Here is a 71700-nt window from a genome sequence, read left to right as displayed (position 1 = left end):
GTTTCTTCTAGTTTCAGCACCTTTATTTATTAAAGTGCTGGAATAACATGTATTTGAAGTTAATTTCAATATATGCGATAGAATAACCGACAAGAAACTAAGTTTTGAAGTTTGAATAGAATTATGTTATGATTTTAATTTGATATGAAATTTCACAGTTTCAAAAGATATTTGAAACTTATATTGTTGATTTTGAATGATGATATTGATTGAAATGAATATGTTATTGATTTAGATAGATTATTATACTGATATGTTCAAGCTACAACGACTGGAACGAAGAATTGAGGTATGTTGCGACCGGGTAACATACGACATGTATCTGTATTATATGATATATGTTTGATTGATTGGATTAAGAATACATGTCTATATACCTTTTTTGTTGAGTTTATGTGGCATACATGACATGCACGTTGAGCTATGATCGTTGGATACCCTGATATGATTGGATTTGATTCCGGGGTTTGTGAACACGATGCTATGTTTGTCATTATGTGGCCCTTAAAACATAGTCATTAGTGACCCCGATGATTGATTGAGATTTGGGATTTGATGGTGCTTTGTCAACGCTATCATACGAGTATCCCTGATTGAGGTCGGTGTGCCAGCTCGAGCAGTGATTTGATAGCGATTCGATTGATTCTGACATGTGCTCAGTGGATGGGCATTTGACCTGATACCTCTACGACATACATGCATTGCATATCATATATTATTGTTTAGATACTTGTGGTATATATTGTGGTTGTTTCAGACCGAGCTTTGCTCACCCCAGATGAGGCTGTTGTTGTATTTGTATGTGGACAATGACAGGTACTCCAGGATATCAAGAGACCGGAGATAGTGCTTCAGGAGGGAGTCACAGTTTGAGCATAGGTTTTATGTTTTGTTTCCCAGTATATATATGTATCTATATACCGGGGCATGTCCCGAGGATATGAGTTGTTTGTATGTGATTGATTTTGATTATGTATGGACATATTTTGTGTTATGAGATGAAATACTATTTTTAGTATTCAAATAAGATATTTTGGGCTCATTGTAAAGAAGATTTTAAACTCGTTTTCCGCTGTAAGTAATTAACCCTAATCAGCTTGAATTGTAATAACTCGTTTTCAGCTAACTGCATACTTATGTAAGTTCATTAGTAACAAAATAACAAGTTTTGTTAACATCAAAATCAAGTAAGATTGCGAACATGAGTTCCAACATTTACATTTAAAAACAGAATAAAAATGTACATATATTTTTTTTAAAAAATATAATAAACTTAATTAAATTTTAAAACTTACACGTAATTTTGTTTTTAAAAAAAACATAACATAATTAGAAAAATTAAAAAATACATAATTAAAAAAAAACACATTATAAAAAATGGCATGTGATAAAAAAAAAAGTGGATGAATTTCACTATTGATCATCGTATAAACTCTAAATACATTTGATCGTGTATTTTTTAAGCATGTGGTGCAATTGTCCATACTGAATGTCGACACATTACTCCATAAAAGTGTTGAACTATGTGGTATGATTTTTCAAATGGACAACATCTGAGGACCATCCATATATTCATCATCTCAAGCTGAGAAATCATGATCTTCGAGTATATCACCATTTTCATCCTCCACAATAATATTATCGAGAATGATACATGTTTTCATAATATAATCTAAATCAATTAGATCTCACATACGATATAAACCTCAATATATGTCAAAGTTCTTGGAGCACATCAAATGCTCACTCAACATCTTTACTCATTCTCTCTTGATATAAAACAAAAATTTTATGTTTTTGTGAGATGGATTGAGTGATGGTTTTCATAAAAACATCTCAGGATGGATAAATACCATCGTTCATCTCAAACAACATTGGAGTGGCTTCTCCCTTGCAATGTTTAAGAACAACTTGTACCTCTTCAGTACGTTGATGTCGATATTGTATCTTGGTACGCCGAAATAGGCATGCCAAATTAATAAATCTTTAGATGCAACTGCATGTGGTATGATTGAAGTTTTTTTTTGGTGTTCACTTTGATATTGTCTTGTCCTTAGTGTATGCAATAAAAATTTCCAAGCATCTCCGGAAATCCCTTTGAGCATTTCAGCATTTAGCCGAGCAATGTCTGTAGGTGTTGGTTGTCTCAAATATTTCTTAGAAAATATATCGCACATCCACTGCAAAATTCTTTCAAACATTCCAATGTTGTAAATACACATGTCCTCAAATATTTGTAACATCTCATGCAACATCATATACAATCATTCAGACCACAATCGTAACTTTTTGAAGTGATGACAACTCGAGCTTACCAATTGTGTTTCTCAATTGGACAAAAAAAGACATTTTGATTTGTAAAGATTCCACAATTCTATAAAACAAAGGCCACCTCATTAGAAATCGTTTTCGAAAATATTTCTCGATGTAAATAAGACTATAGAAGAAGTAATCTTTAAATAATTTTTGTGATTTTAACTTTGTACACATTTAGTTTATTTAAATTATTTAAAATTTTTTTTATAAAGAAACTGATTTAAAATCCTAAAAATTACACAATCATGCCCGTATACTGTATACACAAAGGAGAAACTTTAAAGGCTCAATAATGATGAACTTTTATCTAATAAGAACTGTAAATATAAAATTTTATTTTTAGAGAAATTCTTCGTACAAAAAATTGGAGAACCTCTTCTTACACATATTTTTATAAATATATACATGAATATGATACAAATATTTCAAAAATATTAATATAATTATATCTAAAACAAATCCAAGGCCCAACGGTATCAGTCAAAATAATTTAGTCGGCCCATAAAGGCCCAACACCATTTGGTTTAAACGTCAAACCTTTCATTGCATTCTCACTGTCAGCATCTAGGGCTTCCCCACCGGCGTAGTCAGAGATTAACGAAAGAAACCACCACCTCAACCATGGCGGCGCCAACGGAATCCGTCCAATGCTTCGGCCGTAAGAAAACAGCGGTAGCCGTTACCCACTGCAAACGCGGCCGTGGCTTGATCAAGATCAACGGTGTCCCCATCGAGCTCGTGCAACCGGAGATCCTCCGCTACAAAGCGTTCGAGCCAATCCTCCTCCTTGGACGCCATCGTTTCGCAGGAGTTGACATGCGTATCCGCGTCAAAGGCGGAGGTCACACCTCTCAGATTTACGCCATCCGCCAGTCCATCGCAAAAGCACTTGTCGCATTCTACCAGAAGTACGTCGACGAGCAGTCGAAGAAGGAGATAAAAGATATCCTCGTGAGGTACGACAGGACTTTGCTTGTGGCTGATCCCAGGCGCTGCGAGCCGAAGAAGTTTGGTGGACGCGGTGCTCGCGCGAGGTTTCAGAAGTCATACCGTTGAAATATTGGCAGTGTCTGTGTTCTTCATGTCATAATTATCATGAGTACTATGCTTTTTTGGGATAAGTTGAGATTAATTTCTGGTTATGTTTTTGATGTAATTGTGGTTGTTTCCTTTTCAGTTAAAGATCTTATTAGAGTTTTTTTGACAGCTTTTATCTGATACTTTTTACATTTCACAGTATAATTAGCATTATAATCGTTTCAAATGTTAAATTTGTAGCATTTAATTTCTCTGTGTTTGTATCATCTGTTGCTATGACTTGCGTTCTGGTATAATTTGGGATTTGATGCAAATATGGTTTTTTTTATCCAATTACCATAGTGTGTTGGAAGATCAATAACAACTGCAAAGTGATACATATCTACGAACTCGTTTGTGCTTTTGGCGGCATTATACTATGGATTGGGAACATGCACGTTGTGTTAGTACGCTCATTTGTATGCTTGAATCAATTTCTCTTCTGGGATTTTGTGGTACTCTATGTTTGCCATTGCTGATATCATTATACTATGGATTGGGAACATGCACGTTGTGTTAGTATGCTCATTTGTATGCTTGAATCAATTTCTCTTCTGGGATTTTGTGGTACTCTATGTTTGCCATTGCTGATATTATTGTGCATTTATGGATCACTAGGCTTAGCTAAGCTCGTAAATTAGCATCCATTGTGCTGTGTGTTGGAATCTATCAGCTGAGTCTGTGGTTCTCTGTGGTTTCCATCTCATATTATGTGCATATATTGATAAATTAGTTAGGCTTCCATATTTGTGCCATCGGTATGTATGTTTGAATAAACTTCTAGCCTGATTTATATGCGGTTCTTGTCGAATCTAGAGATTATTATGTTCTCGTGCATTTACATGATAATTTAGCTGAGGTTTTGAATTAGTATCATGATGTTAGATGATTTCTTCAGGCCAGGTGAAGCTCGATTCTTACTTGATATATAGAGCAATAAGGTGGGAGTGCTTACATTTCTATTTAGCAGCATTCGGGTACATATGTGTTGACAAATTTGTTATCAAAGTTTTATTTCATGCGGTCTTGATCTCAGTGGGCTTGAATCTCATTTGGATGTTTTTTGAGCAGAAATTATGCACGAGAGTGCTGGTTTTAGGTTATTGGCAATCAAGGCTCAATCTGTGGTTGGTTTGAATTAGAACTAGTAACATGTAGAAGAACTCTTGAAATCATGGACATATAAAGGTTCCTATTTTTCAAATGAGTCTGTGATTTCCCAGGGAATTATCAAAACATACTGGATCGTTCTTCTGAAACCCAATTACTTGAGCTGACATCCTCTGTTTGGCATCCAAACGAAAGTAACCGTTCGGATGCTGAATTTTCGCTATTACCCTCAAGATTTGGGTCAATGATGCCCATCGAATCAATGGTAGGAGATTGATAATACCCCCACTGGAACAACTCATCAGACCCTGTTATTCTGGCATCTTAGATGTCTTTGAAACATGAAGTCCGAGGCATAATAATGCGCTAGCACTATGAATTATGAGGTTCAGAACACCTTGTTTTAGAAGAATTATACAAAATTTATTATTATTTTTTGTTATTTGAAAGCATTGATCAATCGCATGCCACATACCCTCCCCTAGTTGTGTTGGCCAACTGCACAGCCAACAAGGCGAATTCTCGTGGCGAAACAAGTAATCCCTGAGCTGAAGATACTGAATACTTATGACTTCGGAATGAAAAAAGAACGGGACATCGACGTTAAACCTCGAGGAAAACGTGTATTATAGCAATATATTTGCAAAATTCTGACTTGAATGGATGCATATTTAAGAAGATCAATATATACAGATCATGCTGTTTTTTCCACACGATTTCGATCTTAATTTTCGGATCATCACACACAAGCATTATTGTATATATATTCAGTAGCTCGAAATCCCACGGCAATGGTACAACATCAGTATAAAAAAACCAAGTACCCCATAAAACATAAGGCAAAATTATAAACATACGAAGTCGATGTCCAAAACTGAAAAATACACAAAAAGAAAAAGAAAATATTTAATTTAATCACAACTTGCCGTCCATAATCCAAAGTAGAAAGTTCAGCAAGAACTCTTACTTCTGAGCATCAGCTTTCTAAGAAAACCTAGTCGCCCCCTTCTTTCTGCTCGGAAAAAATCACCAAGGCCCGCCCTTTAAATAAACAGATTTCAAGTTTTCAATAGAGAAAATAAGGTAAGGCTAAAAGTTATCTTTATTGGATAATTATATGCCAAAAAATAGGTATAGGGAAGGAGCTCACCATTGTTATTTATTGGAGGGATTTAGCTTTTGAATTTTTATGTTTCATATCAGAGAGTCATTGTTAGGATCGAGAAAAAATTTAGAGGGAAGTAAATAAATTTTTTAATAATATTTGCTTTTAAAATCTGTTTTCAACTATTTTTGGGCGTTGAAATTTTTTCTCTAACGATTAGAAATATGAACCACTTGACAAGTGCGAAAATCGGTTCAATATTTCTAAAGATGATTAAGCGGTTGGCAATCTAATTAACAAGATACAGTTAAAACTGTAAGAACTTGCGGAAAATAAAAACACGATTTTTATGGATGTCCGGAAAGAAAACTCCTACGTCACCCCTTCTTTCTTTTTAGGAAGGATTCCACTAATAGACTTTGGCTTTACAAAACTCTTTGCAACAGCCCACTCTAATCAGGATTTATCACACTGCTTGTTTTGAAACGTTTAGTTAGCACTTTACACTTCTGGATTTTAAGAACTCTCGGTTCATCATACACAACTATTAACAAAATAACCGAAAGGTTGTTGACATAAAGTAAACAATCTTGTTTTGGTAGCACGAAAAAGATCCTTGAAAGATCAGTATCTTTCTGTTGAGTGCGTGCTTGATGAGCGATTGAATTATGTAATCTTTAATTGCGCTCAGATTCTTGAAATATGCAAGCTTGGAATTATATCTGTAGAAAAGCTTGATGATTGTATATGTTGGATCGGGAAAATCCTCTAAAAACGTGATGAGCTGCAATAGTTCGTGTTCTAAGAATGTATACGCCGATGAATTAGATCGAGTTCGAAATTAAATCAAGCGAAAAATACTCGAAGTAATCATTCGTTAAGAAAACTGATCGGTTAAAGCTTTTAATCTCGTGTAACTAGTTAACTGAAGATAAGGGGGATCAGTGCTCGCATGTATCAGTTCAGTTATTGTGAGAACTGAACTGATAGATACTCGAACTGATCAAGTCAGTTTAAAGCAAGGAGTTAACAGTTATAATACATAAGATATGTTTATGGATGTTCGGAAACTTCAAATGCTCCTATGTCACCCCTTCTACCACCTCGGGTAGGATCCACTAGAAAACTTTGATTTATACAACTACTTGTACAAACCCACCCAGCTTAGGACTTACCCACTGCCTAACTGAACTCCTAGTCTAGACTGAAGGCATCACATTTCAGCCAACACTTCTTTAACGTCTATGTGAGAAAGACTACATACACAAGTTTAACGTCTTTGTGCAAAATTGTATTTTGGGTGATGGTGGTGTGTGTGTGTGTGAACTGATATCTGAAAACTACCCGAAAGTATTCTCACAAACTGAGGGAAATATGCTTATAAACTAAGCTGATAGAACTTTGGAGTGTTCCCTCAACTGGGCGGTTGCTTCTTTATAAGCTGATACGCGATATTTATGCCCTCTCTGTATTTTATCTTTTCACTCGTCAACTCTCATCATCACTCATCATTGTCTTCACTGAGCTTCGGATTCTATTTATAGGCGTTTGGCTGAACGTACAGTGAGACTCAGTGAATGAACTCGTTGCTATTTGAATTTGTTCCCCCAAATAGATATATGGAACATTTGGCTTTAAGCGCTGCAGCAACGTCTCTTATTGTAGCTTGATCGTACAATAGCTTTTGTAACTTTGTGCACGGCTGGATTAAACATCTCGTATATGCAAATTGGTTCACTCCTAACTGATGTTCTGAACTGTTCAGTTGAACTGGTCTTGAACTAGTGAGGTGAAATCAGTTGACTCGTCAGCTGAATTGATTTCACTGATTCAGTTAAACTGATCAGTTGGGCTCTTCATCAGTTGAACACTTCATCAGCTGGTCGGGCTTCTGAAGGTCTTCTGCTGAACCATCTATCAACTGGACAATCAGTTGAACTGCTCTTGATACTTCAGTTGTCCTGGTTCAGTTCGATCGATCAGTTGGCACTTTCAGTTTGCATCTCGATAGCTTCAGTTTAAGTTTGGTAACTGATCAGTTCGATGCTGGTCAGTTTCAGATTTTGTGCACTTAGTTAACTCATTAGAAATAAATAAACAAGTTTTGTTAACATCAAAATAAAGATTGCGAACATGAAATGTTCCAACAGTATATCTCGTTTTATCGCCAACATCTTGCATACTACCAACTCTGCTTATATAAGTTTTCATTCTAACGGTCGGAAAGAGACGAGCAACGTTAACATGTACCCTTGGAATGATGTGTCACTATTAACTGTAAATACATTAAATGTTCTCTAGCAATGCATTTAATGTTCTCTTTGCTAGCACAACTTTGAATCTCGTTCCTTGAAGAGTTACTTCCAAGTATCCTTTTATGGCAACTGTTTTTACCATCAGAACTTGTAGGACACAAATTAATCTTTCTCTTCTGGGATAGTGACTTAAATGCATATCGATATAGGAATTTGTGAATAACATGGTTGACTTGTGACTATGCATACCCATTTAAATGTTCTAAATCGTGAAGAAAATGTCTTTCATTAAGTAAGCAATAAATGAATTTTAATGACCGTGATATCGTGTTCTTCGAACATCCGGTTTTAACTTCTTTTATAAACGGTTGAACTGATATGCGGTCTGAAATCTTGAAGCTGTAGAACTGGTATGTAGCCTAAACTCTCAAGCGGTTGAACCGCTACCTGTTATACATAAAAACTTTGCAGTTGTTTCCTGAAATAATCAAGTACTATTTTCGATTTCGTCGATAACCAAAACTTTTGAGTAATAACAATTCTCCTTTTTTGATGATGACAAAACCCAGCTGCAAATCTATACAATAGTTTACAAATAATTGCACCAGCTAAATAAAAAGTTGTATTTCATTGAGTGAATGAAATTACAAGCTACAGTTAAAAAAAATAAGAATGCAAAGACATCTAAACAGATACAGTACATTAACTTTTTTTTGGTCCTCAGATTTGTTAGCTTGTTCTTCTTTAGCTAGCTATGCAACCCTTTTCCTAACGGGCTCTTCTGCTCTCAAAACTTCCTTTTGCCACTCTCTTCCCCCCTTTTGACGTCGCCATGGATAAGAAATTGCATGATTTCAGTAAGTTGTGCTCCTTGGACATCCATGCGTTGGTCAACATGTGCTTTAAGACGTGAAAGCTTAGTGCACATGTTGAGATATGAAGATTTGTGCTTGTTTTGCCGGATGGTAACATTTGAATGCATAGCAGAGAATTCCTTGGAGGGAGCAGACTTCATTGATTGAAATGTTTCTTTGAGATCAAAATGCTTACGGTTAAGGGCAAGAATCGAATGATCCATATTTGTTAGTTTGTCCAAAATCTCCCTTTGGCTATTTTCCGTTATTAATTCTTCTTCTTCCGGTTCAATTTGATCCGATGAAGAGATTAATCTTGCCTTGAATTAGACTAATTGAGAAGAGGAACCTTTTTCAGTTGACTTTGAGGATTGAGGGTCATCGAATTCAGCAGCTATGTTTTCAATCACGGTCAATTTCTTCATTTGAGGCAGGAAGTACTTTGTCTATAGCTTCCTATGCTTCCAGAGTGTTTGAAGGAACTTTAGATGTAGGGGAATTTTGAGGCAATAGTCACCTTGTCCTTCTGTGGATTTTTAGGAGATGACACCAATTGTGCTTGGAGAGGGCCTTGAGCAGGGTCATTAGCAGAGGTAGATTGGGGAGAATGAGATTTTTTCTTGCGAGTCGTTTCGTGATCAAAATCAGACAAAAATGGCATATATTCAGAAATCGGTTGAACTTCGGAAGGTCGATGTGTGCTAAGACAGAAGACATAATGAGGCCAGTTGGTGGAGCAGATGCATCGTGTACATCCCAAAAGCAGTACACGTAAACTCATGCATTTATTTAATTGTTAAATCATTTATTTAATTTTAAAATGATTTTAATGATGAATGATTTATAATTGGCATTGTTTTAAATTATTACATATTTATTTGATGCACGTTAAAACGTTTTCTTGAGTTTTATGTTTCAGGCGAATATTCGATGCGGGATCGGGGAAAGAGACCGATAACGATTTAGGCGATTTATGAATAATTGAGTATTTTATTTCAGTCAAATTGATATTTTAAATGATTTAAGAAATTTTAAGCATTTTAAAGTCTAATTTAATTTCCTAGGTGATTTTAAGGATTTTCAAAAATAATAATTTGAATTTGAGAATTTTAATCTTGAAAATTTGGTACTTAATTATATTATTAAATCTTTGAGTATGATTAAATTATTAGATTATTATTATTTTATCACTAATTATTTAACTAAGTTTTTTTTCTAGCCCCTGAGTCACTTGCTTTGAAACATATCTCTACGCAAAATGATGATGTTTATGCATGTTTAAGTATGTATGATTAATCACGTTTATGAAAAAATTTATGAAATGGTGGCACATTTATGTTTATATAAGTATGTTCAGAGTTCAAGTATGTATGTACTACTTTGCAATGAATGTGGTTTTATTATGTATTATTTGTTATTTTTAGTTTATACATGTAGAGTCTTTAGACTCACTAGACTTGATCGATGCAGGTGAGGACAAGTACGAGAAGGCGAGAGGTGGGGACCAGTGAGTTGGCTCGGACTGTGCGGAGGCCTAACCCGAGGATCGCTTGAGTTTTAAATTCATTTACACTGATTTTAATGAAATTACTTCATGTTGTTTAAACTTGTACTTTTCGCAAGCTCGTTTTGGTTGTGATATTGATGACAAGGAAATAGTTTGTGCTCGTTTATATTTCAAATATTTAGTCAAGCATTTTATTTATATTGCATTTCGAAAGATTATTACTTATTTAAGAAAAATTTTATTTTCGCAAATTTAAAGTAGTTTTAAGGCACGGCACGTTACAGTTGGTATCAGAGTGATGTTTTTGTAATGGGTTATGCCTAATACCGGTTGCAAGAAGCTCACGAAGTCACGCCTCAAGTCTGTAAGTTTTAAATTTTTAAAATTCTTTCATGTAGTAAGCATCAAGGTCACGATTTCAACTTGTACATGTTTAAGTTCGATTTACGTTCATCTTATGATATGTATATTATGTTTTTGCATGTTGGTTTACGTGTTGGGTAAATTTTGGAACGATATGCCTCCTAGACTTATGATCGCACGTGGAGCAGGCGAAGAGAATAGAGAGGCTCCGGATGGAGAGGGCCACTCTCGTTCACCGCCATATATCCAGGCACAGATGCTTGTAGGGATGACACAGTTCTTCGCACAGTTGCTAGGGAACAATGCTGGAGTAGATACTGGGAGCGAGGCCCAGGCCAGAGATGGTGTATGAGAGATTCTGGAGGATAGATCCAAAGAACTTCTCGGGGACTACTGATCTGATGATAGCTGATGAATGAATTAAGTCTATCGAGGTGATATTCACTTTTATGGAGCTGCAAGATGCAGACATAGTCAGATGTGCAACTTTTCTTCTGACAAGGGACGTTAGATTGTGGTGGGAGATCGTGTCTGTGTCAGTAAATTTGCAGACCCTGATTTGGACAGGTTTTAAGGAGGTCTTCTATTCCAATTACTTTACCGAGTAAGTACGCTCTCGCCTGACCAGGGAGTTTATGACTTTGCGACAGGGAGACAACAACGTAGCAGAGTTTGTAAGGAAGTTTGAGAGGGGGTGTCACTTCGTGCCCCTAATTGCGAATGATGTCCGAGAGAAACTGAGGTATTTTATTGATGGACTACGGCCGATCTTGCGCCGTTATGTTAGAGTTGATGGTCCTACCACTTATGCTATTGCTGTGTCGAGAGCTTTGGCGGCAGATCAGGACCAGAGGGATATTGAGAATGACAGGCAGTACAAGAGACCATATAAGGCACCCCAGCAACATCACTCACATCAACAACAGTTTAAGAACCCTCTCCAGGGACTGCAGGGAAAGAGGCCGTTTCAAGGACCGCCGAAAGGTAAAGGTCTTATTCCGCAAAAAAAAATCTCCTCAGAAGCCTGGTGAGTATTCAGCGTGCCTGAAATGCAACCGTCATCATATGGAACAATGTTTATGGGGTTCGGACAAATTCTTCAAGTGTCGAGCCAGTGATCACATCTGAAGGACTGCCCGCAGTGGAGGCAGCCGACTCAGGGGAGAGTGTTCGCCATGCATGCCGAGGAGGCGAACCCAGACACGAATCTACTGACTGGTAACCTATTTAATTTAACATCGTATTATTTTTGCCATTCATGCTTCAAATTTTACTCGGGATTAATAGTTTGTTCTCGTATTTTGGAGACTTTGGTTAGAGATTTCTAACCACGCATGATGTTATAATTAGTATTTTGGGGTATAAGTTTATGCGTCGTGCTAATGCCCCTCAGGAAATATCTTCATAAAGAGAGTAGCCACAAAGGCCTTGTTAGACTCCGGGCCACTCACTCTTTTATCTCAGAGATGTTCGTTAATTATTTGGATGTCAAGTCCATTGGACTCGATGTGAGCTACTCCGTAACGGTCCCATCAGGGGAGGAGTTATCAGCTACTAGCGACGTATTTTGTGGGTCGAGTCCTGAGAAAAATGAAGTATTTGTAGAAGCAACGAATAATCTTGGAAAGATATTGGCTAAGATAAAAATTCACTTCGTATATGGGGGAGGTAATATTGGGTTAATATGATCTGTTTCAACATCTGTTCATTTTGAATGTAGTCAGGTTTTGGGTATTATTCCTACAACTTTAGCTGAAGGAAATATTATATGTAATACGATCGAGGATGAATTAAAAGTTTCTTCTATGTATGAAGAATCACCAAAATGATTTTTTTTTTTAAAAAACAAACTTAAACAAAATTTAAAAAATATTATTTTAAAATAAAACCATGTTTATTGTTTGTATCTTAGCAATTTTCGCAAAAATATCATACATTATATGTTTGAAAGATTTAAATTAGAAAATACATTGATCTATCTAATGTTGTTTAAATTTTTATATGAAAAAAGTCAATTTTAATTTCTGATCACCATAAAAATATTATTTATGAAATATTTTAGAGTGATTAACCATTGTGATAAGATCAATTATTAAAGTATATGGCCCAAGATGTACATGATAAAAGTACCTAAAATTTTAAACTCACGCATATTTTGTGAATGAGTGGAGAGGATTGATGTGGGGACCCGGACGCTAATCAAGTTCTTAATCATCATTGGGACTAATTAATCAATTATAGCAATCAGGGTCTAAATTTTTTTTTAAAATGCGGAAGGTAATGGAATCAAACTCCTATACATTTCAGTATAAAAGTATAAATCTGATAAAATATACAATCATACATACTCAGGTTCAACACCTACTATCAAGTGTTCAAACCCTAGTTCTAATCCAAGTCCGGTATCACCACTCTAATCTCGATCTGTCTTCACCTCTGTGACCCTGTACCTGTCCCACCTGTTGTCATGCACACATACAAATAAGACAACAGCCGGATAACTCCGGTGAGATATAAATATCCCAGTATAAACAATGTATTAAACGCAATCATATAAAACATATATAAAAAGCATAAACAACATCAAAACATGTATCTAGTCTGATTACATGAATTAATGACTCGTGATCTAATCTTATCTTATCTCAAATCTAGGGATCCCAATCTAATTTAGACTTTGGTATGCTGTATCGAGTGTCTGAGATAGACGTCGATCTACATCTAAGGCTCTTCGATACACCGTAAGTCTAGAGTCTTATCGGTTCTGAGAAAGACTCGGCGGTTCTGCCCTAGCTAGGCTGATCTACCCTAGACTCGGACTCTGACTTTGTTCTAAGTCAATAGATTAACATATCAATCTGATAATCTGCAAATATCAATGCAATACAATAAAGTATGTGATTTAGGGAAATTCAAGTCAAACCTAACTCGAGTTGTGCAATACCGAATCAACATTTATTTATACCTTTCTTGCTGTCGATCTGATACAATCAAAGTTTTGATTCAAAGTCTGTCACTGTTCAATCTGACAATGACAATACCAATATTCTGTATTAATATTCCAATCAAATCACGACACTTCTGTTTAATCAAATTCTGACGGTACAACAGTACAATCTCGCGATATCTGTGATACCAAACCAGTATCTACTAATTCCAGCAATTTACAATCAACCACCGTACCAATCTGATATAAATTCTAGTCAATTTCATTCTGAAATTCATAACAATTTCATCTTCAGTCCGTTTTTTAATCTGACTTCGATTCTATGCTGTCTAACATGCCAAGAACAACATATATGACGTGTATTCAATTCTAACAACATCATAATTTCCAAACATGTCAAAACGTAACAAAACTTACGTCCTGTAGTAGCCTGCGTTGCTTTGACCACAGTACCGAAGTCTGATTTAAAATCTAACAGACGGATTGAAATATAAAGGCGTAAGGATTTCTAAAAGATTTCTCGATTTCTTCTTTCTTCGTTTCTTTGATTTCTAAAGAAGATATGTATATATATATTCCAATTGCATGTTAAGGCAACGTGTCTTCTTTTCTTGAACTTGGGTCGGCGCTCGAACGGTAAGAAAGTACCGCTCGAACGCGGCACTCTCTGTCCAAACATTTCCGAATGCACCCTTGGCGCACGGGCGGTCAAAAACTACCGCCCGGGCGCCAACTCTTCTGCCTGCAACCAAATCCTATTGAACATTGGCGCTCGGGCGGTCATTTTCTACCGCTCGGGTGCCAACAGTTCTGTCCCAAAAGTTGTGAAATTTATATGTTTGGCCAATCTTGTCTCGTAATAGCCCATCTATAATTATATCAATTTAACTTCAAAAATCTTTGATTAACATGATATAAGATCTAGGGCATTACAATTGAGAAATCAGTTTTTGAGCCTGTATTGATCATAAGAGAGGCTATCTATTGTTTAGATCTTGAGTTTTTATTTTGAAAAAAAATCGATATTTCCTGGAAAAAAGAAAAAAAAAGAGATGTTGAATATTTATGTAATTTTAAAGTTATATGCTACGACCCATTTATCTCTCATAGAAAAAAGAAAAAAAAATAGAAAGAAAGAAATATATTATATAAATTAAATAAATATGTGGTCAAGGAGCATAAACTTAGTCTTATTCTATGATTATTTGAAAGGGAAAAAAAATCTCAAAAGAATATCAGGGAAAAAAAATATAATAAGAATAACTAGATTTTGAATCAATGAATTTCATATCTTTTGATTAATTTGGCTCGTTTGTCTGTTTGCAATCTGTAAACTATTTTCCTGAGCATTTATCTGTATTCTAACTCGATGAGAGAAATCATTCTCATGAATTGAAACATTTAATAACCTGTGAGGATATGGAGTCGGGACTCTTACTAGGAATTTCTCAAGGTTATGTACATTTAATTACTTGAAAATAAGCTTTGAATTGATTAGCTTTCATTATTTCATAAATTATAATTATGTTGATCTTGATATAACTTTGACATTTTTCAATTTTAATTTAAACAATTGGATAGTTCTGATTATATTTCTATTTAAATTAATCAATATGTTTTGTGTTGCTATTAACGCTTAAATTTCTAGGGACTAACAATAAGTTGGTTGGGGTGTGATAAACATAAAAAATTATACATTAATTAAATGTTTTATAATATAAATTTATAGTTTTTGTTTCATTAAGTGTTTAAATATTATATGTTTTATAATAAATTATATAAAATATAAGTAGTTGTGTAATTATAAGTTTTTATTATTTTTACAGTTTTGATAAAATAAGAATAACATTGGCTTTGAAAATGAGATTAAAATGATTATTGGACCTATAGAAATTTGATTTTAATATCTACAATATCGGTGGCAAGCATGAGATAAAAATCTTCTTACAATTGAGATCAAATTAAGCAACAAATAGAGTTACCAAAAGAGTGACAGTTTTACCATATTAGGGCATTTTGACAATATCTCTCAAATTACTTGGTCAAAGGGTAACAAAAAAATAACACAATTCAACAAAATGAATTATCTATATGTTTTGTTTTATGTTGAAAAGCAAAATCGGATGAGAATATTTTTAAAAGTGATGTGTATGATGACATAATTTCTTGGAATACCAATGAAGACTTATATGTACAAAATAATATTTTATTTGTGGTTTTCTCCCAAATTTGGCTATAAACATGGGTGTATTGTAATGTATTGAGATATCCGTAATTTTATAAATAAACGTTTGAGTTCATAATATTTCTCTCTTTGTTTTTCTTTTATTTCTTCATTTAAATATAATTAACATGTTAATTTCATATTTAAATTTTTACACTTTGAATAATAAGTAGGTAACTTTCCCAAAGTTGAGATGAAAAGGTGAAACTCTTGGTATAATAATATATAAGATAATTTAAAAGGTATTAATTTATGTTTTATATTATTTATTCATTATTTATTGTTTATGTTATATTTATTTCTTTAAACATTATTATACCCTGTTTATAAGTGAGAGTTTTGATTTATTGTTGTTATATGTTACACTAAATTTTTGAAACCATTTAAATGTTAATTTGATATTACCTAACTATTTAAAGTGGATGCCTTGATTTATTATATATGAATATATCATAATATTAATTTCTTGGTACTATTTAAATGTTTGTTTGGTTTACCAACCATTTAAAGTGGAAACCTTGATTTTAGTGTTAACAAATATATATATACCACAATAAATACTTGACAACATTTATAAGTTTTGGTATATATTATATACTTATAAGATAATAATATTTAAATAATATAAATATGATTATTTAATATATTGAAATTATTTTATTAAGTGGATTTCAATAATGTTCATTAATGTTATCTTTATTAAAATACCAAGAGTGGATCCTCTAATCTCAACTACTTCAACTAAAATTTGAATAATTAAAAATTACCAATTAAAGATTCAAACAATTAAAAGAAAAAAAAACAAAACAAAAGGACATTGTAGTGGACTTGTAATTAACTTAGCTTCCTTGTGGATACGATGTTCAAACTCACCGAATTATACTACTTGTGGAGAATCTGCTTTTGGAATTTCAACGATCAAAGTCGCACCACTGGACAGTCATGTTTAAAATGCCCTTCTTTGTGGCATATAAAGCACTTATATATGATGTGGCTTTTGGATCTTGATCGGCCTCTTTTGTTCTTATATTTTTTTCTTTTAGTTCTTCTCCGAGTGTTCAGACTCTCACCATGAACTTGCCTTTGTGACTGAATTCTCTTCTGTAGTTCTTTGGCTTAGATGGCAGATTGAACCTCTTCAAGGGTGATGGATTGTCCCTTCCACACAATAAGGCATCTCTAAAATGTTCATATGAGTTTGGGAGGGAATTCAATAATATCAGAGCCTTGTCCTCTTCTTCCAACTTCACCTCGATATTTTCAAGATCATCAAGAATCTTGATGAAGTCATCTATTTGATCAGGATCCCCTTGCCTTCTCCAATCTTGAACAAATGTCATGGCCCAGTCCACATGTAATATTGTCCGATTTGGCCCGAGGCCTCACGGTTTTAAAACGCGTCATATCGTGCGGCACACACACACTGGCTCAAACCTAGCTCTGATATCAAATGTCACGGCTCAGCCTCAGGCCAAAGCGGAGAATATCATAAGTGGGCTGGACCGTGACATTTGGTATCAGAGCTAGGTTTGAGCCAATGTGTGTGTGCCGCACGATGCGATGCGTTTTAAAACCGTGAGGCCTCGGGCCAAAGTGGACAATATCACAAGTGGGCTGAGCCGTGGCAACAAATAAAATCTTTGTTTCAGGTACAACCTATTGGCAAGATACTTGGTCATATACAACTTCTCAATTTTGCACCACATGGCAGCTGCAGTGGTTTCTTTGGAGAATCATGAAGTGGTTTGTCCCCCAAACATAGAATTATGGCACTTTGAGCCTTGGCTGCAATGACCATCTGTTCTTTTGAATATTCTTCTGTTGTTACTCCACCTTTTAGGGCTTCAACTAGCCCTTGTTGAATCAAAATAGCACGCATCTTGATTACCCACAGCCCAAAGTCATTGTTTCCTGTGAATTTCTCTATGTCGTACTTCATAGAGCACATCTTCTTGATTTGTCAATTGATTTGTGGATTGGTTACCCACAGACGGCGCCACTTGTGATGATTTTGTTTCCAAATCAGTAAGATGATGAACACGTTCCTTGCTTGCGAGTTGGTGTACCAGCACTCAAGCATAAAAGAAAATGATAGACAAAGAAATTACGTGGTTCGGCCTTGAATGACCTACGTCCACGGGAAGAAAAAAGACCCACTCTTTATTCAATCACCAGAGAGTATTTACAATTATAGAGATATAAATAGCACTCAAGAATTTTCAATCAAGCTTATTCTCCTTGATCTCTTCTCTTTTCTTGGGCTTGAGCCTCTCGTAATCCTTTTCTGTGTTCTATATATATCTTTTCCTTCAGCCGAGAAACTCTCCAAAGTAACAGCTCCCAACTCTTTCCAACTGACAGAACACATCTGTAAGGTCCATAAAATTCGATTTACGTAATCTGAATCCATGTAATCTAGAGTTTATTTAAAAGATGTGTTTAAAGATTTTTATGCATTTAATGCGTGATTATTGCATGGTTAGAGTTTATTGCATGATTATTTTAAAGTTTCATTAAGTTACATTTCGAGCTCAAACGAGGAACGTAGACCGGGGGTTATCAGGAAAAATATTTTTTTATTGAATGATTAATTTTAATTAATTAGTTTGAAGTGTCATAAGGGTATTTTTCGAAAGTGAGCCTTGGTTGGGTATTTTTACTTGCCGGGTTATAATTTTTATCGATACGCAAATTTTAACGATTCGTAGAACTTTTGAGGTTTCGGGCAATATTTTCTAAAACGTATCAAAATAAAATATTTTTCGGGAGTGTTATTGAACTTGTTGGGTTTGTTTTATAGCCTAATGGACTCAAAACCCTTTTAATTTTTAATTAAGGCTCATTAGTGCATATTTTATTAACCTAAACTACACTTAATCAAACACGAACCCTACATAACACCCTTTGCCGCCCACCTCACATTTCAGCAGCCACTCCCCAACGTTTTTCAGCAGCCTTCCCTCCCCTTTGCAGTAGCAAGCTTCGGCCCCTCAATATTTTCAAGAAAACATCTCTCCCGCCTCTCCAGTTACGTCCCGCACGTAGATATTCTCATTTAAACGCTAAGGCACGCATGTATCTTCTTTTTCGCTTCATTCATGCCAATATTATGCTAAAGTTTATGTAAATGCATAGAAATCTTTTGATCTACCATGTGTTCACGTTTTTGTATAAGTTTGACATGAAAATTGCCTTTTACATGACTCATGCTCATGTCTTCCTTGATTTGTTTGTGTAAGGGGGCTACTAACCTTCGTGCTAGGGGGCTGTTAACGTCATGAACTAAGGTAGCAAGGGGCTGGAGTTGGCTTAGTGTCGAAAGCATTGAGGGCCGATCGATTCTTAGCGATTGTTGGCTCGGTTTTGGCGAGATCAAAGGCTTTGGGTTGTGCCATCGTGCATGGCTTGAATCCAGCCAAGAAACTGACCCTCTTGGGTCCGTGACAGATCCGGGAGAGGGCCATGAACGGCTTTTCGTGGTCTACGAGTCGGCCGAAGGGGTTAGGTCGAGGGAGGGTTCGTTAGCTTGTGTGGCGCGGTTTCAAGGGTAGCGCACGGAGCTGATGTTTCGGGAAGTAGGGTCAGCTAGGGTTCGTAAACGAGAGCCTCTTGGGTTCGAACTTGGTACCAGAATAGATGGTTAGCTGCTGGTCCGCTTGGTCTTGAGCTAGGGTCGAAATTATGGAAGCGTGGTGCACTAGGGTTCGAGTATGCATGTTCAGAATTTCCAGCAACTTGTGTTTACTAATTGAGGGTCATAAGGGGTCTGAAATAAGTGGTTTTTAGGCTGGTCCCGTAGTTTTTAGTCACGGTTTAAGTTTGGAAAAATTTGGTTGAGTTTCAGGTTGATTCGGGATAAAACCGGGACTCGGGTCCAAGTTTTAAAATGAATCGTATAACTTCTGAAACGGGCTCGGTTTTACGTCAAAGAAATGCTTATTGGTTTGCGATGTTTTAAGGAGTTTGGTAAGTTTCAGGTCGAAATTTTGAGGTCCAGGGATAAAGTGGTCATTTTGGGTTTCCAGGGGCAAAATGATCATTTTGCACCTGAGTCGAGATTTTAGTTCTGACAATGGCCTGAGCACAATTTGGCATGTTTTATTTAAATGTTTTTGTATCACGAGGATGATTTTTGTGAATTATGAAAAAATACGTTGCATGCTTGATTTAAGAAAAATTTCGTATATGTATGATTTTAATAAGTGATGAAAATGATAATGCTTTTGAAGGGTGATAGTTGGTTGTAACTGACGATATATGTATACGATGATGATGAGGCCTAGGCACAGTGGATGGATAATACTGTCGCTAATGTCCGATAGCCGCCTGGTACCACAGTTATACGTAGATGGATCCATCGAATAAAGCTGACACGAAAGTCACAACTAATGAACTGAATTTAATTAAAGTAAATGTATAAATATATGGTGATACGCTGAGCTGTTTTGACACGCATGCTTTTAGAATATGTTTTTGTTTACATTTTTAAGATCATGAAACGTATTTTATTACAGCACTTTTCACTGTTGCATGTTATGTATACGTATTTGCTATTAACTATACAGATGTGTTGAATCTTTAGACTCACTAGGCGTCTATGATGCAAGTGATTGTTGAGGAGGCTGGGGGTGCTGAATTTTGAGTAGGTAGGGCTGGATTTGCGCACTTGACCCGAGGACCATATTTTTCGCACATCACGTTTTTATTATTTTAGAGTGAACATGAACATTTTTATGCACTGATTTTGACATGTTAATGATTATTAGGACTTTTACTTGTTTATTTTTACGCACATTTTTTGATGGACGAGTTCGCCATTTTTAACTGTAGTGTTTTATTTGTTATTTAATTACGATTATTTTTAAAAGAGTATTTTACAGCAATGTCGCATGCATACAAATTTTAAGAATTTCGAAGATGAATATGTAAAAAAAAAGTTTTAACAGTATTTTAAGTCGTAGATGTTTCAATGTGCATGCAACTAACTCAATGGTTTTCAGCTCCCATTGACTTAACTTTGAGACATATTTCGATAAACATCAACCTTCTCTCAACACTTATTATAATTTAGATTTTTGTAATATTTTAAACGGTTTTTTTTCAATTGATCAAATTTTCTATTACATGTTTCTAAGAAATAAAGTCACACCATGTCGCTTTGGACATTCGTCAACTAGTAACGAAAATGGTAGATTTTCTTGTATAACAATATATAAATGTAACAGTCGACTATAAATACATTATTTATGCAACATCTTGTGTTCGTCAAAATAGTCAAATCTTGGTAAGAGCGGACACGTCACATCGAAGGGTTTGAATGCCGAAGAGAGAACTAAACGAACGACTTGGTTATAATGATTCCGTGACTTGGATATTTAAGATAAAATAGATATTTTGTGACACATTATATATATATAATATATTTTGTGACACGTTTTATATTATATATATATACAAAAAATTGTGTGAGATGATCTCACGGTCGTATTTTGTGAGACAGATTTCTTATTTGGGTCGTACATGAAGAAATATTACTTTTTATGCTAAGATTATTATTTTTTATTGTGAATATCAGTAGTGTTGACCCGTCGCACATATAAATATTCGTGAGACCGTCTCACAAAAAACCTACTCACACACACATATATATATCGATGCAATTAATTCATTGAAAAATAATATTTTTTATGAGTTAATTAAGTTAGATCAAATTAAATCGAATAAATGTCATCTGCACATGGGAAGGGGACATAGTTATATTTCACAAATTTTTTTCTAAAAAGTAATTGAGGCCGCCATGCCCTTCCATTGCATTCCCACTATTACTTTCCCGGTCAATGCTAAACCACCGCAACCGGCCATCCGCGGAGAGTATATACATGCGCGTTTCCCAAAATGTCCTCCACGGCAGGGGCAAAACCGTCACCTCAGTTATTCTCCACTAATAAATAGCCTCATCTAAAATCAAATTAGAGCAAATCTTAACCCCACCTCCATTCCGGAACGCACAAATTTTAACGTACCCTAAGGGTTCACCTGGTTTATCCCGCCGGCTGGATGGAGATCGGATCGGCAACGGAGGCGGCGTCGGCTGGATCTTCGTCCTCGTCTCACGCGGTGGCGGAGCCGTCGTCTGTTGATTCTTCGCCAGGCGTGAGCAGTTATGGCAGCAGTAACACCATGAAAAATATTGATATTAACGGGGTAAGCAAGTACGATTTGTTGGATGAGGAGGAGGAAGAGGATGTTTGCCGGATCTGCCGGAATCCTGGGGACATCGATAATCCGCTGCAGTACCCCTGCGCGTGCAGCGGAAGCATCAAGTTTGTGCACCAGGAATGCCTTCTTCAGTGGCTTACTCACAGTAACGCTCGCCAATGCGAGGTTCGTAGTATTTGATTGTTGTGGTTATGACTTGCGTGTCTTCAACTTTGTTATTGCGAGTTGTAGTTTGGTTGCTGTGATTTCTGTTGACTTGGTTTAATTTCATTTCAAATGGATTTGATGAGATTTTTGGCGAGTCAAGATGTTCCGGGAACTTTATTTGGTGATTAGGCCGCTGGTAATTAGTTGTTTTGGTTTAGTTAGTGCCGAAATGAAAGTAAGACGAGACGGGAAAATAAATTCCTGGACTTTCCGTGTTTTTCCTCGTGGGAGGTGGAATTCGATTGTCTGATTGTTCTCTTTATCTCACTTGTTGGTATATTTTTGTAAAAAATGTTTGCTTAGGTAGGCACTAGGAACCTGAATTTGTGTCATTGAAGTTTCACGTACCATTAATTAATAAGACTTTTCATGAATCTGTCATCTTTAATATACTGCAGAAATTTATGATTGACGGCTTATCTAGTTAAAAATTTCCGGTTGTTCATTGTTCAGCATTCTGCTATGAAAAATTAATCCTGTCTTGTGTCTTAATTCCAGGACGTTCTAAGCCTTACTCGCTGATTTCATTCAATGTAGGTCTGCAAACATCCATTTTCATTTTCTCCGGTTTACGCGGATAATGCTCCAACTAGACTTCCATTTCTGGAATTCATTGCTGGGATTACCATGAAAGCATACCATGTTCTACACTTCTTTCTACGCCTCAGCTTTGTGCTTTGTGTCTGGCTTCTCATAATTCCATTTATCACGTTTTGGATATGGCGGTTGGCCTTTGTTAGAAGTTTTGGTGAAGCTCAAAGACTATTTTTGAGTCATTTGGGTACGACGGTCATTCTTACAGACTGTTTACATGGATTTCTGCTCTCAGCGAGCATTGTGTTCATTTTCCTTGGAGCAACTTCACTGAGAGATTACTTTAGACATTTACGCGAACTTGGGGGCCATGATGCTGATAGAGAAGATGAAGGAGATAGAAATGGAGTTCGAGGTGCAAGAAGGCAAGCTGCTCAAGCCAATAGAAATGTTGCAGCAGATGGGAATGGCGAGGATGGTGGAGCACAGGGAATTGGTGGGGCCGGTCAGATGATCCGAAGGAATGCAGAAAATGTTGCAGCCAGGTGGGAGATGCAAGCAGCTCGCCTTGAGGCCCATGTTGAGCAGATGTTTGATGGTCTGGATGATGCCGATGGTGCAGAGGATGTACCTTTTGATGAACTGGTTGGCATGCAGGGACCTGTATTTCATCTGGTGGAAAATGCATTCACTGTGAGATGTCCTCCATTAATTTCTCTGTGAAAATCATGATTCGATTGCATTTCTTTCAAATATCATGTTATAGATTAACTGTATTTTTTTTCTTTTCCCCGATCTATTCCATGGATTTCATGGGCTTCTGTTAGCTTCTGTATGCATGCATGTAGGAGAGTTTCAAGTTTCTTACAGGATTGAATATAATGTTGGAATCCATATCTGTCTTTCTTTTGGAATCAATTGTCATTTAAAATTTCTCAGTCGTGTTAAATTGACCAGCTAATTAGTCTCCTTTTTTAGTTGAAGCCGCCTTCACTCGTCTCTATTGCATTAGGAGGACTTATACTGTATGGTCAGTTCATTCTATTTCCTTCTCTTTTTCCTCAGGTCCTTGCAAGCAACATGATATTCCTCGGTGTTGTGATTTTCGTCCCCTTTTCATTAGGACGACTTATACTCTTCTATATGTCATGGTTTTTATCTTCTGCTGCTAGTCCTTTGCTATCTGCATTTGTGCCTCTTACTGAGTCAGCACTTTCATTGGCCAGTCTTACACTGAAGAATGCATTGACGGCTTCTGTAAATTTGACATCTGATAGCAATGAAAGTAGTATGCTTGGTCAGGTTGTCGATGCTCTGAAAATAAATGCAACAGGACAAACTGAGGTCAACATTAGCTCTGCCATTGCAATGGACCTTTTGAAAGTTCAGTCTACTGGGGTGTCACGCCTTTCTGATGTCACCACCCTTGCTGTTGGATACATGTTTATATTTGCATTTATTATCTTCTATGTCGGGATTATTACGTTTATTCGGTATTCCAGAGGAGAGCCTTTGACCATGGGGAGGTTCTATGGTTTTACGTCCATCGCAGAAACTATTCCATCCCTCTTCAGGCAGTTTGTGGCAGCCATGAGACATTTAATGACTACGATTAAGGTTGCCTTCCTCCTGGTTATTGAACTTGGGGTTTTTCCTCTCATGTGCGGTTGGTGGCTTGATCTTTGCACTATTAGAATGTTCGGGAAGACAATATCACAGAGGGTTGAGTTCTTCTCAGTCTCACCATTGGCAAGTGCCTTGGTTCATTGGGTTGTAGGTATTGTTTACATGCTGCAAATAAGCATCTTCGTCAGCCTTCTTCGAGGGGTACTTATTGTTCCAAATTATTAATTTCCTATTGTATGGTATATAAAGTAAGACTTATTTTACATGCCCTCGGATCGTTTTATATGTCCATGTAGGTATTGCGTAATGGTGTGCTGTATTTTCTCCGGGATCCTGCTGATCCGAATTACAACCCTTTTCGTGATCTGATTGATGATCCTGTCCACAAACATGCTCGTAGGGTTCTGTTGTCTGTTTTTGTCTATGGGAGTTTGATAGTGATGCTTGTATTTTTGCCAGTCAAGCTCGCAATGCAAATGGCTCCATCCATTTTCCCTTTTGATATTTCGTAAGATTGCTTTTCCCGCTTGGAAATCTTATTGTTCATTTGGTCTTGCATTGTCCTCTTAACGGACTTGCTCCTTTCAATTCTTAAGACTACTCTTGTAATTTGCAGGGTATCCGACCCATTTACTGAAATTCCTGCAGACATGCTTCTCTTTCAAATATGCATTCCTTTCGCTGTCCAACATTTTAAACTAAGACATACTCTCAAATCAATTCTCCGGTATTGGTTTACTGCTGTTGGTTGGGCACTTGGTTTAACAGATTTTCTTCTACCAAAGCCAGAGGATAATGGTGGTCAAGAACATGGAAACCGGGATCTAGGTCGGCAGGATAGAGGACAAGCCCATGCTGCTTTGCAGGAACGAGCTCTGGCCCTTGGACTTGTAAACAGACCCAGACGTGTAGCGACAAATACTAATGTTGGAGAGTATGAAGCTGAAGAAACAACTGACCCAGAGTAAGTTTGATGGTATTCTATCGTCTACCATCATGTGCGAGAGGGGGTCGGTCAGACTGCCTTAATTTTATTTATGATTTAAACAGTTATCTTGAGTGACTGTTTAGGAAAATTATTGGTAGAGTCTAATTTTGGAGAGAAGAAACTATTTTTCAGCCTAAGCCCTAGGGGCGATGTCAAATTCAATGAAAATGGATTAAAGAATTTACCTGACACCCAAAATTTTAAAAAAAAACATGTCGTTTCTATTCATCAGTAAATAGTGAAAGGTTCAAAATTTTCTAAGTTAGAGGTTTTAGATAATGTGACCGTCAAGTATGGTTTGGAAAGTAAGCCAATAAGGAGATTTACTGGTTCAACTTTCACACCGTTTCCGCTTTGTGAAAGAATTTAATGTGGTAGGCTTCATTAAAGGAAATCTAAATTCTCTATAGCTTGAGTTTTGGATGAGTTTTTTATTTAGCCGCTTGTATGATCAGCTGTTATTCTATGAAGCGGCCTACATTCTCATAAGCATTTTATGTTCTTGCTATGAAGGGGATTGCTGGCTAATTAATATCACGATTTCAGTTTGATAATTTTTGCTTGGTTGAGCTTTTCATGACACTGTCTGATTGTTCTTTGAGAGGGTTGTTTCAATGTATGTATGGGTCACGTCAATATCTTGTGTTTGGCTAAGGTATTGCAGGACTGAGATGCTTCTGGTGAAACCCTTGGAATTGGTTATCTCATTAATTTCTGCACCATCTGTTTTAATTTTATAGGTTGCACTTAGCAGTCAAGTTTACTAATTGATGAATTTGATGAATCCTAATATTTTATTATCAGTTTTATGAAATTTTTTATTTAGCCAAATCTTAGCTTTGCCTTGTGTAGAGCGCTTATAATTGTATTGGCATTCTGTGCAAGTTTTTTGATCTCCTTTTAAAATGATTGTCGACTATGGCTTTTTTTCTTTATACCATCTACGTTAATCTTTTAGAAGGTGGGCCTTTGTACTCCGTATCGTGCTGCTGTTGGTTGTGGCTTGGATGACCCTGCTGGTCTTCAACTCTGCGTTGATAATTGTACCCATTTCAATTGGTCGATTGCTCTTCAATGCCATCCCACTTCTCCCAATTACTCATGGAATCAAATGCAATGGTATTTTATTGGATGAATCAATTAATTATCCTTTTTTTATTCTTTAATATTAGGATAAGCTAAAATTGCTCACATGTTCTTTTATTAGATATATATGCTTTTGTGATCGGAAGCTATGTTATTTGGACTGCTTCGGCTGGAACAAGGTATTGTATTGAGCTTGTAAGAACCAGAAGAACTCGAGTTTTACTCAAACAGATTACAAAATGGTGTGGCATTATTCTCAAGAGCTCTTTTCTCTTGTCGATATGGGTAAGAATGTGTTGGTCTGTGATTAAATAGTGTCATATGTATTAGTTCTGCTAACTAGTGTATTGCCTCAATATTCCAGATTTTTGTCATTCCTGTGTTGATTGGACTGCTTTTTGAACTTCTCGTGATCGTGCCTATGCGGGTGCCTGTGGATGAAAGTCCAGTTTTTCTTTTGTACCAGGATTGGGCTCTAGGACTGATCTTTTTGAAGATCTGGACTAGACTGGTGAGCAGTAGACTTCTTTGTCCATATCTTCTCAGGAAAACCTTCTATTTTACTGTGATTTAATTAGTTACCACTTGTCCACAAAAATTTGTGTTTTAACCAAGTCTTTTGAGTGTAGAAGGGATTGTAGATGGATGGTTTGATGCAGGTCAGGTTGAACTTGTGTTTTCATTATAACAGGTTATGCTGGATCACATGATGCCACTAATGGACGAGAGCTGGCGTGTTAAATTTGAAAGGGTTAGAGACGATGGTTTCTCGAGGCTCCAAGGTCTTTGGGTGATGCGCGAGATAGTCTTCCCAATCATTATGAAGCTGCTTACGGCTTTATGTGTTCCCTATGTTTTAGCAAGAGGGGTCTTTCCGATATTGGGGTACCCATTAATAGTGAATTCTGCTGTCTATCGATTCGCCTGGGTGGGATGTCTCATCCTCAGTTTGATATTTTTCTGCGCCAAACGCTTTCATGTCTGGTTCACCAATCTCCACAATTCTATACGCGATGACAGATATTTGATCGGTCGTAGACTCCATAATTTTGGGGAGAAGTTGGAGAATCAACAATCTGATTCCCATCCTACCCTTGAGAACCAAGATTCTACTGCTAATGGCACTGACGTTAACGAAGACAATCCGGCAGCTGCTGTGGTTGGAATGAGACAAAGGCAAGTTGCTCGCTTGGATGCTTAAAATTTGAAGCTGTGCTGTGTTAACGGAGAAACTATTTTGAGGCCCAAACGTGACTCCTTTCCAAAGAGTAAAGTCTGGTCGGGTCGACCGAGGTTGGGCGAGTTTTGTAAATATTCTGTACTAATTAGGACTCTAGTTCGTACAAAGCTTGTTTATTCAACAGTTCGAATATGACCATAGATATACACAATCGATCCTGAATTCACAAGGTTTAAGTTGATTCAGATTCTACTTTATATAAGACATCAAGTCAAAAATGATCCTTAAATAACGTTTCACCGGCATTTGCAAGTCGAGTTGTTTGGGCAGACCTACTTTTTGTCGATAGTGTTACTTCTATAAGGTTATTTCAAGGAAAATTGCTATTTTAAGGATTTGATTTGATAATATTTGCTCTTATCTAGACTTTTTATCTCTAATTATGTGCTTAATTGAATTAATAATTGTAGATTTAAATAAAAGAGGAACAATGATTAAATTTAGAAATAAAATAAATTTACAAGACTTCAAAGGAAGAAAATACCAAAAGAAAAGAAATAAAATATTCTTATATTTATTATCTTGATATTATTGAAGTTTTGATAAAGATGGAGTCTCATATTTGAAAATAAAATCTACAATCTTATTTACAAGGGTTAAGTTTGAGATGGGTTTCAAGAAATTGGAGGATTAAGCCCATTGAGCAAGGATAAAAGGAGAAGATGCTGAGACGTGAAAAAGTGGAGGCGCAACAAAAGAGAAAAAAATCAGCGTGGAAGAGAGAGGAGAGAAGCGTGCAGAAGAGAGAGACAGAGAAGGACAGAGAAGAAAGGAGAGGGAACGGAAGTGAACACCAGAGAAGGGGAAAAGAGGAAGGAAGCGTAGAACAGAAGGCTACAGGGAGGAAGAAGAGAGAAGAAACAGGGAGGAATTCCTTACACACACTACAAATCACTGAGAATTCCTTCCACTCATTTTTTATTTTGTTTTCTTCTATGAACTTAAATATGTGTTCTCACTTTTCTTTTGAATTCATGGAATAATTTTCTTTAGACAAAGACCACGATAGGGCCAAACAATACTTTGTTTAATATTTAGTTTCTTTTCAATATATTATTTTTCTTGATTTTAATTATTGATTGACGTTGGTTTAATATTTCTTGTTAATAGCCTGATCAACTATTTACATGTATGTTGATTAATCACGAATCGGAAGATGGATGATTAAAAATAGCAACAAAGACGTCATTGTTGGAACTTTTCAAGTTCGCAATCTTGATTTTGATATTAACAAAACTTGTTATTGTGTTTCTAACATATTTACTCAAGTGTGAAGTTGCAAACACAAGAAGCTAGTTGAAACTGAATTTTGCACAAACTGAATTTCTGGCGAGCTTCGGTATTTTGATGATATCTCTCAACTGGATGCTCCAAATGACAATCCGCCAATTGGACTGATTAGAAAACTCAATTTGGAACAAGTTGTAATTCACGTCAGTTGGGAAAAATCGGATGTTATTATTGTCTAACTGATCGCTCAATTACCAAACTGATCACACGAAAACAGCAATCAGTTGTGTTTGAGCAGCTGCCATATTTTGGTCATATCTCTCAGCTCGGTTATCGAAACGAAGCGATTCAGTATGCGTTGGAAAGATAAGACAAAGATCTACAAATCATTCTTATAAGTCAAAGTCTGAATCGAAGCTTACGATGGTGATAAATGACAATGAAGCTACTGGTTCTGCACAAACTGAAATCAGCTAGGCTGATTTCGGCACACCAGCTGAAACTGAACCAGCTGAAGACCAGTTGAACCAGTCAAACTGAACCAGTTGAACTGAACCAGACCAACTGAACCAGTCCGACTGAATGACCAGTTGAGTTGACCAGTTGACCAGAGTTGACCAGTCGGGAAAATGCCCAGCAAGCTGAATTTGACCGTGGCAATCTCGGAAACAGTACAGAAACTTTCCAACGGTAATATTCTTGTGTCTAACGTATATATCAGTGTTGGAGCCTATAAATACAACATCTTGAAGATCAAACAAGAGCTTTTGGAAGAGGATTCAAAGTATGGACAGTTAGCATGAAGAAATCAGCTAGTTGAGAGCACAAGCCCTTGTGTGAGGATACACTTGAGATATACACTGTAAATGACAAATTACTCACACACAATCACTCACACATATACAAGAGAGTTGAAGTTCAAAGATTAGTTGAGTGAGTCTTGCACAAAGACGTAAAACTTGTGTATGTAGTCTTTGCATATGAGACATTAAACAATATGCTGATTGTGAGGTGCTGCCTACAATCGTGAGTGCTAGGAGTTCAGTTTAGGCAGTGGGTAAGTCCTAGCTGAATGAGTTTGTACAAGGTGTTGTATAAATCAAAGTCTTCTAGTGGATCCTTCCCAAGGGGAAGAAGGGGTGACGTAGGAGTGTTTGAAATCTCCGAACATCCATAAACAAATTCGTGTCTATTTGTTTATTGCATTTATTTATCATTTCCATAGTTTTAAAGATGCATTGTTGAAGCATTTTTTTGTGTTCTTCAAATACCAAAATATTGCATACCTAGTGTTTGATAAAATGCTTCAACCGAAAATCTTTTTACTCATTCAACTTGCATATATCTTAAATGGTTTACAAAAGATTTAATCGGTTTCTACGAAGGATTATTTCGAGTATCTTCCGCTTGGTTTGAACACCAAACTCGATTTAATTCATTGGTGTTCAATATTTCAAGAACCGAGCTATTGTAGCTCAACGATTACCCCCCTAATCGATCCTAACAAGTGGTATCAGAGCGGGTTGTTCTTGAAATAACATTGAAACTGATTTTGATGTTTAAAATTCGAGATTTCATATTTTTTTGCACATATATATGCAAAACTGAATTTTCGCGCAGCTTGTAGCGACCATGGGAAAAATGGCATATCTCCTTGCTTAAGTGTCCAAATGACGAAACGTTTTTTGCGTTGCAAACTAGACTTGTAGAGGTTTACAGCGGTATAAAATATCCAGCCTAATTATGCCCGAGAAAATACAGTTTATTTGTTGAACACAGAGCATATGTGCTGCAGCAGAAAATGAGCCATGGAGAAAATTGGTTAGTTATCCCTCCTCTTTTACAATTTTCAAAATTTTAAAAATATAGGGAGAGAACTCATTATAACTTTAATGAGTAGATTATTTTTAAATATTGAGGGGGAGAAAATTTTGTTTAAAATATTTTGAAAATATAACTTTTTGATTCACACAAAAAGGGGAGAAATATGTTAGTTGAGTTGATTGTTTATCCAAGTTTTGTGATCATCAAAAAGGGGGAGATTGTTGGAACTTTTCAAGTTCGCAATCTTGATTTTGATGTTAACAAAACTTGTTATTATGTTTCTAACATATTTACTCAAGTGTGAAGTTGCAAACACAAGAAGCTAGTTGAAACTGAATTTTGCACAAACTGAATTTCTGGCGAGCTTCGGTATTTTGATGATATCTCTCAACTGGATGCTCCAAATGACAATCCGCCAATTGGACGGATTAGAAAACTCAATTTGGAACAGGTTGTATTTCACGTCAGTTGGGCAAAATCGGATGTTATCATTGTCTAACTGATCGCTCAATTACCGAACTGATCACACGAAAACAGAAATCAGTTGTGTTTGAGCAGCTGCCGTATTTTGGTCATATCTCTCAGCTCGGTTATCGAAACGAAGCGATTCAGTATGCGTTGGAAAGATAAGACAAAGATCTACAAATCATTCTTATAAGTCAAAGTCTGAATCGAAGCTTACGATGGTGATAAATGACAATGAAGCTACTAGTTCTGCACAAACTGAAATCAGCTAGGCTGATTTCAGCACACCAGCTGAAACTGAACCAGCTGAAGACCAGTTGAACCAGTCCAACTGAACCAGTCCGACTGAATGACCAGTTGAGTTGACCAGTTGACCAGAGTTGACCAGTCGGGAAAATGCCCAGCAAGCTGAATTTGACCGTTGCAATCTCGAAAACAGTACAGAAACTTTCCAACGGTCATATTCTTGTGTCTAACGTATATATCAGTGTTGGAGCCTATAAATACAACATCTTGAAGATCAAACAAGAGCTTTTGGAAGAGGATTCAAAGTATGGGCAGTTAGCATGAAGAAATCAGCTAGTTGAGAGCACAAGCGCTTGTGTGAGGATACACTTGAGATATACACTGTAAATGATAAATTCCTCACACACAATCACTCACACATATACAAGAGAGTTGAAGTTCAAAGATTAGTTGAGTGAGTCTTGCACAAAGACGTAAAACTTGTGTATGTAGTCTTTGCATATGAGACATTAAACAATATGCTGATTGTGAGGTGCTGCCTACAATCGTGAGTGCTAGGAGTTCAGTTTAGACAGTGGGTAAGTCCTAGCTGAATGAGTTTGTACAAGGTGTTGTATAAATCAAAGTCTTCTAGTGGATCCTTCCCAAGGGGAAGAAGGGGTGACGTAGGAGTGTTTGAAATCTCCGAACATCCATAAACAAATTCGTGTCTATTTGTTTATTGCATTTATTTATCATTTCCATAGTTTTAAAGATGCATTGTTGAAGCATTTTTTTGTGTTCTTCAAATACCAAAATATTGCATACCTAGTGTTTGATAAAATGCTTCAACCAAAAATCTTTTTACTCATTCAACTTGCATATATCTTAAATGGTTTACAAAAGATTTAATCGGTTTCTACGAAGAATTATTTCGAGTATCTTCCGCTTGGTTTGAACACCAAACTCGATTTAATTCATCGGTGTTCAATATTTCAAGAACCGAGCTATTGTAGCTCAACGATTACCCCCCTAATCGATCCTAACAGTCATCAACACATGATTAAACTGACTAGAAATAGTATTCGGTTTCAGTGTGCGGTTTTAGGTGAAAACTGAAATTCCACGAAGATTTAATGCATTTAAATCCAATTAAATTCAATTAGAAATAATTGGACTGTTAGACTTAAATAGGTTTATTAACTCGAGGAATCGTTTAATAAATAAATTTGGGGATTTCACCGTGATTGTCAAGAATTAAATAATTAATTGGATTTTAACACGTGTCAACATAGTAGAGTTTGGTACCGTTGTGTATCTTAGTTATTTATTTGAATTTGAATCCCTCCTTTGATATCTGAATCCGTCGTTTTTAATTGCAATTATTTTATTTAAAGTTTAGATTAATAATTCACATATCATCTTTTTATTTATTTTGTCTAGCTTAAGTTAAGTGATATAAATTCTAGTAATTAAATATTAGTATCTGTGAGATCGATACTTGGACTCATCATCCATTTATTATAACTTGACCTAGTCCGCTTGCTAGATTTATTCCCAACCGAAATCGTCGGTCAATAATATCTAAATTTACAAGATATTAAGGGTTAATTGCATGATCCTATGTATAATTAATAGGACTTTGCTTTTTAAGATCATGCATAAAACTCACCATCAGAAAGTATAAACGTGTCGAGTTTTTATGACAGGTGAAATACGTTTGATTTTTTTAAAAATAAAGATGTATCAATCTATTGTTCGAAAGGACAAGGGTTTTTGTCGAACAGACGATCGATGCGAGTTGGTTCTTGTGTGTTATTTTTCCTCCCATGAGGAACACAACTAAGTGAACATATTGCGTCGCTTAAACCTTCAGAATGTAAATAGATACCAATCAATCGTACTTGAGCTACACTGACAAGCAATGATAGTCAAGAGAGAATCAAAACATCAACCAAATCAGCCCAAAATCGTCTGGTTAAATATTGGAAAAAAGAGCACACATAAATAAAGGTTCCACAACACATTCAACATTCAACTTGCCAACAAAAAAAAAAAGATTCAAGGTGTCATAGAAAATCCCAAACTTTGAAGTCTCACGCATCAAAAGTAAAAACTAAAAACAGTTGCCTTTAACTGACTGACACATTTGCACGACCATGTTTTCCTCAAACCAAGTCAATCATTCAAAGACAGAGAAGCCAATTGGTCGGCAGAGTGGCCAGCCTGCTGCTGAGACACATTCCGCAGGACGTCCATAGCCTCCGCAACCTTAGCCTTAAGAGCCTCTGGTGACTCCAACAAGTGCAAAACCTCAGTCTGATCCATCTCCAATAGCATGCCTGTCACCTTGGCTGCCATCTCTGGCTCCAATTGTTCCACAAGTGGATACAAATTTTCACCCAGCATCTATTTATACCAAAAACCAAACTCATCCGTATCAAAAGACATCATCATCACAAGATAAATGTAAGGGCCAAAGCCAAGCTGCTTGTGAATGGTATATCAACTAAATGGCAAGTGTTGCGTCCAGAATCTTAACCAAGAAATCAAAATACAATCTAATATGCACTCTTTAATATTGTTTTGATAATTCAAAGCAATAATAAATAAAGGCATGCCAAAATTAACAAGACTAAATTTCACAAGAATAAATGGTTACTTGGAAAATTAAATTCAATAATTACTATGTTCTTAGACACCATATAGCCAAAACAGCTGAAAGGGAAAAGAAAACAACTTTTTGGTGCAGTAACTCCTTTAATGGGAAAAGACTATCAAGAAATATGACTCGGAATCGAATGACATATGGTCACATTTGAATTGGACACATTCTACAACTCTTGGATATATTTCATAAGTATAGGCCAAAAGTCGTACAATGATAACATCATGTACATGAGGGAGACACGTGGCAATACTCACCGTCCGCTGTTCTATGGGCGAAGCATTTGCAAGTGCAGATGCCAGCGCGCCTATTGGAATGGGCTGAGACACTCCTGATTCACGCAACGGCATGCCACCCATCTCATAAGGGACAGGAATCATGCTTCCAGCCATCCCTTGCAAAGAGACATCAGGAATGCTACGCACAGGGGGGTAGCGATAGCCGCGTCCCCTAGGAAGCATCTGCACAAAAGAAACAAATGAAAAAAGCCAAAAAATCAAGGGGAAAAAGCACGAGTCAAAGGGCCACAAACCGGCTGCTGCATTACAGAAACAGGCTGTGGGACTTGTTGCAAAGGAACACCGTTGGCACGCCTACCACCAGGACGTGGACCTTGAGGCCCTTGTTGGACCATAGGCAAAAACATATTTGGCATGAGAGGCCCACCAGGTCTCATACCAGGAACAAGCTGCTGCTGATACCCAAATCCAGGCTGAAAAGAAGACATGGCATGACATACATTGTAAAGTTCTCGAAACACATGGCCAAATCCGGAGCTGATACAAGTTGAAATATTTCATAAAAAATCTACCATACAAATTCAGTTGCACGATAATTTTCAGCTACAAACAATTTACCAGTAATATTAACACCCCTCGTATCTCCAAGAACCTCAAGTGTTTGCAATAGTAATTTCAAATATGCTGCGTTATCCAATAATACTTTTCCAATACGAAATATCCACTAAATATCGAACTTTCTAAACTAAGTATCATGCGAAAATGTAATTACTTGAACCAAGTATCATGTGAAAATATAATTACTTGGGGTGGGAGCATGGCAGGTGGAGGTTGTCCGTAAAATATTTGCTGCCCTAAGCCAGCGCCACCAGGAGAGTACATAGGCATGCGAGGAGTGGCAGTAGGCATGACAGAAATTGGCCGCATTTGAGCAAATTGAGCCTGAATAAAATGATTGAAAAATCAAAATTTACATCCAATCATTGACAAGGTACTACAAAAGTGACAAGCATAAAGCTGAACAATATAGAAATGGAGAAACAAAAATAAACTGCTCAGGGAAGAACTAAAAAAGCTTTGCAAATGGAGAAAGAAAAAAAAAGAAGCTGTACAGAACAACAATCAGTCTATCAGGTCCACAAGATTATAATTGATCCTTCAGATTTTCAGTTTCAATGTTCCTAGCAATACGTCGTAAGTTCGAAAAACAAGCAACAATACCTGCAACCGTGCTCTTCTATCCTCCTTCCTTTGAGCAAGTGCAACATAAAGAGGTTTGCTAGCAATCATCTTGCCATTCATTTCAGAAAGCTAAAAAAATTGAAATGAAATAATTAAGTGAGAAGGCAACAAAAGATGAGAATGCACACAAGTATACTCACAGCTCTAGAGGCCTCGTCAGGTGAGGAGAATGCAACAAATCCTGACCCTCTGCTTATTCCTTTGGGATCTCGCATCACCTGAATGAGAATTAGAGCAAATCCAGAGAGCCACAGAATACCAGAGGATTAAATATCAATAAAATTGGTGACACTATCCAACCAAATTCAAGAATTATCCACCAACCTTGCATGATGTTATCGATCCAAATGAAGAGAACATTTCCTTCAGTTTCTCATCACTGATGCTATCATCAAGATTTTTTATATACAGGTTTAGTCCCTGGGATTTGTCTACTGTTTCCTTCACAGTCTGCTCAAAACGATGTTTCAATTCTGATTCCCTCTCAGATTTCTTCTGAGCTCTTCCAACATACCATTCCTTACTATCAAATTTCAGGCCATTAAGAGAGTCAACAGCTCTAGAAGCATCCTCTGCATTGTCAAAGTTGACAAATCCAAAGCATCTTGATGTTCCATCTTCATTTCTCATCACCGCTGCACTAGTTATTGATCCAAATTCGCCAAATGTCTTCTTAAGATCTTCTTCAGTTGTTGATTCAGATAAATTCTTTACGAACACATTGTTAAATATTGTTTTGTCTACTGACATCTCTCTTTCTTGCTTGCGCAGGAATGGCCCAACATAGACTTGTTTTCCATTCAATAGCATGCCATTGAGCTTCTCGATAGCTTTCTGGGCAGATTCCTCACCAGCATATTGCACAAAGCCATAGCCCATTGACTGACCAGAAGAATTTGTAACCACTTTGCAAGAGAGAATGTTCCCAAACGCAGAAAATGTATCATGAAGACCTTTATGATCGATGTCCTTGTCCAAATTCTGCTCAAACCAATTACATCATAACAAGTATTAGTAGTTATGGTAAGAATTGCAGTAAGTATGGACCTCACAGCTTGTATCTCCATGATGTGCTATGCAGGCATGCAAAGGAATATTGAGACAAAAATATAGGAAAACAAACCTTAATAAAGATATTTCCTGCACCACTTCTACGTATACTAGGATCGCGATGAGAATACATTACCCTAACCGGCCTTCCATTGAGAGGAGTGAAATTCAGCTCCTCCATTGCTCTCTCAGCTGTCATCGAGAAATAAATTTTTTGACAGAAAAAGAATATAAGAAAGGGATTCTCTGATTCTGGCCGAATAAATTGACATGAAAATAAGGTCACGATTAATCTTAACCATATGATGTAACCTTTAACAGGTAACTCCAAAGAAAATTCAAATGTTTAATTGCCATCAAATCTAAAGGATAGGAGTACATTAATATCTGACAACTAAAAACAAGGTGAAATATACCTATTATATTGAGCCAATACAAGTTAAATGGGAACATAAAATAAATTTGTTCGCTACTATCGTCATTCACAACACAGCACAATATATAGCATATAAGAGAAGATCCTGAATCCAAACGATTAACAACACAGACGTAAAAAATGTCAACTTTGAAGCACTTCCACTTTCCAGAAACAACACCATAATTAAACACAAAGATACATGATAGACTGCCCATATTAAATCAAAATTCGAATTATAATAAAGGGGCGTAATAATCGAACCATCTTGAGGGTTGCCGTAGTTGACGTAGCCATATCCAAGTGAACGACGGCTAGTCAAATCCCTACAAACCCTAACAGAAACCACATCTCCCATCTGGATGAACAAATCGTACAATTGCGAATCCGTCACGTTCGCGTCGAGATCACCGACGTAAAGTGACGTCACGAACGGCGCCCCGCCGGAGGGAACCGCATTCACCACCTGCAATTGAGTCTGCATCTGAACAGGCGCCGACATATCAAAATCCTAAGAGATGATTTTTTTTTTTTTTTGCCCTTTTCGGAGAATTTTCAATTTTTTTTTTAATTTTTTTTTTCAAATGACTTCCCTCTCCTCTTTCTTATTACCAAAATCAGAGAATAAAAAAAATTCGAAACAGATTGAAAAAGCTTGACCAAAAGTAGAAACACAACGGGGTAAGAATTTGGACTTTTCGGAAGATTTTTCGATTTTTTTTGAGTTTTCAGTAAAGGGAGGAGAGGGAAGGATGCATAGGTCGGATAACCGACGGAGGGGGTAGATATGGCCGCCGGACCGACGGGCGGCTATGCCTGAGAGAAGCGGAGAGGGGTAAACGAAAGGGCAGTTCGAAACTGCTCATTGTTATACTTTAGGGTTATTATATTATTACGGCGTGGAGTGATTTGTATGAGTGGGATTACGTGTGTCAATTTTGACCGTCGATGTTACAAACTACGTTGTCATCCGTCGATTACGAAAGTTGGTCCCACATTTGCGTGTCGTTTGATTCTTATCTCACTTACGTGTTTTAAGTATGAATAATAATTTTTAGTTTGTGTTTCAAGTTTATTAAAAATAAATGCTTATGATAAAGATGGTTAATATTGGATAATCACCTATCCTGGAAACTGCCGATTGGACGAGGCAACGAAAGAGGAGATTTTAGACTTCTAAAAAAGCCTAATCTTCTCAAAACATAAATGGTTCTCCAAAGTTTTTAAAAGAGAAAGGCCGAGTTTTCATTCCTGACGAAGCAGTAAATGTGAACTAATGAGTTTGAGTTCATGAAATTTTGTTAGTTGTCTCATATTGTTTGGATAAAATATCTTGGAGTTGTATATATGGTCTTGGACAATCCACCCACCTTAAGTTAGTTTTTGAGGTTGAGTTAGGTCAAAGTTCCAATCATAACATGATATCAGAGCTCAGGTTGCACCGTTATATGTTGGACTGCCTATAGTTGGGTCACACGTTCTGTCGATAATTGAGTCATTTGTAAACTTCATGCTTCAGATGTTCATTCTTGGGCGTGCGGAGGTGTGTTAGTTGTCCACATCGGTTGGATAAAATACCTTGAAGTTGTATATACAGTCTTGGACAATCTTCCCCTCTTGAGCTTGCTTTTGGGGTTGAGTTAAAACAAGTTTCATGCACGAGAGTAAGCAAGTTCTGAGGGCTTGTGTCCTCCGAAAGCCGCATTTACTTTCACAAATTTTTTTTAGACAGATTTGATATTCGAATATCGTGTTATCATATGTTTTTTATTATTATTAAGGGATGGTGGGGTCTGTGGGTCTAGAAAGTAGAATCCATGACTTTTCTCAAATCTCAAACGGAAAGAATAATAATAATTTTCACAAAATGTATGTGTGTGATCTCTAGATCATCAATTTACTCCCGAAGCTTATGTTTTTTCCATTAAAATCAGGGAAACAAACTCGTTCATCTATTTTATTTGTGTTTTTTGTTCAGTATGATACTATGTCAAATTGAAATTTAGTCTCTTGATAATTTGTTTCGCAATTTTAGTACTTATTTCATTGAAATATTTCTGTGATATCAACATGGAATGGAAAAATGACTAACATCGTAAAAGGAAACAAATCGAGCCATTATATCCTCTTCGTTCATCATTATTGGACGAAAGATCTTAGCGTGTGTCGAGTAGCTCAATAGCCGAAACAACTTCCTCTATATTTTGGAATTGTCTCCTGTCTTTGAGCAGAGTCTTGGCGAAATTTAGAGCTTTACGTTCACAATCTGCACGTTTGTCTGCCTCTTTGATTGATTCGAAATCTTCTACGTGAGATACACCAACAATTCTCCTGTATATCAACAAGATAACTTTAAGACATGTCCCGTTTAACACGTGCTTTTCTAACAGATCAAGAAGTCTGAAAGAAAAAAAAAATAGTACTAGTTCAACAAAAAAGGAAAGGTTTTATCTAACCGGATCATTTTGGCAGCACCAAATCCTAGTGTGTCATGGAAAACATCGTCCATATATTTTTTCTTTATCAGAATCTGGAGGTCTAGATTACTATAAATTTCTGGGAGATATGCTTCACCAGGACCATCTTGATGTTTGTCCCAAAGAGCAGTGAACTTCGAGTAGAAGAGGTTCCAAGTCTCCGAGATCGTCTTCAAAATCCACACTTTGTACAGCTGATTTAAATTATGCAGACAAGGTTGACAAGCCAATGAGCCATCAAGCTAGAGAATATGTAATGCTCACGAAATAATCTAATGATAAACATCATAGTTTTCTGAAGGGTGTGTTTGTGCATTCACCAATTCCCTTTAAATGATTCAGAGATAATAATTTAAAATGTCTACTTCTGTACAAAGGATTAGCATTCAAAACGCAAATAAAAATAATTCTCGAACTTCCTTCAAGGAAAGAGTACAATTTTGGTGAAGTTTTTTGGTAGTAAAAAAAAAGCCAACAAAATGAAAACGCCTACATTTATTGACAGAAGCAACCTCACACTTATTCAGATCAAAAGTGTGACTAACAAGAATCAAAGCCATCTTAAAGTTGTAATATTGATTTTAATATTAATAATTACTCGTATAAACCTATCTTCCATGGAGCGGACCAGACCAGAATTGTAACCATGGGCCATCTCTAACTAGAAATGCTCGATTGAAAATCATTATTAAAAATATCATCCATCCCGAAAAAAGAGTTGAACAATACCAAAACCCAGGATGAAAAATGTATTTCAGGTGCTCAAGAGACAGAGAAAGGTACAGGAGAATAAATTTGTAGACTAATAAACCCTAAAGAATGAGAAAACAATGTATATACATAATAATATAAAACTGGCATAATAGGCTGAACAAAATATTAATATGGTATATATAAATAAGACCGAAATATTGGTATATAAGACCATAGGGACAGAACATACTTTTCGATCAGCCCCCTCGTTTGAATGCCCATCTTGTGCAAAAAAAGTTAATATAAGGTTTCCAATAAAAGCTCCTACATCAAATCCCATAGGCCCATAGAAAGAAAACTCGGGATCTATGACTTTGTAGATTTAGTGGTAACCATGACAGAACCTGTATGTAGATCACCATGTATAAGAGCTTGGGTTCTTTCACAGAACCTGAATAGGAAAGATGCCAAACAAAAAGCAAACACTTTGTATCACATCATACAGCAAAAGGTAAAAGAATTACATAAAATATGAAGAAGAGGCATCCAATAGAGGCATCCAATTATGCGTTTTACTTGGATTTTAGCTCAGCAATTTCAAGTTTCAAAATGTTATCCCCCCGAACTGCCTCAGCATCAGCATCAAGGTAAGGGGTTGTCCATCGGTTATATTCAGACACTTTGTAGGGGTCAGAAAAAGTGACCTGTTCTGTGAGTCTACATAACTCCACATTTCCACAATACTTTGCAACTGTCAATATAGAGCAAAAAAAATGGTTACATCAGTTCAAACATTTCAGAATGGTTAAAATAGAATTCTTAGGACAAACTTAAAATCTATTGAAATAATGACAAAGAATAATCCAAAAGATCTCGAGTCAATATGGTATGTTTGGCAAATTAAATGTATGAAAATCAAAGTCTTCCGCCACATGTTCAAAACTTTTGCAGCATGAAACCTTACATATTTTCTAAATTTGGTCTTAGTAGTTAGTAGCATAGCTTTTTTTGTTTCTCATAGTGATCATTTTTATGATAGTCCTACCATGATTGCGCAAGATGGTCATCAAAAGGAGTAATGCCAAATACAAATTACGCAATTAAGATGCATGTTTAAACATAACCATAAAATAAAAATTAGTTTCACGGTTGTTCAATAGCTTACCTGCACTTTTATGAATGGTGGTGGTCAGATAAAGTAGGGAAGTATAGAACAAAGTTTTGGCCATATATTCAGACATGTGTTCAGCAAGTAATGGGTGTTAGAAATTTTCTGAAAAATCATGTTTTTTAAACATGTATAAACATGATATATAATATGCGGAAGTTTAAATCGAGTGTTACCTCCGGCCATTGAAAATTTTTGATTTCTCTGCTTTTCTTCTCGGTTGAAGCCTTCTAAGCACTGCACGATCTCTTTAGATGGTGTATATTTCTTATGAGGTGTGTGTGCTTAGGGACCTCAATCGTTGCTATTTATAGGCATCTCATACCATCAACGAGAAATTTTGGGAGCATTATTTTCAAAGGAATAATCGTGTACGCATCTCAGTTTCTGAAGTTGAGTCGGCGTACGCAACTTTTCGTCAAAAGTTGTAGGCTTCTTGGCCGTCGCCAACTCCTACACGGTACGTCTTCCTTTAACATGTGTCAAATTTCTTACATTCTCCCACTTGACACATATATATCATTTGCCATAGGAGAAAACAAAATACATGAATCATGGCGATAAGTCATCTTAAAACGAATATTATCTTCCATGTATTACAATGCATTATGTCTCTCAAACTGTATTAACTTAATGAATAAACCCAATGTTTATTCGAGGTCCAACTTTATTGATATTTCTCGAATCACTGAATGTGTGCAAAACATATATGAGAAAATATCACATCATAGTTTCATTAATTTGTTCTTACAACAAATATTACATAAAGGAACCAAGTCCCATTCTTTCTGTATGATCCTTAAATTTCAATGGTGGCATGCCTTTAGTCAAAGGATCCGCAATCATCAATTCAGTGCTAATGTGCTCGATAAGTAACTTCTTATCTTTAACACGTTCTCTTATGGCTAAATACTTAATGTCGATGTGCTTGCTTCGACTACCACTTTTGTTATTTTTAGCCATAAAAACAACAGCTGAATTGTCACAATATATTCTTAATGGCCTAGATATAGAATCCATAATTCTAAGCCCTGAAATGAAACTCTTCAACCATACACCATGTGAGGTTGCCTCAAAACAAGCTACGAACTCAGCTTCCATAGTGGAAGTAGCAGTCAATGTCTGCTTTGCACTTCTCCAAGATACAGCTCCACCAGCTAGCATGAAAATATATCCTGAAGTGGATTTTCTTGAGTCAATGCAGCCAGCGTAGTCTGAATCAGAGTAGCCAATTACTTCCAAATTCTCAGTTCGTCTGAACATAAGCATATAATCTTTGGTCCCTTGAAGGTACCTCATGACTTTCTTTGCAGCTTTCCAATGGTCTAAACCTGGATTACTCTGATATCTTCCCAACATCCCAACAATAAATGCAATGTCAGGTCTAGTGCAAACCTGAGCATACATCAAGCTTCCGACAGCAGAAGCATAAGGAATGTTTTTCATTTGTTCCCGCTCTAGATCATTCTTTGGGCATTGGCTTAAATTGAATTTATCGCCTTTCACAACGGGAGCTATACTTGGTGAACAATCTTTCATCCGATATCTCTCTAAAACTTTGTTTATATATGTTTCTTGAGACAGACCTATAATACCTCGAATTCTGTCTCTATGTATCTTAATGCCAATGACATAAGATGCCTCACCCATATCCTTCATATCAAAGTTTTTAGAGAGAAATTGTTTTACCTCATATAACAGACCCTTATCTTTGGTTGCAAGTAATATATCATCCACATATAGAATAAGGAAACAAACCTTGCTCCCACTGACCTTCTGGTATATACATTGATCCATGGGGTTCTCAACGAATCCGAATGAAGAGATAACATCATGAAATTTTAAATACCATTGACGGGAGGCTTGTTTCAATCCATATATAGATTTCTTAAGCTTACAAACCAATTGCTCACCATTACTAGAGAAGAATCCTTCATGTTGTTTCATATAAACCTCTTCTTCTAGTTCTCCATTGAGAAAAGCCGTTTTCACATCCATTTGTTGTAAATCTAAGTCAAAATGTGCAACTAATGCTAGAATGATACGAAGAGAATCTTTCTTAGATACAGGAGAAAAAGTCTCCTTGTAGTCGATTCCTTCCTGCTGAGTGAATCCTTTAGCAACAAGTCTTGCTTTATACCTTTCAATGTTGCCTAATGAGTCTTTCTTTGTTTTGAAGACCCATTTACATCCAATGGCTTTTACACCATCAGGCAACTGAACAAGTTCCCAGACTCCATTAACTGCCATAGAATTCATCTCTTCTTTCATAGCATTAAACCATAGTTTTGACTCATTACAACTCATGGCTTGTGAAAACGTTTCAGGATCATTTTCGGCTCCGATGTTAAAGTCTGATTCTTGTAAATACACAACATAATCACTAGATATAGCTGATCTTCTTATTCTAGTAGATCTCCTAAGGTTGTTTGGTTGATCAACAATTTCTTGTTGTTCTTCATTAACAACTTGATCTACTGGATTTTCATCAGCAATTTGTGGAACTTCAGTAACTGGTTGTTGAACACCCATTTGGTCTTGAGGGGTGTGAATAACGACCAATCTGTCATTTGAATAAGAGGGTTGTGCATTAATGTGATCATTCTCAAAAATTATTTCATGATCACTCCCACTAATCAAATCATTCTCAAGAAATTTTACATTTCTTGATTCCACAATTCTAGTGTTGTGAGATGGACAATAGAATCTGTACCCTTTGGATTTTTCGGCATACCCAATGAAATATCCACTTATAGTTCTTGGGTCCAGTTTCTTTTCATGTGGGTTATAAACTCTTATTTTAGAAGGACAACCCCAAACGCGTATATGTTGCAAACTCGGTTTCCAACCTTTAAATAACTCAAATGGCGTCTTTGGGACAGCCTTAGTTGGAACTCGGTTTAATATATACACAGCTGTCTTAAGAGCTTCAGTCCACAAGGATTTAGGAAGTTTAGAGCTACTCAACATGCTCCTCACCATGTCCAATAATGTTCGGTTTCTCCTCTCAGCTACGCCATTCTGGTCAGGAGAACCAGGCATAGTATATTGGGCAACAATCCCATGTTCTTGGAGAAACTTCGCAAACGGACCAGGCGCTTGTCCATTCTCAGTGTATCTACCGTAATATTCTCCACCTCTATCATTTCTCACGATCTTAATATGTTTCCCACATTGCTTCTCCACTTCAGCCTTAAAAACCTTAAAGGCTTCTAGTGCTTCGTTTTTGTTATGAAGCATGTAGATATACATGTATCGTGAGTAATCATCAATGAAAGAGATGAAGTATTTCGGACTTTGCATGTCCATATCTGGACAACAAATATCTGAATGTATGATTTCTAATATTTCTGTACTCCTCTTGGCACCCTTTTTAGACTTATTGGTCTGCTTTCCCTTAATGCAGTCTACACAAGTCTCAAAATCAGTAAAATCTAAAGTACTGAGTACTCCATCATTTACTAATCTTTTAATTCTCTCTATGGAGATGTGTCCCAATCTCCTGTGCCACAATATAGAGGAATCTTCATTTATAACACATCTTTTAATACCTCCCTGAACATGCATAGTGGTGTTATTATTTTGTAAAGAAATAGAGAAAAGACCATCAATCATTGTACCATTTCCAATAAGATTTGATTTATAAAACAAATTTATTGATTTATTCAAAAACTGAAATGAATAACCAAGAGGTACAAGTTTTGAAACTAAAATTAAATTCCTAGAAAAACTAGGAACATAAAAGGTCTTTTCTAATTTTAAAATATAACCACTATTCAACACTAGGCAGCAAGTCCCAATAGCCTCCACATACGAAGACATCTTGTTTCCTGAATAGATGCTTCGCTCATTTTCTATTGGCTTCCTTAGGTTTTGCATACCCTGCAAGGTATTTGTAGCATGGATTGTAGAACCAGAATCAATCCACCATGTGTTATAAATCATATTAACCATATTAGATTCATAACAGACAAATGAAGTAGGAATACCTTTCTTTTCAAGCCAGTCCTTAAATTTATTGCAATCCTTCTTAATGTCTCCCATCTTTTTACAGAAGAAACACTTGGATTCTTTCTTGATGTCAGGTTGGGGTGGAATTATTCCTTTCCCTTTTCCCTTGACTTTGGCTTGCTTTTTATACTTTCCTTGTGTGGTCATAAAAACATTATCACTTGTTTCCATCAACAGCCTTCCTTCCTCTTGAACACACATGGTCATTAATTCATTAATCGACCATTTATCCTTATGTGTGTTGTAGGAAATTTTGAAGGGACCATATTGTTGTGGAAGAGTGCATAAAATGTAGTGCACAAGAAAAGTTTCAGACATTTCCACTTCAAGTGTCTTTAGCCGAGCCGCTATATCCCGCATTTTCATTATGTGCTCTCGCACACCTCTCACACTGGTGAGCCTTAATGAAGAGAATTCTATAATTAGGGTGCTTGCAAGAGCCTTATCTGAAGACTGAAACTGTTCATCAATAGCCTTCAGTAATTCTTTGACATTATTATGCTGATCGACAGAACCACGCATACCAGCATAGATTTTGGTCTTTATGAACATTACACAGAGTCGATTAGATCGCTCCCATTTTTCATAAAGATCAACATCATCCGGAATGCTGTTTTCAGTAATAGCAGATGGTTCGTCTTTCCGTATAGCATAATCAATATCCATCCACCCTAATTGAAGAAGAATTCTTTCTTTCCAAATTTTATAATTATCGTCCTTTAGATCGGGAATGTCACATTTCATATCAGAAAAAGTCGCAGGTTGCATAACTGCACAAAATATCATATGCTTAAAATTTTGAGACAATATCATGTTTTACCAATGTAATTCATGTTTTAAAAAATCTAGTGACATAAAATTTGCCTGTGGGCTAAAATTTTAATTCAATAAGATTTTTCTAAAACTTTATGATAAAACTATCAAAATGTATTTTCCTTATCTCCTGTGGGTAAATTAAGAAAAATATAATTTGATATTTTAAACTAATTAGTTATATAAATATAATAAAAATCCCTGTGGGGTAAATTTTATTATGTTTATATAATTAATTACAATTGATGTCCATTATGTGAACCAAATCCACTTAATGCATAATTTTTCATAAATAAGGATGCTGTGGCTATTCCTTAATTATTTAAAATTATACGGTTCACCGGACAAAATTTTGGCTTTTCTTAATGCTTTATATAATAATTATTTCGCAATCAACACTTTCCAAGAGTGCTCCCAGGAAAGATAGGTAGTGCTAAAGCCCTTTAAATACCCAACTCCTAGACAGAGCAACGTTCCTCAGGGAGACCAGTGGCTAGTCAAGGCAATTTAAACCGATCTATGAAGAACTCTCTCAGACCATGTTTTCTCACGTTACCTCATAATTATTATTCAACTGAATTATCCACATTTATGTGAATCTTTATAAGCCAAATTTTTTTATATTAAATAACTTTATATTCACATTTTTACTTAATATGAACAATTACATTCCTCATCAGTTTTTCTCTTCAATCAGAGTAGTGATAAAGTGAGGATCACATTTACATAAAATGTGGGCTCCTCATCAGTTTTTCTCTTTTATCAGAGTAGTGATAAAGTGAGGATTATTTGTTCATTTGTGAATATCTGAAATATTTTATTATATTCACATCTTACTTGATATGTTCATTTCAAATTATAAAACTTAATATAATTTGATATGAACACAATGTGAATATTGTTTTACCAAAATATTTTTCAATACAATTTGCATTTTAAATTTCAAGAATAAATGTAAACATAATATTAAATTTGCATGTACATATCAAACACTTATCCATAATATTTGACATTTTATATAACATGCAAAAATAATTTCTAAACTTGTATTGAACTTAAAATTATTTTAATGTGTACAAATTATTTAACCAAATGCTATATGTATATCGAATTATACATATAACTTAATAACACATTAATTTTTATTTAGTTTTATTATTATTATTATAAAAATTATAATAATAAAAACTAAATAATTAGCATGGGTCCCACATATTAATTAAATATATATATATATATATATATATATTTTAATTAATAATTTTTCGTACAAGAATTTTGAAATTTTGAGCAATTGACTAATTGAACAATTGACTCAGACCCATGTCTCCTTCGATTTTAATGCTGTGTCTCTGATTCGATTTTAATGCTTTGTCTGTGAATAATTCGCATTTTACATCATTACAGAATGCATTATTACTCCATCTTCTTCATGCAAATTTTGTGACCGAGAATTTGCTCTCATAATTTTCCGAAACTTTCCCTTCTGAGAATTTCAAAAATGCAACGTGAAGAAATTTTGAAGAAATTTTCAGGTACGTAAACTTTCTTAAAATTCATATCCACACTTCAAGTTTAAAATTTCTTCAAATTCATATCCACACTTCAAGTTTAAAATTTCTTAAAGTTTTGATATGAAAAACAAATATTTTCAAGGCAGAGGTATCACGGCTCTGATACCAATTGTTAGAAATTTTCTGAAAAATCATGTTTTTTAAACATGTATAAACATGATATATAATATGCGGAAGCTTAAATCGAGTGTTACCTCCGGCCATTGAAAATTTTGATTTCTCTGCTTTTCTTCTCGGTTGAAGCCTTCTAAGCACTGCACGATCTCTTTAGATGGTGTATATTTCTTATGAGGTGTGTGTGCTTAGGGACCTCAATCGTTGCTATTTATAGGCATCTCATACCATCAACGAGAAATTTTGGGAGCATTATTTTCAAAGGAATAATCGTGTACGCATCTCAGTTTCTGAAGTTGAGTCGGCGTACGTAACTTTTCGTCAAAAGTTGTAGGCTTCTTGGCCGTCGTCAACTCCTACACGGTACGTCTTCCTTTAACATGTGTCAAATTTCTTACAATGGGTACTCAATCCCAGCTATCAATCCTTTTCTTAAGATTATATGTGGTGGCTCTAGGTATCGCATTCCAATCAGACACATTGTCCGGTCAAAATGGTAAACTTCAGGAACATGTTCAGGACACAAACGGCCATGTTCTTGCGAAGTTGATGCTTCAAAATAGGCACGCTCCTTCGTCATAGGCCATGACTCCCCTATGCAACGAATATATGGAAGAGCCTGTAGAGATTTTTAGCCAGTTTAAAAAAGATGAAAATTGTTCTCAAAAAAGCCACCGACATAAAATTTGACACTATACACAAGATTCTAAGGCACTTGCACCTCAGCCATTTAAGATACAGAGAGTAGGTAGAATTCTAATAGACAAAAAGGAAAACACCCCAAGTGCAAGAAGCGCATCTAGTATAAGATAAAAAAACTTGCACACAAAAAATAAAAATTAAATAAAGGGTACTTCTCTTCGGGAAAAAACATTACCATCAATCTCTTTGTCATGTTAATGATTACGAGATATGGTGACTTGTACTTATGGGCCTAGCTCACATCTCCTCATGGTCGGTCTGAGTAGGAAGGTACCAACTTGGACGGTTTCTGCTTGTGATCGGGTAAAGTGAACAGGGGTCGGATGATCTGGAAACATGGAGGGGAAGATACCTTTTGATTGCCGATGGACATGGTCCACGATCATTTTACTTAATCTTCTCGGATATCCTGTCTTGCCTGGTCAGGGAAAAATCCAAAGTGTTGCAAGTGTTCAGGATGACAACGACTTTCCTTTCTTTCCAGACACTTTTTCCACCCTGACAGTATCATTCAACCCTATCTTGGCCAGACAAGAATATAAGCCCGGGCTTATATGAATCCATATTAATCTGATATGCTTCCTGGGTTGCTGCATGTGGGGATTGTTTAAACATGTTACTCTTTCTTCACCCGGGTTGGCTTCCACCCGATCTCCTCTTAGCTTCTTGAGACCAAATCTGGACTAGCGTTGTTTTGATCTTCCATTCATGCTCGAGTCCAAGGATGACCCGCACTTTTTACAGGGCATCACCATTCCCTCTTTAAATAATCGGGCTAAAATCATATTTGTTGTTTCGATCAGTCATGCTTGGAATCCACCGGAAAAATAATTAATTTTTGCTTTCGGATCATATCCTATAAAAAATGAGCAATTTGAAGATGGTGACGTTCTCCCTACGTACATGGAAGGAAGACTTCTCTAATTTGGATAAGCCCATTGATTCTTTCCTTGACGATGAGGAGACTCTTGTCCTCAACCCCTCTATTGTATTTTTCAGCTATTAATGAAATTTCTAGTCCAATCTTTTCTTTTTTGAATTTTCGTTAGTTAGTAAGGTTAACTGCGAGGTTTTGATCACTGACCGAGGACTAAGTAGCCCCAACGCTTTGTAAAATTTTCTAAATGTTGAAAAGTAATTAGGGCCTTATGCCTCCCGAACTTGAATAAGGTGTCGAGATCTCATAATTCCCAGGCTCTGAATAAGGTACTGGGACCTCATGTCTTCCGTATTTAGATAAAGTGTCGTGACCTCATCCCTTCCAGATAAATGACTTTCAATCATATTGAAAACAAAAAATTTAATTTCATTGATAATCAAATGCTGAATAGAAGAACTAAACATTATTGAAGTGAGAATCATATCGGAGTATCATGCCTCCCAGATATTTTGGTTGCTTTCCCGAGCTACCTAGGAACTATCTCCACCTCTCCCTCTCCCTATGGATGTTTTTGGTGAGGAGGAAACATGTATATCGTTAGGGATGTAAATGAACCAAACCGTTTACAAGCTATTCGAAGCTCGGCTCGATAAAAAGCTCGTTTGAGTTTGTTTGTTAATATATCAAAACAAACCCAAGCTCGATTTTGAGCTCGAAAATTTAATCAAACCAAGCTCAACCCTAAGAATATTCGGCTCATGAGCTAGCAAACATGTTTGATAATAGGCTTGTGAGCTCGAGCTCGGCTCGTTTAGGTGGCTCGTAAGCTCGAGCTTGAGTCGTTTAGGTGGCTCGTAAGCTTGAGCTTGTCTCATTTGTTGAGTTGACAAATAAAAATATCAGTAATAATGTCTATGGAAGGAATTGAATACAAGACATGTTTGAAAAAATGATAATTCACACCATTTAGTCACAATTACACTTTTAATCTTATTTGCATATCATTATACTAAAATGTTTTTTAAAATACAATAAATAAAATAAATTAACAGAAATACATCAACTTATTCTTTTTCTCTAAAAAGTTACATAACCAAGTCATATACAAGTTGAGTAACTTTACAAATTATTATATTAATTTGACTTTGTTTGGATCATTCATCATTTACTAATATTAGTCTATGAAGTTAATTAATCAATAAATTAAGTTAATTATGTCGAATTCATTTCATAATGATGTGATGTCTTCGATCTACTATATTTAAATCTCTACTTCCAAAATATAAAGAGTGTAATGGTGAGTACAGTTTAATACATAGGAAATAAGAGATTATTTTAAAACTTCAACTTTATTTGTCTTGTTATTTTGTTTCTATTAATATTTGACTTTTAATAACATGTTACTCACTATTTAATATTTATAATTATACTCATATAAAAAATGATTTACATGTAACATATATTTTTTAAAATTTGGGAAACACATTATTATTTTTATTTATAGGTTTTTATAATATCTATATATGTGTTATCATCTTTATTATCTTATTTAATTACATTATTTATATAAAAATTTATGAATATTAATACACAATTCCGAATATAATTTTTTTAATTGTATTGTTATTTAGCTTCTACAAAATTCCGAATATACAATTTTTATGAATATATTATGTTATATAAGAAATTATACAAAATTCCGAATATAAATTTTTTGAATTGTATTATGTTAGCTTATACACAAACAACAATATCTGTTATGAAAATACTTTTATTTTCGAATATTGTTATTTAGCTTCTACACAATTCCGAATATATATTATTTATATAAAAAAATTTGAATATCAATACACAATTCTGAATATACCATATTTTTTAATTGTATTGTTATTTAGTCACTTTGAATTGAGTGGCTTACACCGTGACACGTTCCTGGTTCCTCTACTCAAAACTAATCAAAACACATGCTTTAGACTTAAATATTAATCTCTTATGCCGCCCTCCTCAGTTCGGCCTTTCCTCTGAAGAAGGAAAAAAATCGACGCCCTCCCCAACTCGGTAAATTTTTCACAATCTTCTCTTATCCAGTCAATGATTTTGGAAATACTTTTTATACTTGCAAACACTTTTGGAAAATTTTGATAAAGTATTGTTTTTGTACTAATTGATGCAGTTATTGGTGTTCATCTAATCCAAACATGACAACTCCAAACACATTATCTGCTCAAGAATCGAGCACAACCCCAGTTATGGGAGGAGTTCAACAAAGTACAAATGACGAAAATGAAGCTTCTCAAAGCAAGAATGGTGTTGAACTTGATAATATTGAAGATGTTGATACTAATCCATATGGTCCGAAGAAAAGGAAACACACATCTAAGGTATGGTTGAATTTTAAAGTAATTATTGTTGCAGATGGGTTGACGAAGGCTGAATGTATTCATTGTAAACATCGGTTGGCATATAATAAAAATTCGGGTGTTAACATCACATTTTATTAGGCATAGCAAAGGCTGTGTAAGGAAGAAGGTGAATGAGAGTGGGCAACAAAATTTAAGTGTAATCCTAACCATTTCAGAGTCAGAAACAGTTAGTACAGTGCATAACTTCAAATATGATAAAGCAAAGATCAGAGAGATTCTCTCTCACATGATTGTTGTTCATGAACTAACATTCATATTTGTAGAGTATGAATTGTTCAACTTATTGATGAAGAATGCTACACCACATTATGAAAAAATCAGTCATGCCACCACAAGGAAAGATTGTATTACTTCTTACGAAATGGAGAAGAGAAAATTAATGGCAGAACTAAAGCAAGTGAATAGGGTCAGCGTGACTACTGATTTATGGAGGTCTGATCAAAAAGTTCATATATGGTTGTCACTAGTCATTACGTGGACTCTAGTTGGAATTTGCAAAAACGAAATTTGAATTTTTGTGAAGTCCCACCATCCCATACATGTATTGTTGTTTGTGATGTGTTGAATAAGTGTTTGGTTGAACGGTGAATTGAAAACAAGGTGTGGACAGTCACAGTTGATAATGCTGCATACAATGATGTAGCTATTCGATTGTTAAAGGAGATTCTTTCTTACAAAAACAGCCTTCCTCTTAGCGGAAAATTGTTCCATGTGAGATGTTATGCTCATATCTTCAATATTTTGGTACAAGATGGTCTTTCAGATATCCAAAATATAATTTCCAATGTGCGTCACACTGTGAAACACATATCTGCATCAAAACACCGTATAAAAATGTTCAGTGAAATCGCAAAACAATTGCAATTATCTTCAAATAAACTTATAATGGATTGTTGCACTAGGTGGAATGCGACATATTTCATGTTGTCTACTTCTTTGGAGTTCAAAGATGTTTTTCCAAGATATCAACAACGGGATCCTACTTATAACTCTTTGCCAAGTGACGAGGATTGGGAGAAGGTTCTTGTAGTTTGTTCATTTCTTGAAGAATTTAAAGAAGTTACCCACGTCATTTCAGGTAATGAATGATTATCCAACTTTAAACTTGTTCCTTACTATATTGCATCGTGTTCCTATTCTAGCTAGGTACTTCATTGCATTTGGGTTCCTGTCAAAATGAGAGACACAAAGATGTGTCCAGTGTCATGCTATAGAACTTGATCGTATTGGAAAATGCTCGTGTATGGAAAATAATGGGGCTAACATGCTACATGGAGTGCTTGTTTTTGGTCACATATCACGTGTGATTTGTAAATGATCTTTCCATGAGAATCAGCGCATGAAAACAAAGAGTTTAGGAGAAACGTTTGTGTTCAGTTTCTGGATATAGGAGTTTTTTTGGTTTTGGCGAGAAATTAATTCTCAAGGTCCTAACATTATATTCCTGTAACAAAACAATATGAATGTTTGTATGAGTTTCTGGATATAGGGGTTCTTCCTATATTGTTTAATTGTTTACAATCTAATATATTACTTACCTTGTTTCAGGTTCAGAATCGACTTCGAATTTGTTTCTTCCTGAACTCTATAACATAAAAAAGTTATTGAAGAATACAAATGTGGGTGAAGATAGTTTCATGGCAGATATGATTAAGAAGATGAAGAATAAATTTGATAAATATTGGGGTGATTGTAACTTATTAATTTCTATAGCGGCAGTATGAGATCCAAGGAATAAGATGAAGTTGATTGAATGGTGCTGATAAGTGCAAGATTTGCACTTAATTTATATTAAATTCTATTTTGAATTATGCTTGCTTCGAACATAATTATGCGTTTTTGGTTTGTTTTTGTTGTCGTTTCAGGAATGGAGAAAATAGGTAGCACGAATCCAAGTAGACTAAGAAAACAGAGGTGTGCGCGCGGCCGCGCAACTTCACGCGCAGCCGCACGCACATACATGCAAGATGAAAAATAGAGGAGTGCGCGCGGCCATGCCACTTGACGCGCAACCGCGCACGCGCAGACTCAAGCCATTCGCGCGCAACCGCGCGAGATCATGCGCCACCGCGTGCGCGGTGCGTCTATTATAAATTGTGCGAATGAACACTCAGAAATACGAAGAACAACAGATCTGGAGACGGAGAGGACACTTCGGATTTGTTATCTCTTCCTTCGCTTCTTTATTTCATTGTGTAGCGATGTCTAGAACTAGGAATATGTCTTGTTTTCGCTTGGATTTCGTGATGAACTAAATTTTCATTGTAGAGGATGACGTAGTTTTGTCTATACGATGATTTGACGTGGTTGTTTAATTGATTGAATTCCGTTTTTGGTTTAATTGTGTTCTCTATGTTTATTTCACTGCAATTTACTGGCCATAAATTGTATGTTGTCTGATTAATTCTACAACTCGGGAGAGGGACTAAGATTATAGATCATTAGAAAAGCATCGTCGGATATTCATATCGTTCGGAAGGCGTATAACTTTAGCGAAGCTTAGGTAAGATCATGGTTTGCATCTATTAATCAAATTTAGATTTTTATTAGGAATAATTAAATCGAAAGTTGATTGATACAATTTATTCGTCACTTGGGAAATGAGGAATAAAACAAGTAAGTGTTCTTGGCTATTAAATAATAGAAATTCATGAATTTAAATCCAACCACGAAGAATTATCGTGGAAACTAAGTGAAATCATTCCTCTAGATATTTTCTATCGTTGATATTTTTCCATTCGGTAATTCGATTTATTATTTATTCGCAATTGAACTGTTTTAAATACACCAATTCTCTTTTGATTCTTCTAAATAAAATCGTGACTATTTTAATTACGAGCATTGATACATTTTTACATTTACACTCCTCATGGGATCGACACTTGCACTCATAAATACATTTTACTATAACTTGACGTCGTGCGCTTGCGAGCAATCAAGAAAACACGCAACATGTGCTTTCTAGAGACCTCTTCTGAAGTTGATTCAGTTGAGCATATCGTTACAGTTTGAGAGACCTTGCGTAACTTGTATAATGAATATGTTGAGGCTCACAAAAAAATATTGGTGAAAAGGATGTTCAAAGTGAGAGTATAAAAGAAAGCTTTAATTGTACAAGCAGTATTGTCAGTGGAAAAACAAAAGGTAAAGTAAAGGCACAATTTGCCAACTACATTAAGAATTTTGATAGTGTAGAGCAAGTGAAGTCTGAGCTTGAAGTGTACTTTGAGGAAGGAGTTGTTTTTTGTGAATATGATCAAGAATTTGATGAATTGTCATGGTGGAAGATGAACAACTTAAAGTTTAGGATTTTGTCAAAGATGGCGTGTTATGTACTATCAATTCCAATAACTTCTGTGGCTTTTGAATCAGTTTTCAGTGCAGGTGGTAGAGTTATTGATCCATATCGCGCCAATTTGGGAGTAGAGATATCTCAAATGTCGCTTTGCGCAGAAGATTGGCTACACGCTCGTTACCAAATCAAGAGAAAAGCAAAAGTAAGTAAATTGATATCTAATTTAATTATGTATTTATTAATTATGTGTTATATATCTAATTTATTGTGTTTCATCAAATTTGGTTATTTATGTCTAACATATTGAATTTTTGTATTTGTATGTAAAAGGGAAATTTGGAGCTTAAAGAGATTAATTTAACTTAAAATACTTGGAATCAACTATCAAGAGCTCTTATAAAGTTTTTTGTAGTTAAATTGGTAAGTTTTATTTCTTTTTAAAAGTTAAATATATTGTTTTCTTCTTGATTAAATTGATAACTCATTTTTATTAAAAAAAAAATTTATTATCGACTTTGCAGGATAGTTGACTAGTTGTTATTGGAGATGATTTTGTAATTTTTGATTTTAATGGATTCTCTAACGTCCTCTCTACTCTCACCAGACTTAGTTGGAGTATTAAATGGGTGAAAAATTATTTCATTTTTATTTATATGGTGATATCAGTGTATATTGAATATTCTAGATATATGATTTTGGAATGTTCAATAATATACTGATTTATGTTTTTTAGCTCTTATTTGTGTCGTTTTGGTTATTTATGAATGAATTTACATTTTTATGTCTAATTTAAAATTAGTTTATAGATATATTTAATTTTTAACAAGCTCGATTCAAACTCAAACTCGAGCTCAATTCTATGCTTATCGAGCTCGAAAACGAGACGAGCTCAAGCCAGACTTGTTAAACATGTTAAACGAGTTATTAATGAATCAAGCTCGAGCTTGGCTTGATTAACATGCCAAGCTCGGGGACCCCAGAGTCTGTGGTCTCCCTTCTAGAAGGATATCTCCGAGTTGAGTTTCAATTGAAAACCATATTTATGTCTATAGATCCGCTTTCTAACAGACGGTGCCAATGATAATGCCCGGGTCGATTGGATGAGCTAGGTGGACAATCTATTGGATATAGATGTATAATTTCATTGTGAACATTTTTGACAAAATGAGATGAGCTTGGGTGGCCTGGCCTTCACTACGAGTACTCATGACCGAATAGGATGAGCTCAGGTAAGATGATCTGCAACACACTCAACAACAAAATGTCAGTGGGCGCCATAAAGGTTTTTGGTATCACAACTCCGACGCTCAAATCAATACAAGACACACTAAGTAAATAGAGAATTTATTGAATCTAGTAGAATGCAACACCTTCTGTTCCAAATGAATGAGAAAACCTAGATATTTATGAGAGAGAAAATGACCTTGATTGCGCTGGACACGGTTCTTGATTAGACATCTACCCATGCTCTGCAGACTGATAGTAGGCATGTCGACCCATATTGTCCCTAGTCTTGTCATGAACACTGATTTGTCATATTAATGATTACAAGATATGGTGACCCATACTTATGGGCCCCGTTCCCATCTTCTCATGGTTGGTTTGAGTAGGAAGGACCGATCTGGACTGTTTCTGCTGGTGACCGGGTAATGTGAGACCGGTTGGATGGTCTGGAAATTTGGAGAGGAACATACCCCTCGATCATCGGTGGACATGGTCTACGATCACTTAACTTAATCTTCTCGAGAACCCTGCCTTGTCTGGTTAGAGAAGACTCCAAAGTGTTGCATGTGCCCGAGATGCCAAGGGATTTCCTGTGTGGTCAGAAACTTTTTCCCCCCGAACAGTATCATTCAACTCTGTCTTGCCTGGCCAAGAATATGAGCCCGGCTTGTATGAGTCCATAGTGATCTGATATGCTTCCATGCATTGCTGCATGCTCGAGGTTCTTTATACTTGTTAGTCTTTCTTTATCCGAGCTGACTTTTACTTAGTCTCTTATTGGCTTCTTTGGACTAACTCTAAACTTGTCTTACTTTGGTCCTCCTTATCTGTCCGAGTCTATGGATGACTCGAGTCATTTTAAGAATATCACCAAGGAGTGTCTTTCAAATCAATGGAGGCATGGATAACGAGAAATTTGCAAATGAATAATGATATATTTGACTCGATTAATGATAAAAGGAATGAGATTCTTTGGCTAATACATAGAATCTGGTCATTTTGTAGAGCGAAAAAGTAAAAACAAGTCAATCCCACGTGACTATCCCAATTTAATATGTCTCCATTCAAGATTAATTGCATTGTAGTTCAAAATAAATTAATAAATGATAAATAACAAAAAAAAAAGTATGGGATTAGACAGATCAATTTTGTCATATATGTCTTGATCTAATATGATATAATTTATGAAAAAATATTATTTTGTATGTCAAAAATATTGTTTTGCTTTACAAATATTTACCAGATTGACTCAATTTACATATATTTATTTTTATATTATATATATTATTTTCATATACTTTCTTATTCTTTGATTCACTTGACGAAATTTTAATTATAATAAACAAACAATATTTTTTTAACGCTCTAACCGAAAAATCTTAACCATAATGCTTTCGCTTGCCCTCATGTTTGGCCACATGTTATGTGTGATTTTTTTTCTTTCGAAAATATATATTATGTGTTTTAGAATTTTGTTTAAACCCCCATAATTTTTCATAAAACTTTAAAATTATTCGTATACTTTTTTACACCGTATCCCTAAATTAGCCTTTAAAATTGAATTAAAATCGATCTATCCCAACATATATATTTATTATACCTCAAATATTCCCTTTCAAAACCGTGTGGTTGATAGTTCATACCGAACGTAAATAAAAACTAGTAGGTATCTTGGAGGAAGGTGTCTCGAGATCAATACTGATTATATTTACAATAATAAGTAATATTTTTGGCATAAAAAATAATTTTTTTCATAGGTGAATCAAATTAGATACTCATATCACAAAATTGACTTGTAAAATCGTCCCAAAAAAGTTTTTGTGAATAACAAAATATCCCCATTTTTGGGTCCAGAGCTCTCAGTGCCCCATTTATTCAATATCGTACAAACAATAAAACAGGGCTAGAGTTTTTAATTAAAAAATCGTAAATAGGAACAGTTTGTTCTGTTTTGGTCATTCATCAACTCCTCAATCTGCATTAGATATATTAATTTACGAGTATAGAATTATAAAATTTTGCAATTCTTCCAGGTGCATAATTCTTCCAGGTGCATAAAATGATAAAAATGAACCACCAATCATTTGACAACCCTACGTAATACTCATAAAAATGAATGCACCAGTTGAAATTTCTTGCTCTGATCATGGCCATGAATAACAAATACCACCAACATTCCTAAAAAAAAAAAAACCAAAAAACCAAAAAAACAGCTATGTTCTATGAAATTCAAGAATCAATACTAAATAAACAATAGATTGATGAAAGCCGAAGAGCGAAAAGAATACGGTATTTCATTTCATTTTTGGGCAAAATTCTTACGGCAAAGTAACTTTTTTTTAAAATCTTGACCCGTCCCCTGGCCTGTGCGCGAGGCGTTGGACTCTCTCGCGGTCCGGGCTTGCTGGTTGTGTACCATTAAATTCGAACAGAGTTGAATACTACTCTACAGTCTACAAGATGCATAAAGAAACAGATCTAACCACTAAAATTCACCTCCAAATATATGTATTAATTAGATGTAATTATGTTCTATGTATATCAATCTATATATGGTATGCAAGCTTCAACAATCAGAGCCTACAAGTAAAAAGTACATTAAGAGAATACTGATAAAAAAGAGTGCGTGTAAATCATTAACTATTGGACAAAAGAACTTAGCATATGTCGAGTAGCTCGATAGCTGAAACAACTTCGTTTATATTGTGGAATTGCCTGCTGTCCTTGAGCAGAGTCTTGGCAAAATTTAGAGCTTTGCGTTCACAATCTGCTCTTTTGTTGGCCTCTTTGATCGATTCAAAGTCTTCGACGTGAGCTACACCAACAATCCTCCTGTACATCAACCAGAAGCCTCTCAGGTCATTAGACTCTATAAAACCAGGCATACATAGGAAATTGGCAATAAATATCTGCGCATTCAACTGCTCAAATATTTCAAGATAACTTTAAGACATGTCCCGTTTAACATAGATGTTCTTGTGCTTTTCTGATAGATTAAGAAGTCTGAAAGCTCAAACAAAGAAGAAAAGACTACATTCATGAAAAAGGAATGGTTTTTATCTAACCGGATCATTTTGGCAGCACCGAATCCTAGAGTGTCGTGGAAAAGATCGTCCATAGATTTTTTCTTTATCAGGAGCTGGAGGTCTAGATTATTATAAATTTCTGGGAGATATGCTTCACCAGGACCATCCTTGTGTTTATCCCAAAGTGCAGTGAACTTCGTGTGGAAGAGGTTCCAAGTCTCTGAGATTGTCTTCAAAATCCACACTTTGTACAGCTGATTTTAAATCATGTAGATCAAGTTAACATCCTATTATGCTAGAGAAAATGTAATGCTCACGAAATTATTCTGACAAACATCATATTCTGTGAAGGGTGCAATCGCCAAAAACTAAACCCGCATTCAAAAAGTAAACAAAAATTTCTCCGTGCATCCCTCGCGGAAAGAGTAGTGTTTTTGTGAAGCCTTGTTTTCTGTTGGCAGAAGTAATAAGAAGTCAATGCCTACATTTTCAACAGAAGCAACCTCGCCTTATTTTAGATCAAAAGTGTGACTCATAAGAAGCAATGCTAAACCCCAAAGAATGAGAAAAAAGAGTCAAACAATGCTAAACCCCAGGACGAAAAATGTATTTTCAGGTGTTCAAGAAACAGATGAAGGGAACAGAATAAACGTGCAAACTCATAAACCCCAAAGAATGAGAAAACGACATATGAACACAAAAATACCAAAAAACTGACATAAAAGACAATACAAAATTGATATAATATATAGAAATAAGACCGAAATATTGGTTTTGATAGGACCATAGAGACAGAACATACTTTTCGATCAGCCCCCTCTTTTGAATGTCCATCTTGTGCAAAATAAGCTAAAATCAGGTTTCCAATAAATGCTCCTACATCAAACCCCATAGGTCCATAGAAAGAAAACTCGGGATCTATCACTTGAGTTGATTCAGCGGTAACCATGACAGAACCAGTATGTAGATCACCATGTATAAGAGCTTGGGTTCTTTCAGAGAATCTGAATGGGAAAGATGCCAAACAAGAAACAAACATTTTGTATCACTTCATAAAGCAAAAGGCAGACAAATTACATAAAATACGAAGAAACGGTATCCAGTTATGCATTTTACTTGGATCTTAGCTCAGCGATTTCAAGTTTCAAAATGTTATCCCCCCGAACTGCCTCAGCATCAGCATCAAGGTAAGGGGTTGTCCACCAGTTATACTCGGATACTTTGTAAGGATCAGAAAAAACGACCTGTTCAGTATGTTTGCATAACTCCACATTTCCACAATACTTTGCAACTGTCAATGAAGTGGAAAAGATTGTTACATGATCCAAGCATTTCACCACAGTTAAATTTGAATTCGCAGGGAAAATTACAGTTCTATTAAAATAATGACAAAAATCAAATGGATGAATATCAAAGCCATAAGCCACAAGTTCAAAACTCTCAGCATGAAGCCTAATGTACTTAGTTAATTTGACCTTATTAGCATAAACGTTTTTTTAATGACCATTATTATGTCAGTCCTTCCATGATTGTCTAAAATAGTCATCAACAGTAATACTTTCGAACATGGAGTACGCAATTAAGATGCATGTATGAACATAACCATAAGACAAAATCAATTCCATGGTTGTTCCGTGGCTTGCCTGCACTTTTATGATTGGTGGTGGTCAGATAATGTAAGGAAGTATAGAACAATGTTTTGGCCATATATTCAGACATGTGTTCAGCAAGTAACGGGTACTCAATCCCAGCTATCAATCCTTTTCTTAAGATTATATGTGGTGGCTCTAGGTATCGCATTCCGATCAGACACATTGTCTGGTCGAAATGATAAACTTCAGGAACATGATCAGGACACCAACGACCATGTTCTTGCAAAGTTGATGCTTCAAAATAGGCACGCTCCTTCGTCATAGGCCATGACTCCCCTATGCAACGAATATAAGGAAGAGCCTGCAGATATGGTTACGAATATAAGGAAGAGCCTGCAGATATTTTAACCAGCTCAAACAAGATGAAATAGTTCTCAAAAGAGCCACTTGACTATGTTTTCGGTTAAGAACTACGAAATAAACATTATTCAAAGGTATATACTGGTTCGAAACATGAATTTAATGTTTTGTTTAGATGGTCATGTTAGAGTAGATGCTCTGCAAACCAACGGTTGGCTAAGGAATTTATTGACTCAAGTGTAATAAACAATCTTTATTTTAATATAATTTACTTTTTAATGGTTTCATTATACTTTATCTGTATACCCATGCAAGCAGCATAGATAAAGTCCTGGATTATGCTTTAATACAAATGAATCGTAATTCGATGTTGAAACTCATTTGTAAACACCGCATATTCTAAATTCGTTCCTAGTCGATTCAGCTGCCTAAAACATGGATAAATGCCGCTTGAGCTCGAGACTAGCATCTGTGATGTTGTGTACTGTGTTTCTTGGTAAGGGCATAGAGATGTCCAAACATACAGATGGGTAGTCATATGATGATTATACCGAACAACCCTCCCTCGGACTTTCCAAGTGGTTATCATTCATCGAGAAGGTAAGTCCGTGGTTATGATTGTACACCATTAGTCCTTACGACCCGGGACAACACTGAGGCTCTATATGCTAGGGTTGTGCTTTGACTCGTTTACCGGCTCCAGGAGAGTCATCAGGTGGCGAGGTTGTGTATAGTTGCGACACATATAGGAGCCAGTGCATTGTAGTCGGGGATTCACCGCTCACCTGCGGGTGTGGATATCCTATGTGATCTAATGTAATAATAGTGCATGGAATCTCTGGCCAGAGTATGAGATGTACGTTGGAGAAGGAGTTCTCCAATAGTACACGCGATGCCACTATTATAGTTATCACATAGTTATCGAATTAATATGCAACCCTCGATGAACCAATGGTTGCAGATTCGATCGGGATATATGAGATGAAGGGACCGTACTGTACGTTAATCATAATCGGCTGGTTCTTGCAGGCACTATCAGTGATACCTAGGGGATCATGGGGCGATGCTACTAGACGCTCTTACCATGATCCGATGGGTGCAATCAGAAATGAGTTCTGACATTCTTGATCAAGGCGTTGATGAAAAGAATGGGGCTAACTAGGGTAAGCCCGAATAAAGGAATATGTCCTGAATCACAAAGAGTTGTGAACCCACGGCTAGCTGTATCCCTGAACCATTGAGGGTCACACATGCACTGGATCGTTTGTTCCCGTTGAGAGAATAAATTCAAGGAGTTGAATTTATATTATGATATAGTAAATTCAAGGAGTTGAATTTATGATAATTAAATTTTGAGAAAATAAATTCAAGGAGTTGAATTTATGAGATAGTAAATTCAAGGAGTTGAATTTATGAATTTATAAAATTTGGAGATAATAAATTCAAAGATTTGAATTTATAAAATTTGATAATTTAATTTATTAAACTCAAATGTTGGGTTTATTAAATATTAAATTTTGGAGGTGATGAAATTCAAGGAATTGAATTTATAATATATTTAATTTATTAAACTCAAAAGTTGAGTTTATTAAAAATTAAATTAAATATGATGGGAAGTATGTTTAATGGGCTTGTAGAAGTACAAGTCCAACATACTAAATAATTAAAGTTTTTAATGGACTTTGATTTATTAATTAAACTAGTTGGACTAGCTCAATTAATTAATCAAGCCCATTAATATTAATTATGATAATCAGGTCATGAAAATTTCTTTTTAAGAAAATTTTGACCTAAAAGATAAAGCCTCCACCAATCTCCAATAGTGATTCACGTGAATGGCATGAAAATATTTTGTAGAATCTTTAATTGAATTAATTATCTAATTAATTTAGTAAATTAAAGATTAGACACAATCATAAGGATTTTGCTCCTTGTTTTACGTGAAGGAGATTACAAAATATTTTAAATAAGTTTTGGGGTCTTCCTATGGTGAGACACGAGACTTTCAAAATCCTCCAAATTTTTGGCCACTCTTTAAGAAAAGAGATCTCTCAAAATATTTTTCTCTACGCAAAAGTTCTTCTAAATTTCTAGTGCAATTTAGAAGATGAACAATCTATTCAGTCGTGGACCTAATTAGAAGGAAAGAAAGGAATCTCTTGAAGAAAGTTCGTAGGGATTCATCAAGAGCCAGATCTGTTATACCGGATCGGTTGATGTCCAGTGATTAATTCACCAAAGGTATAACGATTCTAACACCCTATGTATGTTTTTGTTAAATCATACGAGCGCCCAAAGCAATTTATATTTTTGATTGTCAAAATAAATAAAATTTTAAAACTTCCGCTGCGTTTGGGCGCGTAGAAAACCGAGATCCAACATGTCATACTTTATTAATATTTGTTTATGATATTGTTTTGAGATTATATATTTTGTTTATCTTATATTTTAGAATTTATTATTTATATTATCATGTATATAGATGAAAAAACATATCAATGTTAAGTTTTTCAACGACACCATTTTTTTTTGTTCAACTCAAACATAAAAAAAAAATCTCAGGTCGGCTAGAACATAGCAATCACTTCCTACCTGCTTGATGACAAAAGAACCCGCTGGAGCAATAACGATGTAGACGAAGTTAAGATTTCCATCTCCCACTTCTTTGATTTCCAAATCATCGAACTGGTTGCCCAGCTTCGATGCCAGAGAAGGGGTGGCCTTCAAGTACTCCACCAATATCTTCTCGTCCAGAGGCCGAAACCCGTCGAAAGCCATGGCTTTAACTGCGGCGGCGACACCCGATCAATAACTTCGTAAGATGGCGGAATGGCATATAAAGAGCATTTTGAATGGGTGATAGCGACTTCTGTGGTAAAGCCGCCACAAAGGCGTTAAGGAATGAGATTCTTGGGTCAATCTATCAGTCTCATGCACTGCTGATACATTAAATCTAGTCATTGCTTACTATATATAAAAAAAAAAATCTGGTCATTCTTCTTCTTTAAAGGTAGGATTAAATTAAAATTTACGGACAACAAAAACAATGGTTCGGCGAGCCGTGGACATTTGAGGCCGGCAATCGTAATTGATCGCCCGACACGACATATACACCAAACATCATATGATTGAAGGAAAACTATATTTTGGTTAATTTGGTCACTTTTCGTTTTTCTATTAGCACCTTTTGGTTTGTGATAAATGGAATGATACGATTACTAGAGCAGTCAGGCTGCCAACCCACCAATTCTTTTGAAAAATAAAATTTTAATGTTTTTGAATTGTTGCGTAAAGACATTTATTTTTAAACATGTATTTCTAGAAACTTAAAACAAGTATTTGATATGTTTTTATATGTGTTACATTATTATTTTTATAATTAAATTTCTATTTATGTTGTTTATATTATTTGTGGTGTACAATATATCGAACGATAAAGTATAGTAAACTTTCGTAAAAACCAATGAACTAAATGGTGAAGAAAACACAGTAGAGTAAAGCTTAAAGTAAATCAAACCGAGGCCTGTACGAAGTAGAGCGTCCTTAAAACAGATTCGTCCCCTCCTGTATGTGCTTCGAGGATCATCTTGGACGTCTGTTTCTCAGGATACAACGGAACAACCAGCAGTGACTTAGCACGAGGCACTACAACGACGAACTGAAAACGTACCTTCACTTTATCACCGAGATTTAACGGAGGCAATGAAAAGCTAACAATATGAAATACAAGAGAATACTTGAAAGAGATAAGATTTTCATATATTTGAATGATGAAATGAATCCACTATTTATAAGCCCCAAAATGCACACCAAGAGTCATGCAAGATTAATTAACTCAATTAATTTTCCTATTAACTCAAGTATATGAAGAGTCAAAAATCTTCAATTAACTCAAGAATGTGGAAAGTCAAAAGACATTTCTACAAATTTGAGCCACAATTAACTCAAGAATATTGAGAGACCAAAAGACACTCTCACATTCATGAAACATATTTTTTATTCAAATTCTAAATTTCATTCAATTTCCAACAATTTGGACATGTGATTTTTTAAACAAAATATAATAGTTGGCATCGAAATTTTAAATGATTTGTTTGATTCTGATGTTTAGTATTATTATTATATAAAATTGCTAATATTTTTGTTTCAAATATGAAGTATTAGTGTTGCTTTCATATTTTATGAGATAATGCAATATTATTAAATAATATATTATAAAAGATATTAAGCAATTTAGAGAAATATTACGTATATATTTATTTTGAATTAAAATATTACTTTTTTTAGAAGTTAAGGAATAGAAGTGTAGAAAAACACAAATTTTTCAATTAATTTATACCCGAATTAAAAATTTCATTAAATTAAACAAATGACCAAATAATCATATGGAATAATTAAAATATATTGGTCATGAATTGGATACTCTAGCTATAAAACTCAAAATCCATGTCTGTAAACTTGTAATAAAAATATAATAATTTTATTATTTCTTTCACGAACTTGGAACGCTAAAACTACATGTTGACTCGGTCAGTAGCCAAAGTAACCCGACCGAGTTAACCGATTTAAAAAAAGAAGATGAAGAAAGAAAGACTTAAGCCAACAATATAACGGCCAAAACCCATGGCCTAAAAAAATATATTATGGATGGTACAAATACTATTTAGGCCTAAATAAAAATTAATATTATTTAGGCCTAAATAAAAAGTAATATTATTTAAAAAAATATCGGTTAACCAATATTTTAAAATAAAAGCCTGAGACCAAAGTGATTTAACCGATATTTTTTAAAATAAAAGCCAATTTCCGAATTAAAATGCTTACTCCTAATTACAATATTGGTAACAAAGGTTGCACTTACATATTGCAATTTGGATACGATTTTTGATTTTCTATTATGCTTCTACTAAATAGAATGAGTCCCTTCTTCACCCCACAAGTGTTTGATTACATTTTTTCATTGATTTTGTTCAACACATGATTTCAATACGTATAGTAAATATTACATTATAGATTTTTATCACTACAATTTACTTAGTTTACACACCACAACTTTTCTTGATTTCTTAATGTGAATTATGGAGAAATAGACCTCTGTGGGCCAAAGTACTTGAATTAAACACATCTGGTACCACAGGCATACTTTAGTGGTTATATTTTCACTTCAGTACTGGTGGGGAATGGGGAAATATGGTTTTTGGAAGACAATTTCATGTGATTCTTCATGTGTTTGTGCTGACTTTGTAATAAATATATCCACTTGCCAGCTTGGTCTTGATTGCTGGACCAAGATTTCGAAGGATGTGAGAAATTTACGTTTATCTATATATATACCACACTTCCAAGCTTCAAACCAACAAGTCAAGTACTCATCAAGGCTCAAACACTTCTGATTCCAATTTCCATATAACATTTCAGAGTTTCGATCTTGCTGTATTTTCTACTTTTTCTTTGGCTCGGAAATGGCCATTCGACAAGTGCTTAGACGATCTTTATCTAGTGAGAAAAGATCGAATTCGAGAGGATCAGCTGATCACGTGCCGAAGGGACATTGCGCTGTTTATGTAGGGGAGGGTGAATATAAGCAACGGTTCGTCATTCCCGTGTCATATTTGAACCACCATTTGTTTCAAGATTTGCTGTGTCAAGCTGAAGAAGAATATGGATTTTACCATCCGATGGGTGGTCTCACCATTCCTTGCAGCGGAGATCTGTTTGTAGATGTCACCTCTCGCTTGAGCAGAATATGATGTATAATATACCAAATTTTAGAGAAGTGGGATTTTAGGCAGTTTGAGGGAGTCGTGTCTGTTTTTTTTCTACTCGTCACAATCAGTATACATGATGTTGGAAAAAGATATGTATCCAGAGAAAATTTTGGAAATTAGTGATCCAATATTTGATTCAAAAGCTTTTATCCTTTTCTTAAATATTGCATAATAATTCTGTTGGAAGATTATGCAAGATCTAAAACAGACAGTCTCGTGTTAATTCGGAAGTATATGTTTTCTTCTGTTTGGGGCTAACCGAAGATGTGAAGACCCGAAATCTTGCAACAAGAAAATCTATATATGTCATAGGAAATTTCAGATCATTTTTGACACAACATTTTTTTAGTTCCATACAATCATAATCATGAAAATTTGAATAATCATTGTCCCTTCATTACTGACCATTTATCACTATATGGAAGTGCACCAATCTTGGAAGAAATTAATGCAGCCAAAATCACTCTCCATTTGCACTTAAGGAAAACCAAAATCACTCATGAATCTCGGGTGTGTATCTTGAATCAAGAAGAGGCCACGTTCATTCGGGAGAGAAAAGTGCAATCATCGCATTGATTAAGCAATCAGCGACATTCTTGGAGTGATACGGGCTTACCTTTATAGTTGATTATTCAAGCCTATATAAGAAGCAAACTCCCTCCCCATAACTTCAAGAATTCGAAATTTAGCATTTGCAGCAGCCTAGTCGAAGCTCTACCGCAACCTTGTTCGAACGAAGTTCTTTTAGCATGTCCTTCTAGAGCCTTAATCCAAACGAAATCAAGTAAGTGGGCTTTTGCTATGTATTTCTTTGTAACTTAAACTTTGTATAAGTATCTCATGACATGCGTCTATGTGTGTCAAATCATTTTCGGAAAATGCTATTATATATTTTATAAAATCTCGATCGATGTACGATATGTTCTTCTATTTCCTTTGTTCTTTGATTCTGCTGAGTTCATTCAAAAATTCCGATAAGTGTTGTTTGATACATCTGATTCTGTGGTGCACTGTTATGATTCGAGTGGGATATGGAACGACGATTGTAAATTTATATGGCCCCCATCAGTGGGTATAAAACTGTGTTTCGGCCCCCATCAGTGGGTATAAAACTGTGTTCCGGCCCCCATCAGTGGGTATAAAATTGTGTTTTGGCCTCACCCCTTAGAGGACTAACATATTGGGGACAATTTGACATGGAAAACGAGATGAGTAACAGTGTTTTCGTTTGTTCTGATTCGTTCTGTTCTGAATTGTCTGATAATCTCTGTTTTTCGATTCTGATATGATCTGATATAAGACACTATGTTTTGAAAAATCAGTTTGCAATATGGGTTTTAAATTATATTACTCACCCCTTACATTTCTCTCCAGATAAGAATGAAGATCAAGTAGACGAGGATGAAATAAGACATGCTTTGGAGTTGGTGAGGAAGTTTTGAGATATGAAGATTTCTCGCTTATGTTCTTCCTAAGTTCCGATTCAAGTTGTACACTCCTTCCGCACATTTTATTTCGTTTTGGAATTTATCACTGTAAGACAAGATTATTTTGAGTTATTTATGAAATAGACTGGTTTTGGTTTATACTGAACTACGAGGCTTGTTGTTTGACGATTATGTGATTGTTGAACAACGCCAGTGTCGACTAACCCCGGTCTCGGGGCGTGACATTTAAGTGGTATCAGAGCCGCCAGGTTCATAATCCGGCTGGGGATCTCGATAGACGAAATTTTGACGAAGTTAGATTTTGGTAAAAACTTAGTCATTCATATCCACCCCAATTTTGATTTGAAAATTGTGACTTCCCATAAGAAACTCAAGATTTCGATTCCATTAATCATTTCTCTCGACGTATAATCTTCAAATCATACGTCAATTATCGAATTTTCCATCTTTGAACCCTTTCTGAATTAAAACTCGAACGAGATGACTCTGAAAATTACTGTTTGCTGACCTTATCAGTTTATAAGCCTTCCAGTGTTTTCGGGAAATGGCTTCGTACGCCCATCGTAACCACACTCAGTTTTTGCCATTTTGGGAAATTCTCGTAGAACTTATAACTCCGCATAGAAAAAAAAAAAAAAAAAAATAGAAATCCAATTCTGTCAATTGTTCCTTGATCCTCATGAATTAATTTTTATTCATATGAATATTCTGACTTTTCTTTTTGAATATTCCATCGATTCTTCACCGAAAATTTGTTTTCCATATACATAGGCATGTTTCAAAAAAAAAAAAAATTGGGAAATAATGTTTATGTAAATCGGACGATTGGAATTTCAACCTTCTAGGATATTATTATTGAGATTCAAGTTAGTTTAACAATATTGGGTCATAGTTTGACTTTTAAGTTTTATATTAGTGCAAGTGTCTGAATACAAAATAATAATGATTGACAGCTAGTTTCTGCATCACATGATCAAAAAAAAAATGATTTTTGAGATTTATATGAAATCGATTTTGGGACTAGTCTTTATATTAATTGGTCAATAGAAAATTTGATATTTTAATTTTTGGAGTTAAGTTAGATTAAATTTGGGACTAGTATCTATGTTAAATCATCGATAGAAAGTTTTAAGTCCTAATTTTTGGGTTTAAGTTAGATTGACTTTTAAGTGTGGATGTGATACTCATGACTAAATTTTTTAGGATTTTAAGCAAATATATGTGAACATATAATTTTATGTACTTGACTTTGATATATGGTCTTGATTTGAAACATCATTCTCAATTCTATTTTTAATGTCAAATAACAAAATTTTCATTTGTTTAAAAATGGTCCTAAACTATTATTAAATTCTTTTTGATAAAATTAATAACAAGATAAATTTTAATGCCATTGATTGGACCGTTTCATCTTTGTGTCTTCAATCTCTAATTTAATTCTTCTTGAACAATGGAACAATTCACATTCCAATTTTTAGGTCCTCATTTTTAATTTGTCAATTACTTATTAAGAACTAAATACATAATATATTTCTTGGATGGATTATATGTTGTGCCTCTTTTCTAAAATTGTAATTGTTCCTATACAATTCTACCCATATCTTAGGATTTTCATTCAATGATGCATCTTTTAATCAAGCCTCATCATTTACCTACCTTCAATTTTTGTAACATCATTATCGATCTCTAAATTTGGAAAGCTACCTTAAACACTAGAATTTAGCCATCACATTCACCTATATTTTTGAAATTTTGAAACTTTCTTAGCTCAAATTTCGTTTTATATCAGAATCAATCATTTATAAATAAATATTGATGATTAATAATTTAAGAGAAATAAAATTTTAACATAACACCACTCAAATAAATATATATAGTAAAAAACATATATAAATAAAATAATATGTAATATGTAATACTAAATTAAAAAAATTTATATATAAAATTGTAATATATAACCAATGATAATAAATTATCAATATAATTCATTTATTATAAAGATTATATTGATTAAATTTTTTTTAAATATTATATCATAAATTTAGTTTAAATTTAGAAAAAAAGAAGAATGTGTATTATTGTCCAAATATATCTAAGATGGACAATGAATCACAAAAATTGACTAAGAAATGTAAATAAATAATTTTTTTTACATAAAATTTAGAAAATAAAGAAGAATGTGAATTAATGTCCAAATCTATATAAAGATAGACAATGAATCACAAAAAAAACCCTTAAAAAGATATATTAATTTAATTTGCTAACTTAGATGAACAAGGAAATGTAAAAAAATAATTTTTTTGGCATACAATTTAGAAATAAAAAAGAGTGTGTATTAATGTCCAAATTTATTTAAGATGAACAATGAATGACAAAAAAAAAAAACTTTTAAGATAATCTAATAATTTAATTGGCCAACTTAAATGAAAAAAGACATATAAGAAAATTCACAATTGAAGTGGTATATTTATATGTACCATCTCTCATTGTTCTACTGCATATTTGGATCGAAAACTCCAAAAGATATTGTGAGAATCTGTATTTATATCTCGAAGCTCATCTTAATTAATTCAAACATTGGTAACCTGCAAAGACCTTTAAGCTGAACTCGAGAAAACCAAGAATGGCTTCAAGAAAATTGCTATCAATCTTCTTTAAGTCATAAGAATGCAAAGAAAACATCGAATTTAAACAAACGTAAACTGCAGCAGTGGACGTAAGTCCAGGGGCGGAGTCAGGATTCAAAATTACCTGGGGCTGGCTCCGTCCCATGCTGTATTTAATAAAATAAATAATTAACTAAAAAATTTAAAATATGAAAACATAGAACAAGAGTATTTAATATTTAATACATTCAGAAACAAAGAGCTAAAACACTAGTGAAGTTGTGCTCTGCGATTCTTCTTAGAATGAAATTCGTAAATTATTAAATCATTATCAATTTTTTCAATCAAATCTCGTTTGATATAGAATATCATAGAATCTCCGAAAAACTCTTGTTACGAAAAGCTGTTTTAACAAGTTTCATTGCTCAAAAATCCCTACAAAATTCAATAAATTCGGATTTATATTTTCTATAGCATCTAAACATTCAAATAATAAATAATCAACACTAA

The 71700-nt window shown here is 35.2% G+C and overlaps 6 protein-coding genes across 11 annotated transcripts; 3 read left to right on the top strand and 3 right to left on the bottom strand.

The window, feature by feature from the left end:
• The first annotated feature begins 2874 nt into the window (after positions 1-2874).
• LOC140827390 (small ribosomal subunit protein uS9) lies at positions 2875-3605 on the top strand. The gene has a single exon (XM_073190054.1). It carries the CDS (start codon positions 2938-2940, stop codon positions 3370-3372), a length of 435 nt encoding a protein of 144 aa, XP_073046155.1. The 5' UTR covers positions 2875-2937; the 3' UTR covers positions 3373-3605.
• Positions 3606-21717: 18112 nt separating this feature from the next.
• LOC140827380 (probable E3 ubiquitin ligase SUD1) lies at positions 21718-27835 on the top strand. 2 transcript variants are annotated; one of them, XM_073190046.1, is made up of 9 exons: positions 21718-22142; positions 22722-23411; positions 23784-24545; positions 24641-24852; positions 24961-25308; positions 26291-26451; positions 26540-26703; positions 26783-26929; positions 27110-27835. In XM_073190046.1, exons 1-9 carry the CDS (start codon positions 21816-21818, stop codon positions 27617-27619), a joined length of 3321 nt encoding a protein of 1106 aa, XP_073046147.1. In that variant the 5' UTR covers positions 21718-21815; the 3' UTR covers positions 27620-27835. The 2 variants fall into 2 exon arrangements, with proteins under 2 accessions (XP_073046147.1, XP_073046143.1); XM_073190042.1 differs by having other exon boundaries at positions 23697-24545.
• A 5526-nt stretch (positions 27836-33361) lies between these two features.
• LOC140827374 (polyadenylate-binding protein 2-like) lies at positions 33362-37891 on the bottom strand. Its single transcript, XM_073190038.1, has 9 exons — positions 37281-37891; positions 36675-36793; positions 35876-36532; positions 35692-35769; positions 35531-35620; positions 35114-35251; positions 34603-34782; positions 34328-34531; positions 33362-33811 (listed from the first exon to the last, which is right to left on the bottom strand). Exons 1-9 carry the CDS (start codon positions 37516-37518, stop codon positions 33581-33583), a joined length of 1935 nt encoding a protein of 644 aa, XP_073046139.1. The 5' UTR covers positions 37519-37891; the 3' UTR covers positions 33362-33580.
• Positions 37892-39027: 1136 nt separating this feature from the next.
• On the bottom strand, positions 39028-41447 carry LOC140827370 (methylthioribose kinase 2-like). The gene is made up of 5 exons (XM_073190034.1): positions 41352-41447; positions 40763-40937; positions 40437-40637; positions 39473-39687; positions 39028-39347 (listed from the first exon to the last, which is right to left on the bottom strand). The coding sequence occupies exons 3-5, from the start codon at positions 40524-40526 to the stop codon at positions 39173-39175; spliced, it is 480 nt and encodes a 159-aa protein (XP_073046135.1). The 5' UTR covers positions 40527-40637; positions 40763-40937; positions 41352-41447; the 3' UTR covers positions 39028-39172.
• A 9954-nt stretch (positions 41448-51401) lies between these two features.
• LOC140827350 (zinc finger BED domain-containing protein RICESLEEPER 4-like) lies at positions 51402-55897 on the top strand. 5 transcript variants are annotated; one of them, XR_012116963.1, is made up of 5 exons: positions 51402-51506; positions 51622-51829; positions 55256-55368; positions 55497-55586; positions 55688-55897. XR_012116963.1 is itself a non-coding variant. In XM_073190007.1 (5 exons), the coding sequence occupies exons 3-5, from the start codon at positions 52158-52160 to the stop codon at positions 53847-53849; spliced, it is 435 nt and encodes a 144-aa protein (XP_073046108.1). In that variant the 5' UTR covers positions 51402-51506; positions 51622-51829; positions 52135-52157; the 3' UTR covers positions 53850-53948. The 5 variants fall into 5 exon arrangements, 3 of the variants coding, with proteins under 3 accessions (XP_073046108.1, XP_073046113.1, XP_073046103.1); XR_012116962.1 differs by having other exon boundaries at positions 55244-55368; XM_073190007.1 differs by lacking the exons at positions 55256-55368; positions 55497-55586; positions 55688-55897 and adding exons at positions 52135-52303; positions 52774-52949; positions 53737-53948.
• Positions 55898-58503: 2606 nt separating this feature from the next.
• Positions 58504-64261, bottom strand: LOC140827363 (methylthioribose kinase-like). Its single transcript, XM_073190027.1, has 6 exons — positions 63961-64261; positions 61060-61369; positions 60533-60707; positions 60219-60420; positions 59456-59670; positions 58504-59222 (listed from the first exon to the last, which is right to left on the bottom strand). Exons 1-6 carry the CDS (start codon positions 64144-64146, stop codon positions 59048-59050), a joined length of 1263 nt encoding a protein of 420 aa, XP_073046128.1. The 5' UTR covers positions 64147-64261; the 3' UTR covers positions 58504-59047.
• Between the last annotated feature and the right edge of the window lie 7439 nt (positions 64262-71700).

The sequence above is a fragment of the Primulina eburnea genome, chromosome 1, assembly GCF_022965805.1.
Source record: "Primulina eburnea isolate SZY01 chromosome 1, ASM2296580v1, whole genome shotgun sequence".
Classification (NCBI taxonomy): Eukaryota; Viridiplantae; Streptophyta; class Magnoliopsida; order Lamiales; family Gesneriaceae; genus Primulina; species Primulina eburnea.
Note: the sequence above shows the minus strand (reverse complement) of the source record. Positions and strands in the feature narration are given on the sequence as shown.

Coding starts and splice junctions, on each gene's coding strand:
- LOC140827390 (XM_073190054.1), top strand. CDS start 2,938: ATGGCGGCGCCAACGGAATCCGTCCAATGCTTCGGCCGTAAGAAAACA.
- LOC140827380 (XM_073190042.1), top strand. CDS start 21,816: ATGGAGATCGGATCGGCAACGGAGGCGGCGTCGGCTGGATCTTCGTCC. Junction 24,853..24,960: donor ATTTTCCCTTTTGATATTTC/GTAAGATTGCTT, acceptor TGTAATTTGCAG/GGTATCCGACCCATTTACTG. Junction 26,452..26,539: donor TCATGGAATCAAATGCAATG/GTATTTTATTGG, acceptor TTCTTTTATTAG/ATATATATGCTTTTGTGATC.
- LOC140827374 (XM_073190038.1), bottom strand. CDS start 37,518: ATGTCGGCGCCTGTTCAGATGCAGACTCAATTGCAGGTGGTGAATGCG. Junction 34,783..35,113: donor CTGCCATGCTCCCACCCCAA/GTAATTATATTT, acceptor TCTTCTTTTCAG/CCTGGATTTGGGTATCAGCA. Junction 34,532..34,602: donor TTTCTGTAATGCAGCAGCCG/GTTTGTGGCCCT, acceptor TCTTTTGTGCAG/ATGCTTCCTAGGGGACGCGG.
- LOC140827370 (XM_073190034.1), bottom strand. CDS start 40,526: ATGGGATTTGATGTAGGAGCTTTTATTGGAAACCTTATATTAACTTTT. Junction 39,688..40,436: donor ACGAGGGGGCTGATCGAAAA/GTATGTTCTGTC, acceptor AATTTAAATCAG/CTGTACAAAGTGTGGATTTT. Junction 39,348..39,472: donor GGTGCTGCCAAAATGATCCG/GTTAGATAAAAC, acceptor GTTGATATACAG/GAGAATTGTTGGTGTATCTC.
- LOC140827350 (XM_073190002.1), top strand. CDS start 52,098: ATGATTGTTGTTCATGAACTAACATTCATATTTGTAGAGTATGAATTG. Junction 52,304..52,773: donor GTGACTACTGATTTATGGAG/GTCTGATCAAAA, acceptor TTGTTGCACTAG/GTGGAATGCGACATATTTCA. Junction 52,950..53,736: donor AGTTACCCACGTCATTTCAG/GTAATGAATGAT, acceptor TTGTCGTTTCAG/GAATGGAGAAAATAGGTAGC.
- LOC140827363 (XM_073190027.1), bottom strand. CDS start 64,146: ATGGCTTTCGACGGGTTTCGGCCTCTGGACGAGAAGATATTGGTGGAG. Junction 60,708..61,059: donor CACCAATCATAAAAGTGCAG/GCAAGCCACGGA, acceptor CTTCATTGACAG/TTGCAAAGTATTGTGGAAAT. Junction 60,421..60,532: donor ATCGCTGAGCTAAGATCCAA/GTAAAATGCATA, acceptor TTTCCCATTCAG/ATTCTCTGAAAGAACCCAAG.